At 47.5% G+C, this 72,089-nt stretch overlaps 1 protein-coding gene across 2 annotated transcripts; it reads right to left on the reverse strand.

Annotated features, from left to right (window-relative positions):
- Positions 1-6,160: 6,160 nt before the first annotated feature.
- LOC103632462 (FRIGIDA-like protein 3) lies at positions 6,161-27,667 on the reverse strand. 2 transcript variants are annotated; one of them, XR_004851443.1, is made up of 5 exons: positions 27,262-27,534; positions 25,878-26,909; positions 22,300-22,469; positions 7,762-8,359; positions 6,161-6,985 (listed from the first exon to the last, which is right to left on the reverse strand). XR_004851443.1 is itself a non-coding variant. In XM_008654272.4 (4 exons), exons 2-4 carry the CDS (start codon positions 26,896-26,898, stop codon positions 6,572-6,574), a joined length of 1,605 nt encoding a protein of 534 aa, XP_008652494.1. In that variant the 5' UTR covers positions 26,899-26,909; positions 27,262-27,667; the 3' UTR covers positions 6,161-6,571. The 2 variants fall into 2 exon arrangements, 1 of the variants encoding a protein (XP_008652494.1); XM_008654272.4 differs by lacking the exon at positions 7,762-8,359 and having other exon boundaries at positions 27,262-27,667.
- Between the last annotated feature and the right edge of the window lie 44,422 nt (positions 27,668-72,089).

Genomic DNA, 72,089 nt, shown 5'->3' on the forward strand with positions numbered 1-72,089 from the left:
AAGCTCCACGGCCTCACCGGGGGCCATGAAGCAGTGGCGGGACGACGTCGACCGACTGCTCGGCATGGAGCATTCTACCTCGACCAAGTCGAGGCCACGATCATCCCGGTGCCAATATGAGGCGTCGGCGTCTGTGCGCTCGCCCTCAGTAAGGGGTGCACAGACCAACGACCTCCGGGCCGAGCTCAATCGCAGGCACGCGGGAGAGGGCGCCCGGGTCTCTTTAGAGAGGGCGCGCGAGCGCCGGCAAAACGTTGAGGGTCGCAACCTCGACCAAGATTTGTTGCGGTAGCACCGCAGACCCCAATGGGCGCCCGGTCTCAAGCGGGTGTCCCATTGGCCGGTGTGGGCTGTGCCGCTCTCGCAGATCATCTCCACGCGGTGTCATGGCCATCCAAGTTTCGGCCACACCTGCCGAAAAAATATGACGGTACGTCAAACCCGTCAGAGTTCCTACAGGTATACGTCACCGCTATCACAGCAGCCGGTGGGAACACCGCTGTGATGGCAACATATTTTCATGTCGCCTTGTCTAGTTCTGCCCGGACTTGGCTCATGAACCTCGCCTCAGGGTCAATCTACTCCTGGGAAGAGCTCTGCGCGCGGTTCGTTGCAAACTTCGTCAGCGCTTACCAGCAGCATGGTGTGGAGGCCCACCTCCACGCGGTAAGGCAGGAGCCCGGGGAGACCCTCCGGACGTTCATCTCCCGCTTCACCAAGGTGCGAGGTACTATACCCCGCATTTTCGATGCTTCCATCATCACGGCCTTCCAACAGGGGGTACGTGATGAGAAAATGTTGGAGAAGTTGGCCACGCACGATGTGGAGACTGTCCCCACACTCTTCGCTCTAGCCGACAAGTGCGCCAGAGCCGCCGAGGATCGTGCATGGAACTCGGCCCCACAAGCCGGAGCTACCCAGTCGGGTGACTCAGGTGTCGTCCCCCGGGACAGTAAGAAGAAAAAGAAGAAGGACCGCGACTACCAGAAGTCGCGGTCCACCGCTCTAGTCGTTGCAGCCGTGACCAGGGGCCGGGGCGACTGCAACAAACGCCCACGGCCATAGAGGGGTAATAGCGGCTCATGCCCTGTGCACCCCAACGGTCGCCACAACGCCGCAGAGTGTCGCGAGATCATTGACCTCGCGAAACGCGTCAGCAAGCGGCGTGAGCAGTCTTCCAAGGATGGCTCCCCACCTCATCGATGACCCCGCAAAGAAAAGGTCGATGACGGCGAGGTGGCCGTGGCTGAACGGGGCCTCGGGTATCAGTCACCCGAGAGGGACCTGAAGGATGTCTTTGCCGGAGGCTTCTACTCTGGTGGAGACAACTAGATGGACCCCTAGGGGGACCCCATGCTCCCCGGTCTATGGGGTCGAAGCCTGCCTTCCCCCAGAATCCCCTCTGGACTCCCCACGGGTCTAGACCTCTGACAGATCCATGCGGAAATGGCTACAGCACGAGGACGAGGACTCCCTCATCAAACGCAGATGGGAACCCAGGGTCGGGACCTAGTCCTACGGCAAGTACCAAACCAAGAAGGGCTCTGCAACTCTACCCCAGCTGGGAAGGACCCTTCAAGGTGGCGGAAATACGCCGACCCGGGGGTGACTATCTTGCTATGACTGAAAGAGTACCTCTTCCTCACCTCTGGAGCATCTCTGTAAGTTCTATCCATAGGAGCAAGTCTGAGGGGTCGAATTTGTTTCCATTTTGTAACTAGACAACGCATACGTGTACGCCAACCCGGTGAGGTCCGCCCTCATAAGCCCGGCCTGTTGATCTGCACCCATGCATGACAGGTTATAAAGAAAAGATTTACCCCCTCGGATGTGCCTCTACGATAGTTTATCCTACTGTACCATGGTCTTACATTGCAGTTTTTCAGATATTATTTTATCTAACCCACCCGAACAGTTCCCTTTCCATCAGACATAATGACATCCGAATTGAACAGCCAGGCTTGCAGTTTAGGACCTCTCTACGAAAGCAGGAGGGCCCGACAGCCTGGGAGCTGGCTCTAGAGAACGGGACCCCGTTCTATGGGGTGGTCCGGAGCCTGTGTGGCTGCTTAGCCTGGTTCCGTACCCGAAAGCCTGCACACTCCACCACTCCGTGACGGGTACCTAGTATTTGGAGCTATAAGTCCTGTGGGTCCGACAACCTGGGGTCCGGAACTAGAGAATGGACGTTTGTCTCCTGGGGTGGTCCGGAGCCCGTGTAGCCGCTCAGCCTGGTTCCGTACCGTGGGCCTGCACGCTCCACCACTCTGTGACAAGTGTCCTAGTACCTAGAACCACCATCCAGGGGGTCCATACGCACAACTTGGCCTCCCAGACTAGATCCTGTAGGTCCCGAGCATGTATCAAAGGATGGCTAGTGTCAGATGACGGGTCCTGTGGATGTACTACTAATGCTCCCTAGCCGAAGCTGTGTGCAGGCCCAGGTCCCAGTCGAGGCTACCTCCTGGGGGCCACCGCCAAACTCTTTCTTAGGTATGCTAGTCTGCAGCCTCGACAAATCGAGCCTACATCCCAGGGGGGCCAAGTACCAAGGAAGAATCAGTTACACCACACACAACATGGGCAAGTGGTACACAGATAAGTGCTAATACCTTACAAAAAGCAAAAGTATTACATCCGCTTTCAAGCGGAGTCCTAGCTCCATCTCTGCTCTACAGGTATGAACTACCTCCACACCAGTAGGGCCGCAAGGTAGCTAGCTTCGAGCGGCTCGCCGGCAGAGGCGGTCGCCTCTACACTGACGGCTCACCAGCGGTGACGACTACCTCAGCTCCGAGCGGCTCGCCAGCAGAAGCGACCACCTCTACGCCAGGCAGCCTCCCCAGCGGTGGCGACCACCTCAGCATGCGCGCCATGGTGAAGAGGTCCTCGCTTCCGTCCCCCTATGGGGGTGAGGACAGGACCATCCAAGCCTTAGAGCTGGGAGCACGGTGGAAGGCGGTGCTTGCGGTCTGGTTGCCACCGCGTAGCCGAAGTTCGCCTCCTTCACAAGGCTGGTGATCATCCTTTTCCTCCGAATGCTGGAGGAAGAGGCGGTCACCAGCCCATGTGGGAGGCGAAGCCGCGACTCATCTCGCTCCCCACCACCGCGAGGCTGATGGACATCCTTGAAGCCAAGCACCGGTGGAAGAGCGCCGCTCCCACAAGGCCGTGCACCTCCAACAGAGGAAAAACAAGACTGGTAGCACCGGCCCACTAGGGAGGACAAAAGGCACAAACTCTCTAGCGGCAAGCTCATCGGAGTGGATAACGCCGGCGCAAATCCTTCCGCTGAGCGCCGGCGCATCCCATCTAAGCAAGTGATATACCATTTTGAGCACTCACTCAGTTTGGGCGTGCTCGGGATGAAGTCACAAGGCCATGATAAACTATGGTGACACAAACCAGGAACCTTAAAGGTAAAGGGGCGCAGAAAGCTCGAAGGCGAAAGGGCGCCGTGAGTAGGAGAGAAGCAAGACATGGCTGCTATCCGAGGGGTGAACCCCTTTTTAAAGGCAAATTTCCCCGCTCGCGCCCCGAAGCATCACGGGCAAGGTCTCCCCCGATGCGCACCAGGGTCCCCATCCTATGACATGGGGGCCAAGCCTCACATGTCATACAAGCTGGCCCGAAGCGCGAAGAAGGCGAATCGTCGCACAAGGAGCATGCAACCGCCCTGTGGTTATACGCCCTTCCATCGTGAACCGCCGCACAAGGAGCGTGCAACCGCCCCGCGGTTGCGCGGCCCCTCGGCTTCGCTGCAACCGGTGGTCCAACCTTTGGCATGGGGCCCAGGCCCACATGTCATACACCCGGCGCGCCGGTTTCTGGATGCAGAAAAGTCGCACTGCCACTCGCGCCAATACCGTACCTCCTCGAGGCCATCGCAGAAGACTGAGAAGATAAAATTTTCAAAACCAGTGCAGCGACTCGAGGCACCCCGTGCATGGCCCAACAATGACATTAAGTGCGGAAGTCACGGGCTAGTCAACCGCGGGAACAGGCGTGGCAGTCGGCGTGACCATAGGCGGGCCGGCACTAATTGCATCAACGGGCGCGTAGGAGCATCAAGCCAATCGCCAATCAGACTTTGGCCCCACCTGCAGGCTCGTATCCTTCCCTGAGGCAGGCCTGGGGGCCACTGTCGGTACCCTGAATCAGGGGTACCCCTACTACAGTATAAAGACGTTGTGCTCGTACGGCGTCCGCTAGCCGCACGGTGAACAGCGCCCAACCCCACCAAGTGGACGGCTCAAGTGGCACCACATGGCGAGAAAAGATGATACATCCCAGGATATACCATTTGGACCGGACCTCCACGAAGGAGCACCGGACCCCTGTACGCACAACCAGGACCCCCGATTACGGCCCGGGACTCCCAAGGAAGTATGACCGGGTCCCTTGGATGGGGTCCAGATCCCTCCGAGTGAGGTCCGGACCACAACAAAGTCCTGGGACAGGGGAGACCCTGGCATGAGCAAGGGTCCGGTGCTGACACGTGTCCAGGCCTTATCATGTGCGCTTGCGCTCCCCGCTCAGGCGGAGACCCGCTGCTGCAGCGTGGCTTGTCGCCCGTGACATGAGCCAGCGGGCGGAGCCTGACGTAAGGCCGCACGGTCTCTGCATTTATTGCGGAAAGGACACGCCGCCTGCCCACCTTGCTGACAGGCGATGTGCCCCCTCAGCATTTAATGCGTCCTGTCCACTCCGCTGGCAGGCGGCGCCAGGTCCATCCTGCAGACGGCGCACCTGTCCAGTCCATTATCAAACAGTGCGCCCGTGCCGCACGGCGCACTGTGCTCATCATCCCTTATATGAGAAGCTTCCCCTGCACGCCGATACTACGCAGATCTCGGATGTCAGGGCGCAAGAAGATTGCTCCAGCAGCGAACATTTGTGGCTCCAAGTGCTACATCTTTTATGTTCCTGGGCCCACATGTCAGGGCTCAGTACCTTTGTGTATGCCCCCCTTAGCTATAAAAAGGGGAGGCATGCAACGTTACAACACAAGCTCACTTGGACCGAACTTAGACTCTCAATTCTCATGCTTCCACGGCAATCCAACATACAGTGGAGTAGGGTATTACGCTTCGGCGGCCTGAACCACTCTAAACTCTCGCGTGTTCATGTGCTTGATGTTCGCTTAGCAGGACAGGCAAAACGTTTAAGCCCCTTCCTCATCTTAGGATTTAGAGCGGGTGCACTCCGCCACCCGGCCGGAGAATTCTCTCCCCGACAGAGGGTAATGACGAAGACTTTGTAGATGACGTTGATGAATTTTGAGTCTAACGATGCGTCAGTCACCTTCCTGTGGAAGAGAGTCCATGTTTAATTCCATCGTACTTTGATAATGATACTTGTTTAAGATACTATGATCTGGATGATGTAATAAAGTTACTCTACTCCTTTTTACGTCTTTATTGCATTGTATTTTGATATATTACACTTGTGACGTCAACACGTGTAAAAAATAGATCCTGGCACACATATGCTATGCATTCGGTTTTGCCCCCGAAACTGGGTGTGACAGTGTCGGAAAGGGACTCCAATTTTAATAGAAGAGAGAGAACATTATCATATATTGTAATCTTAACAGCTGAATACATACATGAAAAAACCAGTTCTCAGTATATCCTTGTGTCTCTTGTGTGGCCGTGTTTGTTATTCTACTCTTATATTTACACTCGGTAAACACAAATGACCAGCTCGACGACATCTACTTCGTGCACGTTATTGAGGTCGGCAGGTCGAAACTCGGAACCTATGCAGAGCAATCGGTGTGCAATTTGCAGGCTTACAGTGACGATCTTGTACGGCTGCATAGTGATCTGGCCTTTTTCTTCGTTCGTTTCAAGGTTATACTGTGTGATTGGAGAATAATCATGGAAACCCACCCATGTATGGGGGTTTTCACCATGCCTTCGCATTGCATGTATGTGTTTGACCACGGCTTCGCATCGCAGCTGCAGCAGTGTCGAGTGGCTTTGGCTCAAGTTAAAGGTGGCTTAAAAAGCTATTGCTCCATTCGTTTTGGTTTTTGTAGATAAATTAATTTATTATGTATCCAGACACAATGTACATCACATAGTTTATATCTAAATACGTAGAGAAAACTATAAATCAAAAAAATCAAAGTATCTTATAATTTAGAAAAAAGAGGGAGTACAAACCAATTAGAATCGGCAAACTGAAGATGATAACTCAGCAAATATACTTGGGCATAAAAGATACACCAAACTAAAAACAACAACCAGTCAGGATGCAACTGACAGTTTGGCAGGCGTCCATGACGACATGATATTTTCATGCCCCTGGGCGCTTCTTCAGTGACAGGCATTTCACAAGCCGAATGAAGTACATTGGGAGATTCATCGATAGCTAAATATTAGGAGTAATTTATGTCATGTCATTAGGGCATAAAATTACCACAACAGCCACTCAGAGCACACACATTGAGTGGTCCAAATATTTCCAGCTAGGGAAACTTGCAGAGTAACTGATACGACTACAGCAAAGAGCAGCAGGTTAAGCTAGATTGTTAGGAAAGAGCACCTGCACCTGGCTGTCTCCATTAGTGGATATACGAGACCTGGTACTGAACTGGGTAGCCATTACCGTAATAAGGTCCATGGGCAGGTTGCATCGTGTAAGACGCTGAGGTCATCATGGGAGGAAGATGAACCTCAGCGCCATACACAAACTGCCTCTCGCAAGGATTGAATGGATGCCTCTCTGGGGTTGCTGAGTAGAAGCTCTTGTCAGCAAAGCCTGTAGCACGGGTTGCAAAGGCCGATCCATTGGCACGAGGCCTCTTGGACTGCGGCTTTGCTGCTTCAACAGCCATCCTCTTGTCTGCCTTTGCTTTCTCTAGCTGCAAAACCCTTTTCTGAAGTGGATCCACAGGGTACTGCTGCTCAAGTTTGTGCTCTTCAATGCACTTAATGACAGATTTCAGCGCAGATAACTCACGTTCATTCATCTCATTCTGAAAACAAAAGTGAGCATCAACAGTTTAACAGTAAATACTATGTATTACTACCTCCATTCTTGAATATTTGTCGCTCGCTAGTTCATTTTTGAACTAAAACGTGACAAATAAAAAAGAACGGAGAGAGTATATGTCAAACATCCATATGCGCACAGCCACACAGAAAAGAGAACAAAAAGGTAACATGAACTGCCACAGCTAATTATGGTACAGGATAAAATATTGCAAGAACAGCTAGCAAACTACTAATCAATTGAAAGCAAGCTAGGCTAGCACTCAGCAATCTCGTATATTACTTCTCCACAACCTAACTGAAGCACTGTGATAGCAAGGTTCAATGCCAAATCACTTCAGAATTAACTAGGTCAGTACCCGTGCGTTGCAACGGGAACATATAATACCATGATAACTTATATACAAAATGTGTCTTATATTGTTATAAGAAAATATTTCATAATCCATTTGTGATCCTAGCCATACATAAATTTTGTTATTTTAATTTAGTTGTTTCACTACTACATTGCAACCATCAGTATCATGCAGACTTCGATATATGTCATGATTTGCATGGTCTCATTATTGGAGAGCACGTGCCACACCTGCCGGTAGAAGTTCCGTCGTACATCGTTAGTCATCAGGCACGCACCACCATACACGCTTGCTTAAACAAAAAAATGCAAGTGTGTGTTTGCGAAGAGAATTAAAGGCAGGCCGGCACAAAAGGTACCCCGACGATGGCGAGTGGTCATTGTTGTCGGTCCACCTCTGCTCACCTCCGGTGTCGAGATGACGCCACAATCCTTGATATAATAGTCGTCGAACGCGCGCGATATGGTGAGTACCGATCACTCTTGGCTGGACTGCCAAATGAAGTGCACCCGGGCTCATCAGCGAGGTAGTACACCTGGTCGTTGCACCACCGGATGTGCTACTCCTCTACATACATCTTGTTCGAGGACACTCACACAACAACAACAATGGTCATCATTCCAGCGCACAAGAATTCATGGTCGGTCAGTAGCGACTTACGTGGCAGGTTAGGCTTCAGGTGGATGATGAGCTAGACGGCGTGATGGCGTCGTCGTAGGTTGCGATGCCCAGAACAACCCGAGAGTCGTCGACATTGGCGACGACCATGAGGTCCCCATGTTTGACGATGGACAGCGCGGTGCAGCCGCTCTGGACCACGTCCAAGCGGCGGCTGCGCCGGAGCTTGCCGTACACAGCGGCGCATGGGCCATGTAGGACTGCTTCCAGAGTTCGAACTGGCAGTCGCTAAGTTTCTTCTCGTCGTCGGTGAGCGACGCCAACGCGAGCGCCTCGTGCTAGTGGTGTTTGTTCGGGGTTTCCAAGTAAGAAACATGGATTCATCTTTGGCATTGGTTTATGAAAATGATTTATAAGTTAGATCCATGGAAAAATATTATGGAGAATAAATGTTACACATGCAAAAAAAGTATTTAAGTTGAAAACATTATTCAAACAAAAGAAATTGCATGCAAGGCTCTTCTTTAAATACTACTCCCTCAATCCAAAAATATAATTTAATAATCTCAGTGATACTTATCTACTACTACACATTGTGCAAGGGTAGCAGGTGGGCTTCGAGAGAGATGTATTATATGTTTTTACTATAATAGATGTAGACATAAACACATATGTGGTGTAGTGGACACATATGTGGTGTAGTGGTAGCTACAAACACATTTATTTGAGAGGTCGCGGGTTCGAATCCCCTTGGAGCCTGTTTTTTTAATTTAATTTTAGCTAGGCGTGGGATGCACGTGGGAATGGGAATAAGCTTTGTGGGAGGGGGAATGAGAAAGACAGACAGCTGGGAATGGGAATGGGCTTTGCAGTGAGGACGGAATGGGAATGGCAGAACACGGAATGGGGCAGCCTACCCCTTACCGTCTTAATAGGTAGTAGAGATTAACCATCTTATAATTAAAGACAGAATTAGAGAACAGTTGAAATGAACAAAAGCTTGAATCAAAATATAGAGGGTATGCAGCTGCAGCAAGAGTCCCAGACAAACATTTTGGCGCCTTACAAACTCAGGGAGGTATTCAACTAAGTCGGCATATGAAGCCACTTTTCAAGGTTCCACTCCCTTTGGGCCTTGCGAGGATATTTGGAAGACCTGGGTGCCTAGCAAATGCTACTTTTTTATGTGGCTGGGTGGCACATAATTGCTGTTGGACAGCAGCCCATCCGGCCAAGAGGAATCTTCCTCATTTAGACCTGTGTGTTTATGATCAATAGGAAGAATCCATCAATCATATGCTCGTTAATTGTGTCTTTGCAAGGCAATTTTGGTACTTCCTCCTTCAGTGAATGGGACTGCCTGCACTCTCTGCCCAGCCTTGTGAAATTTCTAAAGTCAGTAAATACTGCGCACAGGAAAGGTCTGAATTCCCTAATTATTCTAGGAGCTTGGACCAAATGGAAGCATAGAAATGATTGTGTGTTCAATGTAAAAGCCCCTCACCTGCCAACAGCTTTAGGCATGGCTGGGGATGAATTGTGCCATTGGAGCATGACTGGGTCGAAAGGCTTAACCATGCTCACTGCCCGGGATGATATAGGTGATTAGAAGTTTTTTTGTCACCATCTAATCCATGTTAAATCATGGCCGTTGATGTTACTTGAGTTGCCATAGGGCAAAGTTTGTGTGTGAATTCTTTTTTTTTTGAGGGGGGGGGGTGCTCTTTGGTGTACTTCTTTTAATAAAATGATGTGCAGTTCTCCTGCGGGAAAAAAAAAGAAACAAAATATGCAGCAGGTTGAGGCCTAGGCTTACGACAGGGCAACCCGAGTCGCCGTTCCAATTTGTTTTGACCGTTGATCCATTTCTAACCATTTTTGAACATGCCACCGAGCGAGGTATACTAAGTTACTAACAAAGCTCGGGGGCCGACAGACAAGGCTGCAAACCTCCTTTACGCTGACGATGCACCCGTCGTATTATCACCAACGGCAAGTGATGTTGCTGCATTCAAGGAAATCATTCACCGCTTTGGCCAGGTAACCAACCTTAACAACAGTTTGATCATGCCAACCAGATGTAGTAACATTGAAGTTCAGGAGTTCTTGCAGACTTCAGGCTGCCCTTTCAAAGATCTTGGTTTGCCCCTCACTCTCAGACGCTTGAAGAAAGTACACTGCCAACCACTAGATAAAGCAGCAGGCTGCCTAGCACATTGGCAAGGTAGACTCCTCAACCATGAAGGACACATTACTCTTGTTGAATCTCCTCAGCCTATCTATTTTCTAACTGCTCTCAACCCTCTCATGGAGGTCCTCAAAGAACTGTACTGTAAAAGTCGTCGCTTCTTATGGGTCAGGGCTCATCCATTTCAGGTGGCAAATACAAGGTAAATTATAATCGTTGTAACCGTCCTACCCAGCTCAGGAGGTGTGGGTATCCTTGACCTCTGCAGGTTCCCAAGACCATTTTGCCTACATTGGCTGTGGCATGCTTGGCACTCTGAAAAAGCAAACTCTGGGTAGGAATGGATGTACCTGTGATGCAACTGATCAGCAACTCTTCAATGCAGCAACAAAAATTACACTTGAGGATGGCGTCATGGCTCTTTTTTGGCATTCAGCATGGCTGGATGGTGCATCACCAAAAGACAGCTCCGGCCAAATTCTTTTCGGCAAGCAAAAAGAACAAAACGATACAACAGGCACTGTAGAACATTATAAATACAGCCATCTTCAGCATGTACACCTCAATGTCAGCACAGCTGATCATATCTATTGGATTTTAAACTCCAATGGTGAATATTTGATAAAATCAGCTTACATGGCACAGTTTCAGGGATCGATAGACACTCAGCTAGAGATGAATCAGTGGTACACTTGGTTGCACATAATCAATACAGCCAATTAGTTTGATCTGCAGTGAGAACTTGGACCGAGGGACAGTTCCCTGACCCTTCAGGCTGGGCTTCCTTCCAATCTGTGTCCATTCGGTTCTGCACAGTGGGTATCTATTGGATGTTCAACACCAATGGTAAATATTTGACAAAATCAGCTTACATGGCACAGTTTGTGGATCGGTAGACACTGAGTTAGAGGTGAATCAGTTGTACACTTGCTTGCAGAGTCAATACAGCTAACTTAGTTTGGTCTGCAAATAGGACTTGGACTGAGGGAGGGTTCCCTGACCGTCATGCTGGGCTTCTTTTCAATCTGTGTCCATTTAAACGCTGAGAGCATGCCTAAGTCATTTGGTTGTTGGCAATCCTGGTGGTATGGAAGCTCTAGAAGGGACGCAATGCTATGATTTTTCATTTTTCAACAGCAGCATTCCACTCAGTAAAGCCTTTGCGAAAAACGAGGCAAGGACCTGGTGCCTTGCAAGAGCCAAGATTTCATGTTTGAACTCATCCTTCTCTATTGATATATGTAGATGAAAGCCAGGAAGGAGTAAATAGAAAGTTAGAGTTATGGCGTCAGATCCTAGAGCCAAAAGGATTTAGAATTAGCAAGACCAAAACCGAGTATATAAGATGTGACTTTGGTACTACAATTAGTGAGAATGGATGTCATCGAATACCAAAGGACACCTTCCGTTATTTGGGATCGATGCTACAGAGAGATGGTGATATTGATGCAGATGTTAGCCATAGGATCAAAGCGGAGTGGATGAAATGGCGTCAAGCATCGGGAATCCTGTGTGACAAGAGAGTGCAACAGAAGTTGAAAGGCAAGTTCTACAGGACGGCGATTAGGCCTATTATGTTATATGGGGCTGAGTGTTGGCCTACTAAGAGACGGTATATCCAACAACTAAGTGTCACAGAGATGTGTATGTTGCGTTGGATATGTGAGCACACAAGATTGGACCGGGTGAGAAACGATGACATACGCGATCGGCTAGGAGTAGCGCCAATTGAAGAAAAGCTTATTCAACACCAGTTGAGATGGTTTGAGCATGTCCACCGGTGACCACCAGAGGCGTCGGTGCACAGAGGCATCATAAGACGGGACAATAATGTGAAGAGAGGTAGAGGGCGACCAAACTTGACATGGAAGAAAGCAATCAAAAGGGACTTGAAGGAATGGAATATCCCAAAGGAGTTGTGTTTGGATAGAAGTGCTTGGAAAGAAGCTATCCACGTGCATGAACCGTGATTAGGCATTTTCCCTTTTAGTGCTCTCAAAAGCTTTTTCCCCTCCCATTTCTCTCTCTTTTTGGTGACTTCTTGTTGGGTTTCAACTCTAGCCAACCCCAACTTGCTTGGGACTATAAGGCTATGTTGATGTTGGTGATGTTGTTGAGACTTCTTACATCTAACCAAAACATAAAAAGGACTAGTATTCAAGAGTGATAAGATGAGAAACAAACTGAGATAAGCTGAACATGCTTTCATTACCATAGGCGGAGCTATGTAAGATGAGAAACAAATTGCGATAAGCTGAACATGCTTTCAGTACTGTAGGTGCTTCAAGAATTGAATGATTCCAAAATTGTGTGGAGCTAGTTTCAACTTACAACATATAAAGGAGGAAATAAACACATCATTGCCTCTAAAAAATCGTGGGAAACCCTAACCCTAACTAGGGTTGGGAGTGCATATATTCAAGCTGAGTAACTGGGCCAAGCCTATTACACTAAGGGTATGCAAGTATTTACACAGGGACTAGCCCTGAAACCCTAACAGTAGTCTAACACCCCCTGCAGTCTCAACTCTATCTTGTATAGATGTTGAGACTGGATCGAAACTCGATGAAAGCACTCGACGGCGGCCCCTTAGTGAAAATGCCGGCGACCTGCAGCGCGGTAGGGACGCTGAGAACCCAAACATCACCGGCGGCGACACGCCCGCGGACGTAGTGTAGGTCGATATCCACTTGCTTCGTGCGTTGATGTTGCACAGGATTGGTGGAGAGGTAGACCGCGCTGACGTTGTCGGAGTAGACGAGGGTGACGCGTTGGAGGGGGCTGGGAAGCTCCTGGAGAAGTTGACGCAACTACAAGGCCTCAACTACGCCGTTGGCCACGGCGCGGTACTTGGCCTCTGCACTGGAGCGGGAGACGACAAGCTGCCGCTTAGCAGCCCAGGAGACGAGGTTGGCGCCCAGGAACACGACATAACCAGAAGTGAACCGACGCGTGTCGGGACAACAAGCCCAGTCAGCGTCGTTGTAGACAACGAGCTCCGACGTCGGGGAGGGTCGAAGTAGAAGCCCATAGTCGAATGGAGCTATGGAGGTAGCGAAGGATCCGCTTAAGAACGGTGATATGAGGCTCTCGGCGGGTGAAGTCCGTAGTCGATGAAGTCGTGGATGTAGCGGAGGGATCCGCTTAAGAACAGTGAGATGAGACTCTCGTTGGTGTGCATGTGAAGGCACACCTGCCGGACGGCGTAGGCGATGTCTAGCCTGGAGAAGGTTAGATACTGTAGCGCGTCGGTGAGGCTCCGGTAGGCTGTCGCGTCGTCGACTGGGGGCCCGTCATCATCAGAGAGCTTCGCCTGAGTGTCGACAGGCGTCGAGCAAGGCTTGCATCGGACATGCCATCCCGCTCCAAGATGTCGAGAGCATACTGGCGTTGGTGCAGGAAGAGCCCCTAGGACCATCGTTCGGCGGTGATGCCGAGGAAGTGGTGAAGTCCTAGGTCCATCGCGAACTCCGTTGAAGGGCGGCGACCGTGCACTGAAGAAGGTCGATAATGGACGTCGTGAGCACGATGTCGTCGACGTAGAGTAAGAGGAAGATGGTGTCATCGCCACGTCGGTAGATGAACAGGGACGTATCCGACTTGGCCTCGACAATGCCGAGGGAGGCCAAGTAGGAGACGAAGCGACTGTACCAGGCCCGCGGCACCTGATTGAGGCCGTACAGGGAGCGGTTCAGCCAGTACACCAGGTCCAGACCAGCGGGTCAACAAAATCGGTGGACTGGCTGCAGTAGACTGTGCCAGTCAGAGTGTCGTGGAGGAAGGCATTCTTGATGTCGAGTTGATGGATCACCCAGTCCCGAGAGGGCGAGGGAGAGAACAGTCCGAACGGTGGCGAAGTTAACGGTGCCAAAGTCCACATCGGGGTGCTGGGTGAAGCCCCGAAGGACCCAACAGGCCTTGTAGCGGTCGAGTGAGCCATCCGAGGATAGCTTATGTCGGAAAATCGACTTGTTGGTAACCACATTGGTGTCTGGTGGTCGTGGCCAAGTGTGGTTGGATAGCAAGGTCGCGTACTCCTCCATGCCGCGACACCAATGGGGATCGGCGACGGCGGCGCTAACGGAGGGAACAGGGGAGGCGTCCGAAGGAGCATTGGTCGTCAGTATCAACCAATCGACGGGGGCGAAAAACGCCGACGGGGCAACGAGTCACCATGGGGTGGACATGACCGGGGTCACGGTGGATGGCGACCGAGTGGTACACCAGAGGCTCGGTGCGAGAACGAGCAGGCAGGTCGACGGGAGCCGAGGGCGCGGCCTGTTCACGACGGTGGTAGACGAGGGCAGGGTCGACAAAGCGAGCCGCGCTCGTTGACGAGGTCGCGCGTGGCGCGGGCGGTGTCGACGGGGCCACGCGTGGCGCGGGCGGGGTCGACGGGGCCACACGTGACGCGAGAAGAGACGCGAGCGAAGGGCATCGAGGCCGCGAGAGGTGAGGATAGAGGCGTTAGCGGAGGCGTCGGAGCCACGTGTGGCGTGGGTACCGACGCAAGGCAGGGTGTCTAGGCCGCATGTGGTGCGAGTAGACGCGCAAGTGGTGGCGTCTGAGCCGGGGGAGGGTGGTCGAGAGCGACCAGAGTGGAGGGGGAATCGGATCAGACTCAAGGAGAGTCGAGATTTGTGGGTGGTGAGGAGCTAGCAAGGGCAAACACATCTTCGTCAAAAACGTGACGAGAGATGAGGATGCGGTGGGAGAGGAGGTCAAGACAGCAGTACCCCGTGTGGTCAGGGGAGTAACCGAGGAAAAGGCAGCGAGTGGAGCGGAGAGATAGCTTGTGGAGAGTGGTGGTGGAAGTGTTGGGATAGCAGGCACAGCCGAACACACGAAGGTATTCATAGGAGGGGGTTGTGCCATAAAGGGCAAAGTGGGGATTGGGGTGTCTCACCGCCTTCGAGGGGAGGCGGTTGAGGAGATGTGTAGAAGTAGTGTTCAGGGCCTCTACCTAGTAGCTAGCAGAGAGAGACGCCTGAAAGAGGAGGCGGCGGATCATGTTGGTGGTGGTGCGAATGATGCGTTCGGCACGGCCATTCTGGGGAGAGGAGTAAGGGCACGAGAGACGCAACTGAACGCCATGGGAGAGGGAGGAGCGAGAGGCGTTGTTGTCGAACTCGCGGCCATTATCACACTAAAGGGCACGAACTGGACGACCGAACTAAGTGGAGACCCAGGCGAAGAAGTAGGTGTGGGTGCCGAACGTGTCGGACTTCAGCCAAAGCGGAAAAGTCCAAAGAAAGTGAGAAAAATCATCCAAAATCACCAAGTAGTATTTATATCCGGAAAGACTGAGTACAGGAGAAGTCCAGAGATCACAATGAACTAGATCAAAAGTCTGCTCAGCCCGAGTAGTAGTAGTAGTAGTAAACGGGAGACGAGTATGTCGGTCTAGTTGACAAGCATGACAAAGGCCCTCAAAATGTCCCCTACTACATAAAATGTCTAAACTACTGGTGAGCTTAGTCATGACGCCAGGTGCTGGATGGCCAAGACGACGATGCCAATTGGTGGAGGTGGAGTCCAGAACGGGTGGGGAGGATGATGGAATAAGTCATGTGGTCTTCGTGTGGAGGACAGCATCTCTATTTTTGTGGTGTGGAGGACAGTCCGCACAGCATCTCTGTTGTAGGACAACAGCAACATCAGTCTTTTGACTGCAAAGACAGCGGGCTGTAGGCATTTCCTTTTCCATTTTTTAGTTTTTGGAGGACAGCAGCTTGCTACAATTTTCTTTTGACTAGAGTACAACAGCACCTAGTGGTTAGTGCAGTTTGTAGGACAGCATATTCGCATCTCTAGGAAGCATATGCTGCAGCCCCTTGGACTATAAATATGTATCCCAACCCTTAGATGGGTATGACATTGTGTAGTGTTTGAGAAAATAAACAAAAAAACGCCCCAACTCATAGTGTCAACCTGTCGATGAGAGTAAGAGTCCCTTTGCTTACAATTGGTATCAGAGCCAAGTTATCTTGCATCCTAAACATCTCTTGCTCATCTCCTTCCCGTGCCTCTCCCTATACTCAGTCGAAAGCAAGAGCTCCAACTATTCCTTCCTCCCCTGCTCAAACGAGCAGCCTTTCATCTGAGAAAGCCTCTTCCACACGCAGCGACCCCTCGCTAGCACACCATGTCTCTACGCTCGATCACTTCGAGTGCGCGGCGCCAGCAGGAAACCGAGGTCGCCGCTGCACAAGAACGCGGCGGCAGCTGCAGCGACAGCGGCGAGGCAGCACAACTAGCGGCTGCGGAACTGGCAGCAGCGAGAGCGAAAGTAGAAGCAGCGGAGACGGCGGATGCTAGCCGTGTGGCGGCGGCAGAGCTCGAGGCTCTGCGCGGCAGTAGCGCCGGCAGCTCTGTTTCCGGCGACGGCAACACCAACGACGAGCTCAGGCTGGCAAGGGAGGCAGCGCAAGAGCAGGCGGCACAATGGGCAGTCGCGCACCCCCATGGGGGCGCGCGTGGCAGCAGCCTTGATGGGCGCGGACGCGCCGACGATGCTTCCAATGGCGGCGGCCAGGTCGACGGAGATCGCGACCTCTACAGGCAGCGCAGCTCTCCCTCCCGGATCGGTACCATGGTCACTGTGGGGGTCCAGGCCGTTGTCAGGGACATCGGTCCCGGCGGTGGGTGGCCTACCCTCACCAAGACCAACTACGTTGAGTGGGTCGCGGTGATGAGGGTACGGCTCCAAGTTCGCCACATGCGAGAAGCAGTTCAGTACGGCGACGTCGACTACTACGAGGATCGACGGGCGCTAGATGCCCTCATTGCTGCAGTCCCGCCCGAGATGCAGTTTTCACTTTCCCAGAAGCGAACAGCCAAGGAAGCCTGGGACGCCATCGCTGCGACCCGCATCGGTAGCGATCGTGCCTGCAAGACCACACCGCAGGCACTTCGCAAGGAGTGGGAGAACCTGGCCTTCAAGGCAGGTGAGGATGTTGATGACTTTGCTCTTCGCCTCAACACTCTGTTGTAGAAGATGGTGCATTTCGGCGACGACACCTATGATGAGGAGAAAGCCGTCGAGAAGCTCTTCTCTTGCATCCCCGAGAAGTATAAGCAGATCGCTCGCTCAATCGAGTCTTTGTTAGAGCTCTCCACGATGACGATCGAAGAAGCGAATGGTCGTCTCAAGGTCATCGACGGCGACGAACCACAGGCCCTCTGTAGGCCTATCACCATCGGCGGGAAGCTACATCTCACTAGGGAGCAATGGGAGGCCTGCCAGGGTGACAAGAAGGGGGAGTCCTCGACGCAGGGCCGCAAACGCGGCAAGCCGCGCAAGGCGCGCGGAAGAGCCCAGGTCAGGGCGCGAGGACAAGCTGAGGGTGGTGCCCGCGGAGGCGCCCAAGGCGGCGCCGTCGGCAATAGGGATGAAAGCGGTAATTCGAACGGTTAGAACAAATTTAATATTTTAAAATAGATATGCATAAAATTTAATGTTGATTTTTCTTATGTTATCAAGCACATTTGTACAAATATGAATAAAATATTACACAAATTGTTTTATGTATTATTTGCTCCCTACAACACCAAACGTTGAAAAAATTACCGAATTTGTTTCTGAATCCATACCGAAGTTTATATCTATTATTTGAGAAAATATAGGATGAATTTGAGGTTTACCTTTTATTAATCTTTACAAGCTGGATGTTAAAAACAAGAATACAAATTTGTATTGTAGATTCTATATCCTATTTATTCGCAATCAAAGAAAAATGACTAAAACACTGATTACCCAATAAATACCGTTTCCGACCGTTTTCATCCCTAGTCGGCAACAAGAAGCCGACACGAGATAACGACTGTCACAACTGTGGCAAGCTTGGCCACTGGGCCAGGGAATGTCGGCAGCCACGACACGGCCAGGCCAACGTCGCACAGGCGGAGACAGAGGCTCTGCTCCTAGCACACGAAAGCATCGAGCTACCTCCAGCGGCACCGGGCGCAGCGGCACTCCTCCACCTTGATGAGTCGAAAGCACGCGCTTTCCTCAGCGACGGCTCCAGCAACGACATGATCGAAGGATGGTGCCTCGACACCGGCGCCACTCATCACATGATCAGCCGACGGGAGTTCTTCACCGCGCTCGACTCTAGCGTCCGAGGTTTTGTCAAGTTTGGGGACGCCTCCGGCGTAGAGATCAAGGGTGTTGGCTCAATCGTATTCACCGCCGCGTCTGGAAAGCATAGGCTGCTCACCGGAGTCTACTACATCCCTGCGTTGAGGAACTCTATCATTAGCTTGGGACAGCTGGATGAGAACAGTTCGCGCGTGGAGGTCGAGCAAGGAGTCATGAGGATCTAGGACCCCTCTCGTCGCCTTCTTGCCAAGCTACGCAAGAGTCCAAATCGGCTTTACATCCTCAATGTGAAGGTGACACAACCTTGCTGCCTTGCTGCTCGTCGGGAGGACGATGCATGGCAGTGGCACGAGCACTTCGGGCATCTTAACTTCGAGGCCCTGAAGCGGTTCAGTGCCAAGGAGATGGTACGAGGCCTGCCGTGCCTTGACCATGTGGAGCAATTCTGCGATGTCTGTGTGTTGACAAAGTAGAGACGGCTCCCCTTTCCCCAGCAATCGAGCTTCCGAGCCAAACAGAGGCTCGAGCTCGTGCATGGGGACTTGTGTGGCCCGGTGACACCAGCCACACCATGAGGACGACGCTACTTCTTGTTGCTCGTCGACGACCTCTCCCGCTACATGTGGGTGATGGTCCTTGGCAGCAAGGGAGAGGCTGCGAACGCCATCAAGCGTGTGCATGTCACTGCGGAGGGATGGGAGGACCAAGACACCTACTGAGGTGACCGGTAGAGTGGAGTCGTTCCCAATGACGATCGAGGAGGGATGGGAGGAATGAGGGGGATGAGAGCGAGATAGCATGCCCGCAGTGGAGGTGGTGTGGTAGGACGCACCGGAGTCGACCACCCAGTCGGAGGGGGTGGTGTCATCGCCATGGTGCTAAAGGCGGCGACGAAGGAAGTTGAGTCCCATCCTCCAGCCAGCGAGGACCAAGATATCGGGGTGGGGGTCCTAGAGGCGGGAGCTAGGGCGGAGCCGGAGTCGTCAGGGGCACACCGTAGGGGGCGCTGTCAAGAGGGCCAGCGTAGGAGGACGAGCCGACGAGGCAAGGAGGCAGCCGGGGCCTGGCCCGGCCACATGATGGTCCCGGTCCAGGGGTTGTAGAACGACGGTCACGCCTAGCCACCACCCCGACCGGAAAGACCACCCCGGGTGGAGCCGCCACTCTTGTGGCCACCCTTGTGGGGACGACGACCTCTGTCGACGATGGGAGCCGGACAAGGGTCCGCAGGGACAGCGGGGAGAGGGTCGGGTAGGAGCCCTGGTCGACAAAGGGCGAGGAGCCTAACCGCCAGAGGAGCACTGTAGAGGGCCGGGGCGAGAGCGGGTGCCTCAGTCTCCATGGTGAGCTCCTCGAGGAGAAGCTCGTTACAGACAACGTGGAAGTTGGGGAAGAGCACGATCCTCTTGATGAGAGACTTCAGGTGGCCGTAGTAGGGTCTGAGGCACGCAGAAGGTTCAGCGCCACGGTACGATCGGCGATGGGCTCGCCGAGGTCGTGGAGAGTCTGCCATGCTCTTCATCTGGCGGCAGTACTCACCTACGGAGAGATCCCCCTGAGAGAATAGGTAGAACTGGGCACCGAGGTGGACTGCCGAGCCTCCCGGTTCCCGAGGAACTGCCCCTCGAGAGCGAGTCATCGCTGGCGAGCGGTGTCCGCCTGGTCGCGGACAATATCCTGTAGCTCGACGGTGATGGTGTCGTTGAGCCACGAGAGGACCACACTGTCCATCTAGAACCACGATGGGGATAGCGGGGCGACGGGGTCATCGAGGACGTGGTCGGCGAGGGCGAACCGCCGAAGCGTGAGGATCACCTGAGCGCGCCAACGCGGGTAGTGGGAGGACGTCGGGCCCAACACAACGAACACCAGGGACCGAATGTTGTGAACTCGGCGGCATGAGCGTGGAGGGAGGTGATGGTGTCGACGTCGAGCCCGGAGGCATGGGGAGTCTCAGGGGCCACTGGCGAAGGGGTGGGAGTGCAACCAAGGAGGAGGCGCTACGCAGCGGCCATATGAGTGGTCAAGGCGGCGCCCATGGCGCACTCTTGCTCCAACGCGAGGGTCATGGCGCGCTCGCGCTCCTGGGAGGCAGCGACGGCGGCGCTGGATGGTGGCGATAGCCGCAAGCAACACGGAGGAAGCTGGTGGAGGAGGCGGCGACGTCGGTCCATGTGGGAGCGACGAGAGCGAGAAAACCCGATGGGGAACGCCAGCCACACTTCTGAGAGGCACCGGGGAGAAAGTGCTAGTCGGGGAGGAGGCGTTGGCCGGCGGAGACGTCGACGACGGCGGCGTGAGGACCGGCAGCAATGGTAGGGCTGGCCGAATCCGCGCCAGAGAGGGACGCGGAGGTGAGGAACAGGGCCACGCCCAGGACGTCAGTGGCAACCAGGCCAGCAGCGGCGTCCGCGCCTGGGCCGGTGGTGGCGTCCGTGCCGGCAGCGAGCTAGCTGGGTGAGACGCGCCATGGGGGTCGGCGACTGCAGGGGCCGACGACGGGCCGCTAAAGGGCTGGGGGCTCCGACGACGGGCGCTGCTGGGCGCCGACGGCGCTGTTGAAGTTGGCGGCTGGGTGAGCAGGGAGGTGCCGACGGCTGGAGAGCAGAGGACAGCCAGCGGCTAGGGAGAGAAAAAATAACCTAGCTCTATACCATGTGGGAAAACCTAACCCTAACTCTAACTAGGGTTGGGATTGCATATATATAAGCTGAGTAATTGGGCCAAGCCCATTACACTGAGGGTATGCAAGTAATTACATAGGGACTAGCCCTAAAACCCTAACAGTAGCCTAACAAAAATATTGAAAAACATTCCCAAAGAAAGGAAGCAACTATTCTAGCCTGTTTCTAGACAAAATAATTAATAACAGCATGAGAAGCAATGATTTCAAGTTGTCTGATTAATCACGATTAATCAGTTTGGTCGGCCTAGAAGCCTCAATTACGCACAGCGACTAGATTAGTTCCACTGGTCGTCACGGCGCCCGACTAGTCGGTGCCTAGACGCGATTAATCGCCCGACTTGGAGAAGCACACAACCAGCGACCAGCCGGCCATTTACTTTTAATTGGGCTATGGCCTGCAGACTTTTGGCCTAGCTACAGAGCATATGAAACAGCAACCCCTGAAAACCCTTAACCCTAACGTAGCAGCTGGCTTCCCTGGCGGCTGGCTTTTCTGATCTTCCCTGTCCCTGGCGACGGACTCTCCTCATCTGCTCATCTTCCTTGGCGGTTGATTCGTTTCATCCTCCATTTGTCTATCTCCAGCATGAGCAATTTGTCTGAAAGTTTGTACCTGTAGTCCTATATCGAACTACAACTACTGATCCCTTCTGTTGCTTCCCTCATGTTCCTGTATCTTGTATTCCTGTTACACTCTTGCATTCCTGTTAGACTTGGATTGGTCTCTTCGTTGATTCCAGTTCCAACAAACAAACAAACACTATCCAGTATTCTAGTTTCAATTGTCCACTGTCCAGTAACTCCAGTTTCCAGTATTGGTAATTTAGTATTTTAGTACTGCAGTCTGTAGTTTTAATTCCAATTGAAACACTCTCCAGTCTCCGGATCTACTTCTACTATACTTGTGTTGTGGACTCGTGGCCTGATTGGTGACTGGCTGATTGCCTGTACTGACTACTGAGTACTGTCTAAACTCTATACATATATATAATATACGCCCTGGATATACATGGGACGACTAGACGAACGATTAGGGGCGACCAGGTCCGACTGGTCGTCCAGGTCGTCGCCCTAATCGCCTGGTTGATTGGTGAGGACAACCAAACGACCAGACGACTTGAAATCATTGATGAGAAATACTCAAAATTAAGGCTGAGCAGGGAAAAATCATAGTATGCTACAGTCCATTATGCCAATGAGCAAAATACCTTATTAGACTTCTCAAGAAGGGGGCTTCCTAACAAATTTTTCACAGGTTTTGAAGAGTAATCATTTTGTTATGTACAGGGGCAGTTTTTAAAATTCTACAAAAAAACATTACAAAATTCAAACTAAAATGACAAATGTACCTGTGCTCCAGGAGAAGTTTTGACATTCCTGGCGTGTGACATTTTCTTAACATCCCTTAGATATGCTTTAAGAAGGTGTACTGGTTCAAATTGTTCAGTAAGCTCAAACACATAAGCCAAATTAATTGCATCAATAGGTCTTCCACTTTCCACCAGAACTTCAATGACACCTGATTTCAAGAATATGCATTAATAAATCACTTATTCTTCAAGGAGAAAATATTCTAATTTGTGAAAAATAAAACAAAATAAAATATAGAAGGGTAAAATCACAGAGAAAAAAAGGAAAAATAGAAGAAAAAGGGAAATCCTAACAACATGAAAAAACCCATGGTGAATACATTGTTAAGAACTATGATGCACTCACACTTCACTTTGTCAGATGCTGCATTGGACACCAATATGGTGCCAACACAGATCTATGAACTTTCGAATAATTAAAGCCCCAAAAAAAGTAATTTTATTAATAGAAACTTCAGCAACATGACCAGCTTGACAAGCAACCCCTCCTCCATGGACAACCCTGGTCCCCACACCTCATTACACTCTCCCCTTATTCAACTGCACCTGCAGGTCAACACCATTGCTTCTCTGGTCTCTCTAGCTTGATTCAAGAACTCCCCTCGTACCGACGCAAGAATGCTGCTCCTCCACGATTTGGCTTGGCCCCTTGATTCCTTGCAGAAAACTAGATGTCCGACTAATAGATGACTAATCATGATTATTTGTCCGATCAGGCCATCTGGACGACTAGTTGGGTGAGCCCAAGAAATTTGTATGGTGGATTGGTCAACCCTGAGCTGGCAAATTAGGTTTATAGTGTTCCTGTTTGTGTGTGTATATATTGCTGTGAAGAGGAGGGGAGGAGCAGCAGGTGCTGTTTTTCCACCGCTAATCGACCACAATGGACGCTTAATCGTGATTAGTCATTTGATCAGTGGTCTTACAACTAGCCCCGAACATACGATCTGATAACAATAATGTGAAGTGGAGATGTAAGTTCAGAATAACTAGTTACACTAGAGCCAGAGCGGTGAAAATCAGTCATCAGGGAATCAATCTATATCATGAGGCCGTAAGGTGACAATATGTATTCTTCTCAACTCAAAGCTTAAGCTAGGGCTGACACAAAAATAAAATGGAAGGTGTCATTGTCATGCGCTGCTAAGTTCTTCCAGACCTCCTGGTAGTGTTGACTCATCAAGCATGGTCAATGAGGAAGCACAGAGCAGAAATGTCACCACTAGAAAAAATTAGACCATGGATAAACATAAACAGGATGCTATAATCCAGAGAATGTTTTATTCAGGAGGTTCTTGACTTCATTCATTGTTTTAATTTTATACAGCTGACCACAAAATTCACCTAATTTGTGTTCTGTATATTTAGTTATTTTTTCAATGTTGCAGGAAATGCACACTACAGTACTACACTATCAATATCAAGAGCCATATACATTTTGCCCGAATTTTTTGCAATTTAACACTTTTTCAAAAAAATGATTGGACATTTGGATGACTTAATGTCGTTTTTGGACCCTTTGCTCGACGCCATAGGCCATGACGCCGGGATAGCGATAAGGTCGGACTGCTACTGGTCCTGTACCTGGAAGTAGCTTGATGCGATGATCATGGTGTCATGGTGGAGGAAGGCCCTGAGGTTCATTAAAGAGGCTGGAAAAAGACGCCAACAATGCCTCGAGCAGCTGGTGTGCACTGTCAATGGAGGAGCAGCAAGGTGCAGCACCCCCGATGCCAGTCCAGTGCACCAACCGTCCATCCCGCCAAAACGCCATAGTGAGCTTGTCATAGTTGCAGACAATGGGCCTAATGAACATAACCATTCTACCCCTAGCACTACATCAAAGCCATCCAGGGGTAGAGAGTAGCATGTAGTCTTGAAATCTTCATTGCCGATGATGATTAGAGTACTGGAACAGATTCCTCCACTCATAACCTTGTCCCCATTAGCAACTTTGACCAATATGCCCACTGTTGGAGTCATGTTCAACCCAAGACTTGAGACTACTGCGTCACGGATGAAAGAATGTGTTGATCCGGAGTCTACCAGAGCGATCAAGGGAACACCATTGATGGAGATGTGCAGTTTCAGAGTATCAGCAACCTCTATGTCTGTAAGAGCGTGAAGGGAGATTCCCAATTCTTGAATGATAGTGTCCTCTGTCTCTGACATGGCCTTCCGGGCCGGATCCGCCGCTACCCTGCTATTCTGTCGCGGACGAGGCCACCATGACCGGCGCAGACGCGTGCGCTACCGTCGGCCTCCCTGGCAGGCCTCCTCGACATCCGGACAATCAAAGAAGCAAGAAGGTCGGTCTGCTGGTGCTCTTTTGTTGTGTTGCCCCGCCGACCGTTGACGCTCGAACGTCGACCCCTCCCAAAGAACAGGCTATTGCTGCGTGTCTCCCGACCACAACCACCTCGACTTCGACTACCTCGGCATCCAGGGGCTATCATCTTCTCAAAGTCCACACCGGTCTCTACTCCAACCGCAGCATTCGCACCCTCACGACGCTGCGACTGCAGGGGGATATCAACCCGTCGGCTCCTACCTTCGGCTTTTACTCCAGTATCATCGTGTGCGGTGCTTCGTTGCGACTGCAGGGGGATGTTAGACTTGATGGAATAAGTCTTGAGCATCTAGAGGACAGCCTGCTTTTGACTGTCCTATGTAGTCTTTTAGCATCTAGAGGACAGCAGTCGCTTTTTGACTGTCCTCTGTAGTCTCTTTAGCATCTAGAGGACAACAGTCGCTTTTTGACTGTCCTCTGTAGTCGCTTTAGCATCTAGAGGACAGCAGTCGCTTTTTGACTGTCCTCTGTAGTCTCTTTAGCATCTAGAGGACAATCCTGTTGTGTAGTGTGTGTGAGAAGGTGTGGTAGTGCAGCCCCTAGGGCTATAAATATGTGTCCCCAACCCCTCTAAGGGTATGGCATTGTGTAGTGTTTGAGGAAATAAACAGAAAATTGCCCCAACTCATAGTGTCATCCTCTTGATGAGAGTTAGAATCCCTCTACTTACAAGACTGTGGGGGGCACCACTGTTGAGCTATCGACTCATTAGGGTTAGGGTTCTGTGTCTATATGTAACCACCACCTCTATGCAATACAATCAAACCATTCCATTCTCCAACACATGTGCCTAAACCTTGACTTGTGGTTTTTGTTGTGTTTTAACTCTAGCCTACCCCAACTTGCTTGGGACAAAAAGGCTTTGTTGTTGTTGTTGAAAAGACTAGCATCGTTAACTAAGTTTAGCAGGCAGAAGTGAAATTATATTTCCTATATTGAAAATACGTGAATTGTAATGCACTTTTTTTGTGGGGAAGCGGGGGGATCTTGCCCCCTTCCTTCTAACAACTATTCACAACATCCACTAACAAGCAAACAAGAAAGTAAAAACTACATAGAAATTGACAGCCACCAAAGTAACATAAGTGCAAAAACATGTCCTATGAATATTTGTCAAGCATTTTAATAAGCTGAAAGAATACAGGTTTTTCACAGATGTTCAATGTTGTTTGAGATAGATAAACCATTAGTCCACCACAGCACTGACCTGGCATTTTCTGCGACAACCCAAGCAATCGACAAAGTTCAGGTGTCTGACGACGACGACTGACATATGGAAGCAATTTGCACAAGTCATCTTCATTGAATTCAGCAGAAATACCAAAGGTTGCCAGGAGTTGAAGAAACGCATGAGCTTCAAGACAGTTCCCATTGCTAGCATCAATGTCAAGATTATCTAACTTGGACTTCCACTTAAATGCAATCGTCTTTGCTCGCTCTATGATATTAGTTGTAAGCATGTGCCTCTCCAAAGAAGAACAAGTTATATCATTAGAGTGCAGTTGTCCAAGTGACTCCATCAACATCAAACATGTCCTTCTAACACCCAGAAGGTCACCATCCTTTTTTCCATCTAATACAAGATTATCTCCAGAATAAAAGTCTTCCAGGGAATCCAACACCAGGCCATAAGGATGAGATGTTTTCTTCAGTGCACTAGGAATTTCCTCGCGGATGGCTGCCAAGTTCTTCCTGTTGTCGGATATGAACTTATGAAGCCCGTTCACATTCATTTCCTCACAGAGTGCAACAAGCTCAGAACGAGGCCTCACTGCAGCATTATCAACTTGCAAGTGCACACTCTCCTCAGAAGCCGGTTTAGGCCACTTGACACCAAGATTATCCAGTGCCTTGTTCATTGGGTTGATGGAAGGAACAGGTAAGGAAAGCCTGGACTTGCTAAAGATCATAGCTAATGCAGCTTCCCTCTTCTCCTGCAACCTCTCCAAAGAGGTCAGTTCCTTGGCCACAACAGCTGCCTCCCGCTGCTCCAGCATCTGCTCTGATTTTGCGACAGTCTCCTGGAACTCCTTCTCCTGCTCTTTTAGCTCGTCAAACTTTTTCTTGAGGGATTGTTCAAGACCACGAAAGTGGTCTTCAAGCTGCTTCCACTTGAAGTTCATGCAGAAAGCGCTCTGGCTCTCAAGCTCAGCGAATGCCTCCTGAAGCTGTTGTATCTTGGAGCTTGTCGAGTCCATAAGAGCCGCGACAGACTCCATTTCAGACATGGCGAACGCTCCTGCAAGAAAGAAGACAGCACGTCCGAAAGAAGAAAACACTCACAACCTTACAAATCATATCAATTTCTCCAATTAAATCAAACATCTGAAAGCCCTCACAAAGCAACTACTTTTATTTCAAGAACACAGGCACACAGCACTACACGCAAGCATCTACAAGGCGTTCCTAGATTTCCACAGAAAGATGTAAAAACGCGGATGGGAATGAAGGTCAGCTCCCACTCGAGAAAATTGGATTCTCGATGGACCAAACTAATCAAGGTTTCTACCCCACCACGAGGCTACCCAAATACTAATAAATGGGAAGGAAAATGACTGGATCTGAGACTGAGAGCAAAATCGGGCACTCACCCTATAACAAGACGGGCAGGCGCTGGCGGCCGCTGCTGGCCCCCGTCCTCGCCTCCGGGTCAAGAGATCGAGGGGGTGGCCAGCGGTCGTCGATGAAAGAGAGGAGGGGAAAGGAAGATGAAACCCTAGCCGGCTTCCTTTTCCGCTGTGAGCGGAACGGGAATGTGGGGAGCGGCAGGCTGGGAGTGTTTGCCCGGGCCCCGGGGCGAGCAGATAGGGCTGGACAATTTTTTTCACCAAAATGGAAAAATCAAACCAAAATATTAAAAGCCGAACCAAAGTTTAGTGTTCAGTGTCGCGGTTTTGATTTTGCATTTTGTAAATTTTGGATTATGGGTTTTTATACCGTAGCAAAACGAATTATCCAAACCTAGGTTAGAACTATCTTCTTTCCAAAGTCCTCAAAACAATAACTTAACCCTTATTTTCTAGTCTATTTCAAGTGTTACCGGCCGAACACCAAAGATCACCTTCGGCTAGAACTGTTATGGACGCAAGTATGAAGACACCAGCTTTAAATCAACAATGTGTATGCGTGGTTGACGAAGTAAGACGAAGCTATAAAAATCTTCGAGGCTTGCTTAACAAGACAGCAAGAAGAAAGGACAGTAATACCCTTAGTTTATTCATTAGTCCAAATGTATAAGGTTAAGGGCATAAATATATTTTTTGTCGGAACTGTACCCCACGCATATAAATAGAGGAATAGTGTCATATATTGGACACAATTTCTTGAACGGAGTAAACAGATTGCTTTGTCTTTGAAGCTATATTCCCTTCTTTTTATTGTAACTTTGCGAAGTCGAAAGTATACTTATAACCTTTTATCGAATAATAAAGAATGGGAAGAAAGTAATGTCTTATAAGGTTGAATCATATGCCATATCTTTGCCTTATGCACAATTTATCTTAAATGTTCTTTACATCTTTTTCACTTATTTTCTACATCTTCATCCTTTAATCAATATTCTCTCCAAGAAGGAAGAACTAAAGGATGAAGATGAAGCTTGATTTAATCGTGTTCTCTTATTATTTTATACTCCGAAGGGATAAAAAACGAGTGACCAACATTGACGCCCACCTCCGATAAACTCACGACTATCACAAGAAGCTTCATCATACCTCCAAAGAAAACAACAACTAGTGTTGTCCTCACTCCCCTGGATCCCAACTAAGGAGAAGATGCACTTCTTCGAGAAGCATGAAACCAGAAGAGAAAGGTCGTTGACCCCACACCACAAGACGACGAGCTTGATCAGGAGATCCATCAGCAAGTTGAAAAACGTTAGGAGAAAATGTTTTGGCTTTCTAAACTCCAGAAACAGATCGATGAAGTATCCGAGCAAATGCGCAATATTGCAGCACGCTGATCAACAAGAGCACCAATATCACCAGAGGGACCTTCGGCACGAGGGTCACAATCATGATGACCTTCAACACAAATCCTACAACTATGATGATTTCCTATATGATGATGCTTCTCCCTTGGCTGTAGAGCTATAGGTTATGTCTTGGCCACCATTGTATAAACCACCTCAACTGCCATGTTTGATGATCATCCCGACCCAAAGCAAATTCTGATGAGCTACGAAGCTATAATATCTTCGTATGGTGACAACACAACAGTAATGGCCAAACGTTTATCATGGCGGTCAGAAGTGATGCCCAAACATGGTATTCCTCCCTTCGACCAGGCATAGTGACCTCATGGCATAAGCTGAAGGATATGATGATCACAAGCTTTCAAGGCTTTTAGGTGAAGCCAATTACTGCTCAGGCCTTGTTCCAGTACACTCAAGACCATGATGAATATCTCTAAGCTTTTTTCCGAAGGTTCCTTTGGCTTTGAGCCCAAGCACCCATAATCCCAAATGAGATTGTCATCGAAGTGATGACCAAGGGGCTTCGTTCAGGACTAGCTGCTCATTATTTCGCCAAAAACCTCTTCAATCCTTGGAGAAGCTTATCTAGAAGATGGATGAATATATCAGAGCAGATAATGACTTCCACCAAAGAAGGGAAGAAGCCCAAAGATATGCGGAGATGACTAGAAGCTTCAGAGGAAGGTTCCACCCAAAGTATATTAGAAACATTAATAATTCGAGCCAAAACGAAGACAAAACTAGCCAGTCAGATACTACCTAAAAGTTTAGTGGTAGGCAAGGTGTAAAGTAAACCAAATTAGGGTAACCTATTGGGTCCCATCAATTTAACCTGAGCATATCATAGTGATTAACAGGAACATTATTGGATAAAGAAGAGTGATCAAGGGCACAACTTGCCTTTAGCGAGCTCCTGCTCAGAATTTTCCACTTGCTGAGTTCTGGGTTCCTCGGTCACTTGCTCGTCTACTCGCAACAATACAAACAAGCATGTTATATGAGAAATTAATATCACACCAAACATGAGCACAAACCATGTAATAATGTTTTACGTGTTGCTATGAGATCGTAGGCTTGAGAACGGCTAAAATCGAAGTTACGAGTATAGAGATATGGTTTTGTGAAGTTTTCGGTGATTAACTAGCAAAATTATATTCTATATAAATTATGTGAGAAAAGATATAGGTGACTTTGTTCAACCTTACACCAAGTTTTTGCTTGATTAGAGATCATATTTTTCGTCCAATTATAACTATAGAATCAGAATATTATGTCAACTATATTAGAATAGCTAATCCAATAAACATAGATTATTGTCACATGATAATAGAGTTATTTACATGTAGACAATATTATTATGAAGTTAACCCAACTAGAACCGATTCAATCGGGGTTAAAATGAGAAATATATGAATTTTACAAGTTTTTAGATTTACTTTTATATTACTAGTCAGTTGCACGTACGTTGCGACGGCTTACAACAATACCCATGTAAACTATCCACAAAAAGATTTCAAGATTTTTTATTGATTGTCTCGCTCTCTGTATAATATTTTTTTGATTTGGCTAACTGATGTTATTATTTATTCCATTCAATATGTCTTGATACAACACGACCAATGAAGTGAGCGATTAGAAGAGAGTTCACAACGACTGACTGAACGAACAGAGATTATAAAATGACATAATTCTACCATACAGAGACCAAATAAGAGAAAGTTTGCGAGCTCAAGTTTCTAAAATAAGTCACATGAACTCAAACTTATAAAAAAGATAGATCAAAATATGGAGTGATTGCTAAAGTCAGGCATCAATAAAAACTGGATGTGCTCCATATAAATTATGCTACTTCGTAGCAATTACTAACGTTTAAAACCAAAAAATAACCTTTTATTTTACTGTTAGTGTGACAAATCATTGTTGCTCCATCCAATTTAGCAACATCAAACACCATGGAGTCCATTGCACCAATGTGGTCTTAGAAATGACCTAATGCTTGCAAGAGCCAAGAACGTCGTGTCGTGCTTGGGTTGTAACCTCGGCCCGTAGTGTTGGTCCGGCCTGACACGATTATATATTTTTTATTTTACAAAAAATGTATATATATATTATATTCAATATTAAAAACATCTGAGCATGATGTTCTACTAGTTAGACAGCTTTACCCAGTGTCTCTTGCCTTTCTTCCATCAGGGCATGGGTTCAAACCCCACCTCCTTCACTGTTTTTAACATTTTACGCTGATTTAATCAAATGGGCTGATGGGCTAACGGGCTGGCCCGACACTGTCAGCAGGGCGGCATGACGTGCCTGGCCAGAGTTGTGGCCCGCGGGGCATCTGGCCCGTGTCGTGCCGCCGTTTGGCCATCTATAGGCGTGAAGCGGGTTATTTGAAATAGTTGTGAGGGTTTATTTGTAAAAAGATGACGTGTGCCGACCGTTGAAACCAGTGCTTTAAGTATTGTATAGATATATATAAAAACTCATTTTCGGATTTGATTTACTTAAGTTAAATAAACTATGGACTGTAGCTACTAATTCTAAGGGACTCAGGGGCCTAGTTTATATATACTCTTTAACTATTGAGGGATGGAGGGTTGATTTAATAAAAACATGAAGACTCTTTTACAAACTGCATCCAGCGCTTAAACGTGAATCGCCAAGAGCCGCTGGATATGAGATCAAGGGCTCGGATTAGGTCACGAAGCGGTACACGGCAGTGGATGCAGGATTTTAAATCAAGCGCCCAGATTTAATTACTGCGAGATCCAACCATGACCCTCCGATCTCGATCAGACGGATCACCACTATCTGGGTCGAACTGTTGTCTTGAGTCTAATTTGGAGCGTTCTTTCATGGATCAACGACCCACGATATCTCTCCCTCCTCCCGTTCCTAAACATGGCGGTGCGGCATTCCCTCACGGTGGATCTCGCCTGAGAAACTCTGATCGTCGTTCTAGTTCTTGAATCGTACAAGAAAATACGCAAAACGAAATTCACAAAAGCGCAAACCGATTGAGGCTTCGTTTGGTTAAGCCCATCCAGACTAGGATGAGGCTGGATTGTAGCCCAATCTAGGTTATATTCCAAGCCCAGGAAAAAATTCAGATTCTAAATTTTTTCGCGTTCGGTTAAGCCCACTGGAATTCAAGCCCATAGGTTTGGATTTTTTTTTGCTATAGTAGATCCTGGATCCGAGCCATGACTCCTAGGGTATGGAAACAAACCACGGAGCTGTGACCGCTCCGTGACCGAGGGGAGCGGCGGCGGCGCAAGGAGTCTGTGGGGGACGGATATCCTCCGGGTCCACCGGAAGGATAAAAGACCTCACAAAAGGCCCGTGGGCCCAATAATTCGCAAGGTCATTCCTTCGTGGGCCTGGGGAGGAACGTCTAATGAAGCGGATTGACACAAGACCAGATCGATGCAAACCCAGACAGCCCGACGAGTTTGAATTGCGACCGCAACGGAGACCTGACCTTCCCGCGCAGGGGCCTCATACATCGGAACAGAGCGGGGATAAGTTGGCTGAATTATAGGAAGATAGACTCAGTCGGTTCACTATTACTTAGGCACACGTTGTTATCATATCCACATGTAACGCCCCACGGTCGAGTATATAAGGCCTAGGGGGCACCCCCTCAAAAAGATATATCTCACTACTTAGCCATCCACTCGGTTCTCTACGTCCTCAACACTAGAGAGCCTCCTTGTAATCCACCACCTAAAGTGCTCACGCCGGGACGTAGGGTGTTACGCATCTCAAGGCGGCCCAAACCTGTACAAAACTGTCCACCATCTCTCGTGCATTAGCACGAACCATCGAGCTACAGTCGGTAACACCGTCCTACTCCACAAAGCACCACGAGGGGCAACCCCGGGTGCGTGGTCGGACCCAAAACACCGACAGCTGGCGCGCCAGGTAGGGGGTGTGTCACTGATCCAAGCTAGCTCAATGGCCGTCACTTTCCAGCACAAGATTGTCCTCCGCCCCGGGTCCGTGTTCTGCTTCGGAACTATTTCGTCCGTAGCAGATGAGGAAGGAACTCTGCATCGCATCGCGGATCCACCAGAGAGAAAGCCTTCCTCAAAAATCTCCGGGAAAATCGGAGCGAAACAGGAAAAAGCGCAACCTTCAGCGCTCCGAGCAAAGACCACCTTCAGCAAGCTAGGAGCCGAGGGTCCATCTACCCGGAGAACTCCGTTGTCCACCTCTCCGACAAAAATGGACACGGATCACAAGGAAAAAGGAAGTGAACAAGGTAAAGGATTGTCAAACTGCTCTTTCGGTGCCTCCGTCCTCAAAGGAGAACGGAAAGAAGCTCATCACAGCGGCAGTTCCATTCTACCCCGGCGTCCTCTTCATCGGGAGAGTGGAGTCGGCCCCCGTCTCCGACGATGAACCAACTGCGCCCGGGGAAGAACCTCCTTAGCGGGAATCCCGCCGACGGAGGAACCGACGCCGAAATATTCGGCGACATCACGAGGCCAGAGAGCGGGACCCGGGGCAGCTCGTATCGCGAGATGAGGTCTCGGAGATAGGATAAACTCTAGAAGAACGGGTCTTCAGGGAAAGGAGGAATTCCCGACGACGTGACCGTTGGCAAGCTCAAGAGCAGGCTGAGCAGGAAGCGAGGCAACATCAAGAAAATCCACTTTTTGGACGCAACCTGAACCCTGACTTCGCCCGAGCCATGAACACACCGAGCGAAGTTGGAGGAGTACTGGCTCGGATAGCCGATGGCCTCCCCCGGACTCCAGACGCCGAGGGCTATCGGTGACTGTTCACTCGGGCGGCAACCACCTTCTACCTCTCGCTCATCCGCCGAGCGACCTACGACACACCATCAACAGTCAGCGAGACGCATGGAGCTCCATCAACACCTCGCACGAACGACGACACGAGAACGAGATTCGGTGCCAGGAAGAATATGACCGGGACCACGGCATCCCTGCGCGGAGTCAGGCCACCAGGACTGAGCCGGCAACGGCTTCGACTGGTGGCACGACCCGGGGACGGTCGAGGAACCACGACAACAACTCCCCTCCCCAGGACAGGCATCATCATCGACGACAGGAGGACAGATGTGGAGTATCGACACTCACTCCGCGCCTTAGGGCCATTCAATGGCCCCCTAACTTCAAAGTCTCCAACGTCGACAAGTACGAGCCTAAGCAGGATCCAGGAGGCTGGCTGGTTGTCTACACCACCGCCGCCCAAGCCGTTGGGGCAACCGAAGACGTGATGACTGCATACTTGCCTATCGTTCTCGGGCAGGATGCACTGCAATGCTGCGACACCTACCCCGACACTGCATCGACGACTGGGGCGATTTCAGTCGGCGCTTCACCGCCAACTTCCAATCTCTCTCCGACAAACCGGCGTAGGAATGGAGCTCAAATCCATCAAGCGCCGAGAGATGAGACTCTCCGGTCATACCTCAAAAGATTTCAGACCATGAGGAATCGTATCCCCGAGGTCGCAGAAGCAGCAGTGATCGAGGACTTCTACCGGGGATTTAATGACTCGGCCTTCGTCCGCACCATACTGCAGAAAGCGTCGACTACCTCCGAGCAACTTTTCAGGGAAGCCGACCTCTACATCACCGCTGACGAACGAGCTCAGGACCTCATCGGAGGAACAAATCCTACGCCGGCGGCACCGCGACGCGACATGAACCAACAACCCGACAAACGTTGGGAAAAGAGGCCTCATGAAGAAGTCCACGCCGCTGGACCACCTGCCTCTCACGCCCGAGGAGGACCTCGCGGAGGCGAACGCACGCTGGATGACATCCTCGACGCCCAGTGCTCATACCACAAGGACATGCGCCACACCCTTCGGAACTGCAGAGACTTCAAGCATTCCGTGGGGAACGGTCGACCCTTCCAACCTCTACCGCCTCCCCCGCCACGAGGAGGACCTGGAGAACCTCGAAAACCCCGACATAAGGAGGGGGGAGGAGGTGGAGCCTTCTCGTGCATCGACGGAGAAGTCAATGTCATCTTCGGTGGACATGGGTCGCAAGAAATCAAAAGGCAACAAAAGCTCAACGACCGTCAGATATTGGTGGCAACCGTTGGACCTCCTGCCCCGTATCGATGGTTCGAGCACCCGATCACCTTCACTCAGGCGGATCAATGGCTCAACTTCGACCACCCGGGCAAGTACCCGCTCCTCATCGATCCGGTGATCTGAGATAATAGGGTAAAGAAGGTATTAGTGGACGGGGGAAGCAGCATCAACGTCACCTTCCCTTGGACACTCCAAGGCTTGGGAGTTCCCCTCAAAGAGCTCCACGAGTCGGACACTCCTTTCTTCGGCATCGTGCCGACTGAAGGAGAATATCCACTGGGACACATCTACATGTCGGTCACCTTCGGAACTCCAGAAAACTACAGAACCGAGTTCATGAGGTTCGAGGTGGCAAACTTCGACTGCGGGTACAACGCCATCATTGGCAGGCCAGGATTGGCAAAGTTCATGGCCATTCCACATTATACGTACATGATATTGAAGATGCTAGGACCACAAGGAATCATAACTGTGCGCACTGACTTCCAAGGCGCCGCAGAATGTTTCCGAGTGGCCATTCAGGCGGCCCTCACCACCAAACCGTCGGCGACTTCTTCTGCGCAGGCGATCTCAAAGCCTAAAGAGGACCTCGCGGTACCCACGAATGAAGCTCAAGTCGTGACTTCTATGCGGCCGTCTGAAGAAACCAAGAGAATCAACCTCGGGTTCGCCGATGAGCGCAAGACGACCATCATCAGTTCTAGCCTGAATGACAAATAGGAAGGCGCGCTCGTCCAGTTCCTGCAAGATAACCGAGACGTATTCGCATGGCAACCTGCGGATATGCCGGGAGTCCCGAGAGAACTGACCGAGCACAAATTGAAGGTATACCCCCAGGCGAGGCCGATCCGACAAAGATTACGTCACTTCATGCCCGACAAGAGAGAAGCCATCCGTACAGAGTTGGCTCGCTTGGTCGCGGCCGGATTCATTAGAGAAGTGTTACACCCTGAGTGGTTAGCATATCCTGTTCTTGTACTCAAAAAGAATAAAGTGGATTGGCGCATGTGCGTCGACTATACGGATCTCAACAAGCACTGCCCGAAGGATCCCTTCGGACTTCCTAGAATAGACCAGGTGGTAGACTCGACCGTCAGATGTTCTATGTTGTCTTTCTTGGATTGCTACTCCAGGTATCACCAGATCAGCCTGGCAAAAGAAGACGAGGAAAAAACAACATTCATCACCCCGTTCGGAGCCTTCTGCTATACCTCCATGTCGTTCGGCCTCAAAAACGCTGGAGCGACTTACTAGAGGGCTATTCAGACATGCTTAGCCGACCACTGGGGCAAGCGTGTGGAAGCTTATGTGGATGATGTGGTAATCAAGACAGAGAACTCAGAAAATTTCATTGAAGATTTACAGCTGGTCTTCAACAGTCTACGACGATATCGATGGAAACTTAATCCCGAAAAATGCGTCTTCGGAGTACCAGCAGGAAAATTGCTCGGGTTTATTGTCAGCCACCAGGGAATTGAGGCCAACCAAGAAAAGATCGAGGCTATCATGAGAATGGAAGCACCACGATCACAGAAGAAAGTACAAAGACTTACCGGATGCATGGCAGCTCTAAGCAGATTAATATCGAGGCTGGGAGAAAAAGGCTTACCATTCTATAAGTTGCTCAAGAAGGTAGACAAATTCCAGTGGACTTTAGAGACTCAGGAAGCTCTGGACGCACTGAAGAAATTCCTGACAACACCGCCAGTGCTAAAGCCGCCGCGCCGAGCCACGCCGAGTCAACCGACTGAAGATCTGCCGTTATACATCTCTTGCACGACTCACGTGGTGAGCACCGCGTTAGTAGTCGATCGAGCAGAAGAAGGACATGCATACCCAGTGCAACATCCTGTCTATTTCATCAGTGAAGTCCTGGGTCCTTCGAAGAAGAAATACCCTCAAGTTCAGAAACTATTATATGCAGTACTTCTAACTGCACGCAAGCTCTGTCACTACTTCAACGATCACAAAGTCATAGTAGTCACTGGATTTCCAATAAGGGATATTCTCCACAATAAAGAAGCCATCGGAAGAATAGCCAAGTGGGCCTATGAACTGGGAGCTCATGACATTGAGTTTCGACCTCGCACTGCAATCAAGACTCAAGCACTAGTTGACTTCGTATCAGAATGGACCGAGCAACAAGTGCCCGACAACCCGGAAACTGCAGAAGTATGGCGAATGTATTTCGATGGCTCGTTGAAGCTGCAGGGGGCAGGGGCAGGGATCCTCTTCATTGCACCTGGAGGTGAACAACTCAAATATGCTCTTTAGTTGTTATTCCCAGCGTCCAACAATGCAGCAGAATACGAAGCTTTGATTCATGGACTGAACATTGCCATGTCACTGGGCATCAAGAGACTGATGGTATATGGGGATTCTCTGGTGGTCATAAGTCAGATAAACAAAGAGTGGGATTGCTCGAATGACTCCATGGGGAAATACCGCTCCGTCGTTCGAAAGCTGGAAGATAAGTTTGAAGGTTTGGAATTTCATCATGTGGAGAGAGACCGCAACACGGCAGCTGATGCATTGTCCAAGCTAGGATCCAGTCGGACTCAGGTCCCACCTGGAGTTTTTGTCCAAGAAGTACTGCACCCGAGCATTTCACTAGATTGGGTAGAGGAATGCAATATTCTAAGCCAACCAGAGTCAGATCCTGATGACTGGAGGGAGTCGATCATCAAGTACATAAAGAATGAGGAAGAGCCGGATGACAAAAATGCAGCAGAGCGCATTGCAAGGCAGTTAGCTCATTATACTCTCATTGGGGAAACACTATACAGAAGGGGCGCATCAGGAGTCCTCATGAAATGCATTCTTTCGGCTACAGGGAAGCAACTGCTAGATGAGATCCATGTTGGGCAATGCGGGATACACGCAGCATCAAGGACTCTGGTTGGGAAGGTCTTCAGGTCTGGTTTCTATTGGCCAACGACAAAGAGTGATGCAGCCGATTAGTCCAGAGGTGCGAAGCCTGTCAGTACTTATCAAAACAGCAGCATCTACTAGCACAGCAACTGCAAACCATACCTGTAACCTGGTCGTTCGCGTGCTGGGGACTGGATATGATTGGACCCTTCAAGAAAGCTCAAGGAGGATACACTCATGTACTGGTTGCTATCGACAAATTCACTAAATGGATAGAGTTCAAACCCATTGCTTCTCTAACTTCAGCTAAGGCAGTGGAATTCATACAAGACATAATATTCAGGTTCGGGATACTGAATAGTATCATAACCAACCTGAGATCTAATTTCACAAGCTCAGAGTTCTTCAATTTCTGCGAACAAAAAAGCATTCAGATCAAATATGCCTCGGTGGCGCACCCAAGAGCCAACGGGCAAGTAGAAAGAGCCAATAGGATGATATTGGAAGCACTCAGAAAGAAAATCTTCGACAAGAATGAAAATTTGCAGGAAAGTGGATCAGAGAGTTGTCGTATGTTGTCTGGAGCCTGAGAACTCAACCTAGCCGAGCTCTGCATGGAAACACTCCTTTCTTTATGGTCTATGGTTCGGAGGCAGTGCTACCCGCTGATCTCAAGTTTGGGGCACCGAGATTAATCTTTGAAAACATAGCAGAAGCTGAGGCTACTAGACTGGAGGATGTTGATATACTAGAAGAAGAATGATTGAATATGGTGATTCAGTCAGCCCGGTATCAGCAAACTCTAAGGCGCTATCATGATAGGGCCATACGACATCGATCCTTCGCAGTGGGAGATCTCGTCCTCCGCCGAATTCTAACAGGGGAGGGACGACACAAATTGCCGCCACTATGGGAAGGGCCATTCATAGTAGCAGAAGTCACTCGGCCTGGATCATATCGTCTTACTCAAATGGACGGCACGGAAATTGGGAACTCATGGAATATAGAACATCTCAGGAAGTTTTACCCCTAGCTATACTTCAAAAGCTATTGGGACGGCCTTGTATTCTGTAAACTGGGAAATATATCATCAATAAAAAGACTTCATTCTCAAAGGCGCTCAAATTGTTTACTGTCAACCTGCATGCTTACTTAACTCAAGGTGACCACTATGCCCTACTAACGGAGCAATCGATTTAAGTCGGCAACGACTTAAGGCGGTGCGACATGCTCACGCTTACTTAACTCAGGGTGACCACTATACCCTACTAACGGAGCAATCGACTTAAGTCGGCGACGACTTAAGGCGGTGCGACATGCTCACGCATAACTTAGGGTGACCACTATACCCTACTAACGAAGCAATCGACTTAAGTCGGCAACGACTTAAGGCGGTGTGACATGCTCACGCTTACTTAATCAGGGTGACCACTATACCCTACTAACGGAGCAATCGACTTAAGTCAGCGACGACTTAAGGCGGTGCGACATGCTCATGCGTAACTCAGGGTGACTACTATACCCTACTAACAGAGCAGTCGGTTTAAGTCGGTAGTGACTTAAATCGGCACGGCGCACTCACGCCTACTCGATCCAACACAAGCACGTTTGCAATTACTTATCTTAGGGCGATCTCTATGCCTCGCGAAATAAGAAGAAATTTCAAGATCATCACACTGCATTTACTTCTGCAATTGTAAAACTACTGTTGGATTCTAACAACAGGAAATTAATAATGGCATTCAGTACTGAAAACGCTTTCTGACAGAATATTCGAGCACACTAACCACATATACAAGGCATTCAATGTTTCTACTTGGTAATGTTTTTCTCAGGAGCGACCGATGAAGAGGGGCGACTCAAAGAATCAGGAGCAGCATTCACATCTGCAACTATGTCATCAGGAACAATCACACCGGGTCTCCTCATCAAGATTCGCCCCGCGCAAATGGCTTTGTCCATAGCTCTGTCGCGTTGGCCCTCAAAGTAGCGGAAGTGTCTTCAGCAGCCTTGACAGCCAGTCGAGCAGCTTCTAGCTCCTGGATGACTGCTCTCTTGGAAGCGCGCAGATCCTTGATGATAGAATCCTTGCTCGACACCAATTGCCTAAGGCGAATCATATCATCCAGGGACTCTTGCAGCTTATAACGATGATTATCCAAGTCCTCCATGGTGAAACGATGGCTCCTCTCCAAGATAGTCAAAGAGTTGCTGGCATCACGATATAACTTGTCAAGGTTGTCACGAGAAGTTGCAAGGGCACGTTTTCCTCCTGCAGACAAGAATCAGTTCTCCAACGTCAAGCAAGCATTAAGAACATAGCAGAGAAAGTCAAGTAAAGCTTAATTTATTAGCCACCTTTTTAGAGTCAAGCTGAGCATTGAGAGTGGAATTCAGCATGTTGGCATCATTCAGAGAAGCAGAAACTCGGGCCAAGTCCGTCTGACCTTGAGAATATTTCTCTTCAAGATCAGAGTACCGTCGGGCCACATCTAGCAAGAAATGGTCAAACAAAGGTGTTCAGCCAAAAAGCAGATCAGTCAAGTAGCCAAGGAAGAAACAAAGGGCACTAACCAGCATTCGCCATCTCCAAATCAGATACCCGCTGCTGAAGCAGCACTGGATTCCAATGTGTTAGAGGCAGAGCTCTTTCTGGGCCAGAGGCACCCTGTGATCTTAGCTAACTAGCCATCTCGTCAACCAATGCCTGACATTGAAAACAAATGAGTGTAAGAATAGTATTTCACCCGGAGTATAGTCGGGTCAGAAAAAACCAAATTACCTGGAGATTGGAGAAAAACAAAGGAGCCCCCAAATCATGGGAATTCAGTTGGTGACTTGATGAAGGATTACCAACCGAAGCAATCTGTAGAGCATCAGTGGGGACCACTTCAGCGTCACCAGCAGAAATCAAAACTCTATCATCAGGTGCGCCGGCCTCTAAGGCGACCTCCTGACCCGAAGCTCGTGCTGCTGCCATGCAACCAGAATGTGGAGGAGAAGACCCGACGTGAACATCCATGGAAGTATGAGAAGGAGAACCCGCTCGGACACCCTCGGGGGCTGGGTCATAGCTCGTGTTGCCCACCCGAGCCGGATCATCACCGGCAACACCCTCGGGGGCTGGGTAATCGCAAGCGCCATCCTTGGGGACCGAGTTCTCTGTAGCAGCCACCTCTAAGGCTGAAGGATTTTCAACCACTTCCATAGGAATGGAGCAATCCAGATCAGCCTCTTGACTCTTAAAACCGCGCTCCAAGGTCGATGAGGCACGAGACGCTGCTCAGGATAACTCTACCCCGACAGCAGGCACATCAGCACAAATTTCCATCATTCCACCATCTGCCGGCTCCGACAACAGATCTTCAGGGACCATATCTTCGAGAGTCTGATCAAAATTTGCCAGAGACAATTCTTGCAGACCAACGAGAGCAGACAAAGCTGGAGAAGGAACACCACTACTCTCCCCACTGGCTATATAGCGCCGACTGTTCTTCCGAATTAAGGGTTTTTCCTCCTCCTCTTCCTCATCCTCATCAATAATACGGACAGTACACCCATTGGGTTCAGCCCTGGCCGGATTACACCCATTGGGGTCAGCATCATCAAGGTCACACCCATTGGGGTCGACACCAGTCGGGTCACACCCATTGGGTTCAGCTTCAGTAAAAATTGGCACTGGCACTTCCCCGGAAGCAGGAGCAGAAGGGCCAACATCCTGATTCAAGCATGACACTCGCCGAAGACGTCTCTTTTTCTTTTTCTTCCCCTCAGCAGGAGAGGTTGGATGATTGGTTTGGCGAGGACGCTTCGGGCGAATACTATCAGATCTCTGAATGTCCAAAGTTTTTCTAGACTCTGGGATGGGTGCTACAGCTAGTGTTTCAGCAGGGACCGAATCAGAGGAATCCTCAGCCAGCATGTCCAGCATGGCACTTATTTCTGCGTTGCTCGGATTCAAAGGCATCTCAAAATGAACCTGCCTCTTGTCATCGGGGATTTCACCAAGCGAAACAACCAATGCCTCAACCTCTTCGGGAGAAGGTTGCACTCTAAGGCCCAAGCCACTGTCACCAGCAGGAGGATTTGACACAAAACTGATAAAAGCCTTGGAAGGAGGCAGATTCCAGGCTGAGTATGCAACAAGAGCACCGATATTCGACACCTTGCCTCTAAGAATCATCTCAAGCTGGCTTACCAGATCCACAGCAGGAACCCTTCTGTTGGTAACCCGGGTCGAATCAGTGAGGCCATGATACAGATAAGCTGGGTACGCTCTGTCTTTTAGTGGCTGAATGTTCTTAAAAACAAAATCGACGACCACAGCCTCGGCAGTCAGACCCTTCTCCTTCAACAATCCAACCTCGACAAGCAGAGCCCCGGCCTCAGCTACCTCCAAGTCTGTGGGGGATTCAGTCCAACTTGGAGTGCGAGCATCTGGCTGTCTCCCTGACCGAGGGGGGAGAGAATTCCCGTGATTCTCCACGATAAACCATTCTAGGCGCCATCCTTTGATGCTATCCTTGAGTGGGATGTCGAGGTACTCAGTTTTCCTCCCACGGCGCATCTCCAAACTCGCACCTCCCACGAGCTGGTGCTATCCCCCGGCCATCCCAGGCCGATAGTGATACAAGTATTTCCACAAGCCAAAGTGTGGCAAAATACCAAGGAAGGCTTCACACAAATGAACAAAAAACAGAAACTTGCAGAATAGAATTGGGATTCAGATGGGTTAGATTCAAATGATAGAAATCAAGAAGACCGCGGAAGAAAGGAGAAATAGGAAGAGCAAGGCCGCGAATGAGAAAAGGAATATAAATAACAGATTCTTGGGTGTCCTCTATCGGGACAGTGACCCCACAGCAGATTTGCCAAGAACAAAGTTCCTTCGGAGGAAGAACTCCGACGGATACAAGGTGAAGAAGGTCGGACTCAGAAACAATAGACATGTGGTTACCTGCGAAAGGCAACTGGTTGTTGGGATCGATGGGAGGAATGGTTGCGATAGATGAACTCTGAGTCTTCCGCTTGGGCGCCATCTCAATCTTGCTGGCGAGCGGGGCGGAAGCAATATCGCAAGAAAGCAGAGAAGGTCTGGATTCAAAAAAGCAAGACTAGGGCTCAGAATAAAGAGGCATGCGACGGCGCAGTACAAATGGGGTTTTCCCGGGCCACATGCCATTTCTAAAAAGTGCCCAGTCATCACTCAGTCATTACTTCTAAAACATTGGCGTGTCATGTCATCACTCGGCCGTTATTTCCAAAACGGCCGACGTGGCCCAATTAAACTCAGTTGTTATTTCTAAAAACGCTGACGCTACCAGTCTTCACTTGGCCGCTGTTTCCAAAGCGACCGACGTGGCCTGTTATCACTCGGCTGTTATCTCTAAAACGCCGACGTCACTAGTAACCGCTCGGTCGTTATTTCTAAAACACCGACGAGGCCCGTTATCACTCGGCTGTTATTTCTAAAACGCCGACATCACCAGTAATCACTCGGCCGTTATTCCTAAAGCGACGATGCGGCTCCAAAGGACTCGGCTGTTACCTCTAAAACGCCGACGTCGCAAAAAAGGAAAACCACTCGGTCACCACCTCTGAAAATACTAACAGTAAATAAGTCGTTTTTTCTCTACGAATATGCAGGCAAATCTAAAACGCGACTCGGCGATTCTAAGTCGTTACTCAAGCATTACATCCAAGAACAATAGCTACATTAAGCATAAATACGATCGACCGATCGATGGGAAAGCAAAGGAACGCACACAGAATGGGGCCAAATCTTCTTCATTATAAAGAGAGGGGAAGTATTACCAAACTTAAAAAACCAACTCATTATGAGTTGGTTTTCTTCCCACTGTTCGATACCCTACACTACTACATTACATTCACTACACTATACTACTAACTACTACTACATTATTTCACTAATACTACTTCTACTACTAATCTATACTAACATTTATAACCAGTGGCGCCTAGCAACTGGCCTTGTTGCTGCCCTTGCTGTCGTCCCCGCCGTCACCGCTGCCGCCCTTGCCACCACCTTCGCCGTCGTCGTCGCCACCGTCGTCGTCGCCATCGCCGCCGCCTCCGTCGTCGCCGTCGCCCTCGCCATCACCGTCACCGCCGCCCTCCTTGGATGAGTCCGTGGAGTTCTCCTCGTACGAGGAGACCTCCGACTCATCCGAGCCCTCGAGCCCGGCAAGCTTGACGGCCCGGATGTAGGTCCATACCTCTGCGGCGATCCCCTGGGAGTCGTCTGAATCATCAGACGACGCTGGGGGAGAGGCATGGACCGGCGAGCCCTCTGACTCGGAGGAGAACTCCTCCTCCGAGTACTCCGAGTCGCCGAAGTCCTCCGAGGGAGGAGTCGGCTCGTGTTTCCGCTTATCGCCGGAATGATGTGAGGAACTCCCACCTTTCTTGCTCTTGCCCATGGTGGAGTAGAAGGGAAGTGAAGAGAGTAAGCAACAAGCGGCAGTAAGAGATGTGAAGATGCCGGAGAAGTAAGCACACTATTTATAGAAGAAGAAGGCAACCGCTCACCTCCTACCATGGCCACTGAACAGTCGCAAAAATTCAATATGCAATTCAAACCGTCTAGAAACACGTCAGGCGGCTGGCACCGTTCCACGTAACACGACACCCATTGGGACTCCAGTGAACTGCTTGGGCGATATGATTACACCTGTGGTCACGTCAAGTTACTACTCAGAAGCAGTTTGCTAAACGCTCAGCACACCAAGCCGTCCTTTGCCTACACCCATTGGGGGGATGTCCAGGAATTTTCAATAGATTTTCCCAAGCAGTCACATCCATACAGTATACGCAATGAATACCTCAAGACAGAAGGAAGATATCAATAGAGATCAGAGGAAAGCCAAATATAGCCGATGAGGTACAAGTCTAATCAACAGAAGCATTGAAGCACGAAGTGATATGAAGACTAGCCAAAGGCCATCTACCGAACGTCCAATCAGTCACAGATCAAATAAATTGCAAGACCTAACAAGATACGGGCAAATCGCGTGCTCGATCTCAAAGACAAAAATGTATGCTGGCCTCTAAAGCATAATGTTGATGATATAATGCTGATCTCTAAAGCATTTGTCAAAAGGAAAGGATGATTTCTGAAAAACAGCGTGAGATGAAGACCTTTGAGTGGATTATTTTCAAAAATCCACTCAAAGCTCGGGGGCTACACCCATTGGGTGCACCTTTGGTGCACCCAATGAATCATCAACCCCAAGAGGCAGAATGCTAACTTCTAAAGCATAAGGCGAAACTAAGACAAGGCTGACTTCTGAAAAAACACAAGTGGAAGATAAAAGTGACTTCTGAGAAGACATGAAATGAAGACCTTCGAGTGGATTATTTACAAAAATCCACTCGAAGCTCGAGGGCTACACCCATTGGGTGCACCTTCGGTGCACCCAATGAATTTTGAAGTTCTATAGAGCAAAATGCTGACCTCCGAAGCATAAACCCGAGACAGAACACCGAATTTTGAGGAATAATAGCGGAAGATGTCACACCCGGATTTCGGGGCACCAAGACCCGGGCGCGAACATAATCACCAGGTGTGCTGGGACCAAGTCTCACACATATGATGATTCATGGCACAGGATCGAATGTCACATCTTTACTACATAACAGGAGTTCTATACAAAATAAATAATTAATTACATTATAAGGAGACAACGGTCCAGCAACCCAAAGTTGACTGGGAGACGACGACCTAGATCTCTCACGAACGCATCACAACATCCTCCATGCGCCTCATCCTGTGGTACCTTTTCTTGACCTGGTGGGGTGTGAGACAGCAAGAGTGAGCTCACATACGTTCATCGCTCAACAAGTTGTGGGGAATAATGTGCATGAACTCGCCAAAGGTGGGAGCTCACGTGAAGTGTAAGGCTTACCAAAGAGGATGGTTAGAGCTGAGCATTGCTTTTAAAGTTTGTCAAAATTTTATTAGCAATTACTAAGTATAAGTAAATACCAACCCAATTAAGTAGTAGAACAAAAGTAACAACATCACCTGCGATGCAATGCATATGACAAATTGAGTTTAAGTTCCATAATTTAATCATGAGAGAGTCCTGAGCTGCTCATGACCGTGAGCTCGGCTAGTATACCAGTTTTACACTCTGCAGAGGTGGTACCCTTTACCCACAAGTCATGTTACCCATCTGCCAAGGGATCGCGACTTCCCATACACCTCTACCGAGGAGGCGAGGCAGGGTAACACTACGAGGCCTTTACAAAGTTCCACTAGCTTCAGAAAACCCGCTACAGTTTATAGGAAGCTCCAATGCAGGGTTCTTGCCTGACCGCCATCGCAGCAAAATCAACCAAGGACCTCCCTACACTGACCACTCCCCTACTGCCCTTGCCCCTTTCGGGTAAGGTAGTCCTCCACTAGCTTTCCTAATTAATCAGCCAAGGGCGTCCATAAACCCTTGTGGTGGCACGTGTTTCTCAAGTTAAGCTCTATGTTCCAATTAACATTAATGATCTTGACATGAACATAAATAGAATAACAAAATAACTGGAACATAGATATGATAAATAATTATCCCAAATCCATGTAAAGCAATAGCAAACTACCCAAGTGATTCAGGGGTAAACAAGGTAATGAGATAAACAATCTAGGGTAACCTATTGGGTCCCATCAAAATTAACCTATGCATGAATAAATGATATTAAAGAACATTATTGGGTAAAAAGTGGTCAAGGGCACAACTTGCTTGGGACTTGAGATTACAGGTACCAACTTGCTCTTCAGGTGACTCGTGACCTCACGCTAAACGTAGCAATACAAACAAACATGTATAGGAAAAATTAACATCACACCAATCATAAGAATAAAATAAATATTAATAATCTACATAATCATATAAACATGAATCATTAATTTTGGAGTTATAGATTTTAAGCTATGAATTTCTGAAGGTTTTATGTGTTTTGCACAAGATTAAATAGGATATAAATTTTAATATGGCTTTCATGTCAAAACAGTGACACAAAATGATAAACAATAATATTACAAAATTATAGAAACTGGAATGGGTTAATTCGGAGTTAGAATGAATTAAATATGAATTAAACAAGTTTATGAATTTATTTTTGTGCTAAAAATCAATTTCCCTATTATTTCTCTGTTTTTAACTCCTTCTGAACTGCGCGCCAATTTCTGGAAAGTGCAGGGGCTGTTCGCAAGTTTTCCTAGACTCAGTGAACACCTTGAGAGGACTGCGGGTTGATATAGGTAAAGGTCAGGGGTTCTTTTATTAATTTGTAGAGGCCGAAGGGGTATCTAGGGTTTTCGGCCGTCCGATCTGGGATGATCGGCCCAGATTAGAAGCGCGCACGCTACACTCCCTCAATTCCCTCCGACCGCCGGATCCAACATTAACGGTCTTCATATCACCTAAGTGCGATCCAATCCGATCCGCCACTCTACGATCTAACGGTCCAAATGATCCCAGAGTAACACGTGCTCGTATAGATGTCCAATAAGCACGAGGCCCGCGAGCCCGGCACGAAGCCCGTTATTTAGGCCCGGTCCGAGTCCGGCACGACCCGGTTCTATGCGGGCCCGGGACGACCCGGCATGAATAAGCGGGCCGGGCTCGAACAAGAAACTAGGCACGGTGGGCTAGCCCGGCACGACCCGTTTAACTCTAAGCCCGTTAAGCCCGTTTTTTACACTAAAACGTGCCTACCGGCCCGCATAGCCCGTTTTTGGCCCGTTTTTTTGTGCTAAACGGGCCGGGCCGGCCCGTTTAGGCCCGCAGCGGGCCAGGCTCGGACAGGAAATTGTGCCCGCATGCCTAGACGGCCCGGCCCGATTTTCTAACCGTGCCTGGCGGGCCGGGCCCAAAACGGGCTGGGCTTCACCGGGCCCGGGCCGGGCCGAGCCGGGCGGCCCATTTAGACATCTCTACGTGCTCGGATCAAATCAAAACAGTCGGATCGCGATCCAACGGTTCAGATCTAATTAACCCCAATCGTTTTCTAGCTCTAATCGCATCTGTCACCCGGGGATCCAACGGACCGAGGGCCATCTCCTACCAGACACTCGTCAACGAGACCGAGGCCTCACGACGGCGGCCAACACTGGCGCGGTGGCGCCATAGCCGCCAAACCCCAAACGGAGGACCCGGGAGGCCAAACCTTAGTATTCTAACGCGCAGAACAGAGAGGAAAGGGTAGCGAACGTAATGGTGGATGCCATACCGAGGATTAAGCTCCCAGGAGTCCCGAATTTATACCCGAGCACGCGGGAGAGACCGACCTCGGTTCCCCAGCCGATCCGCATGGATTTCGCAGAGGCTATTGCGGAGGATGGTTACGGTAAGGGGATGGAGCTGACGACGAAGTCGCGCAAATCCTGGAGGATCCGGTCAGCGCAATCCGGTTCTCGCGGGGAAGAAAACTCTGGCGCGCGGGATTAGCGACGACTGCAACGACCCACCCGAGAACTCCGGCGGCGGGATCCCCTGTCTGCGTTCGCGAGCCCAGCGGAGAAGACAGAGCCCGATCGAGGCCCACACGTCATGGACCAAGCGTGCGACGTAGTGGGTGGGGAAGAGTGGCTGACAAAAGGATCCACACGGCAGGACGCCCGATCAACAGTTGGGCCACGCGGGTGTAAAGGAGCTGTTGGGCCGAGTTAGTTGCGAGTGTGTGAGGTTGACTGGTGGGACCAGATGGCAGCGCGGGCGCGGGTGTAGGAATTGGGCTGGCGCGAGGTGGAGCTAGGTGGGCCGAAGGCGGAATTGGGCCTAGATGTTGGGGACTCGTTCTCAAATGCTATGAATTAAGAACAAGGCAACATAAAATGTTAAATGTTAATGCCCTTCGTCCAATGAAGCATTATCCCTTTAAGGATTAATGAACTTCGGACGAAGGTTAAAGACGATACAATTACGAAGGTTAGATCTTCGTAATTGAACTCTAATAGATTATATAAAATAGTATGAAATATGAAACATCAAAGACAAATAAATTATAAATGAACAACATCACTTTCATATTATATTAACTTAATGTATTCAAATATTAGATATATATATATACCTCTGCCTTGGCAAAGATTGATTCCCGAGTGATGCGATTGCAATTACAAGAATCCGTGAACAGTAAAGGAATACTGTTCACTATTTATAGGCACAAGACATAGCCTGTGAGGAATTACAATCATACCCCTCATAAAAGTTTACAACAACGACTCACACTTATGGACTAAAAGGTCATTCTACTTTTAAGTCGGTTTGTAATTCCGAAGCTTCATGAGCAGCAACCTTCGGTCATCACGTGCAGACAGCTTCAGCCGAAGCTGTTTCTTCCTGCAGGACCTTCGGCGACGAAGCATGGTCCCAACAGTAGCCCCTTCGCGGTGCTAGATCGTTTTTCGTAACGAGCTTGATCCGTGAAAAAAGTCTCTTAGGCTTCAGGAAGCCGAAGGTCCGAAAAACACCTTCCCTGAGCTCGTTGTCGAGAAACGATTCAGTTTCCGAACGCGTAGCGGTCCCACCCTGCAGTGTTACTGTTTGGCCTCTGTGGTCCACCGCGCAGCGGGTGTAAGCAGCTGTTTCCCTGGTGTAAAAATCCTGACGATTCACCTTCTTACCTGCAGCACTATATAAACATACGGGTAGGTGTGAAGTTACCACAACATTCATTGCTATTGCACTGTTTTGCTGCCAAAAATTTTAACCATAGCCGAAGCTTGACTCTCGCAATCAGACGAAGCTCCAGTTTAAAGCGTACTTCGTCAGAAGGAAAAAACTTCGGAAGGAAAAGTTTTTTAGTTCCCAAAAAATTCAGAATTAAATGGCCAGAGTGCGCTCTACCGCTAGAGTTGAGCGTGAGGGAGGCGAAGCCGAAGGAACGGAGACTGTTCCTATCTCCGAAGCGATGCAACGATCCGGACTGGTGACCTCGGAAGGAATCCGTACTGCCGAGACAGAGCAGACTGTTGCCGAGACAGAACAAGTTGCTGCCGAAGCAGAAGAAGGAAATATTGAGGAAGCTGATCCCGATGATGATTACCATATTGCCGTGCCAAGCAAGCCCAGCCACTTGGACTTCGGAAAGTCGACTGTCTCTAAGGCTGATCTCTCCAAGATGGTGAAGTCGGGTTATTTCAGTGAGAATGAGAAGAAGCTACTTCGCTTCGGGGGGGGGGGGGGAAGAAACTACCCCGAAGCCAGAAAAGGATGAAATAGTCATTTTCAAGAGCCTCCTAAAAGCTGGGTTGAGATTTCCCTTGAATAGGATGATCTCTGATGTGCTGCAAAGATTTGGCATCTATTTTCACCAACTGACTCCCAACGCGATTGTCAGGCTCAGCGTCTATATCTGGGCTCTCCGAAGCCAGGCGGTGGAGCCATTTGCCGACAGCTTCTGTCGAGTTCATGAGCTGCATTACCAAACAAAAGCCAGAAAAGATGGATTGCATGAAAATTTTAGCTGCTATAATTTTGCTTATCGGAAAACCACGAAGTTTCCCGTGATCAGCTACCGAAGCAAATGGCCGGCAGGCTGGAAATCAGAATGGTTTTATGTCAAAGTTGACGAAGACAAAGAGAAGCTGGTTCAGAGCCCTCTTGAACTAACCTTCGGAGAAACAAGACCCCGATGCAGAATGGAAGTAGAAGGTCCAACTTGGGCTGCACTGGGCGAATTCAAAATTATTGCAGAACATATTGGCACTAGAGATTTAGTGCAGGAATTCCTGGCCTTCAGGGTTTTTCCAACTATGAAAGAGTGGACAATGCCGAAGCTTAAAGGGGAAAATAAAAAGGGGGAACTCGTCCGACTGCCCTACAATTATAAGTTCAAGAAATACTTTAAAGTACCCTGCCAAGAATGGCTTGATACAATTGAAATGATGAGTAATGAAATTCTTGGGAATTACTCTAAAAAGGAGGACCAACCGATGACAGCGGCCATCGGCACTCGGCCGAAACGAAGGCTGAACAGGGTACTTGATGCCATAGGATTTGAATACGCTGACTATGGTCGACTGGGCGGGGATGCTGGAGGCCCGAAGCGGAAAAGGATTGCCAGCGCTACTGACGAAGAGGTCGTCAAGGTAGCCAAAAAGAAAAAGAAAGATTCTGAAAATCTTAGCGCTGAAGAGTTAAATCCTAAGCCGAAGGTGGCCACTACAAAAAAGAGAAAAAGCGCATCCCCAGAGCCAGAAACACCGGTCCGAGAAGAAGATACTCCTGCTTCTCCTTCTGCTGTTGAAGTAGAAGAGATTATGAAGGTAATGACTGAACCCTTGCCTATCAGGTTAAGTCCGCTGGCACTGGAACTGACGAAGTTTTTTCAGAAGGACAAGACAGCTTCGGCAGCAGAAAGTCATGCGAAGCCGAAAAAACGGAGAATTATTCAAGTAACAGATGTGATCCACCAGACGCCGCCACCGGCAACGGTGTCAAAAATTGTCTTTGCTGAAACTGCCGAAGCCGAAGCTACTGGAATGAAAACTAGTGAAGCTGAAACCGGCGAAGCCGAAGCTACCGGGGCCGAAGTCGGGGCCGCCGAAGAGCCGAACCTGGAAACCACACTTGAGGTTATTGACAATATACTCCTGAAAATGGCTGAAGAAGAAGCTACTGTGGCTGCAGTGAATACGGCAACTGAGAAGGGGAAAGAGCAGATTGATGAAATTTCAGAAGAAGAAGATTTTAACTTTCAAGATTTGCTCCGACAAGAATTAACAGACGCCGAAAAAGAGGAGTTGAAAAAATATGCCATATCTTGCGGATACAAATCAGGGGCTATGCTATTTGGTGGGGTCAACGAAGGGAAACTAAGATGCCTTCGGAACCGCACCGAGGCCAAAATTGTTAGAACCCTCTGCAAAAGCATTGGCTTGCCGAAGCTGGAAGCGGACTTATGCCGTTACCAACGACAACACATCACTGGAAGCTTGCTCTATGCTAACTTCAAGGTGACGAATATCTTTGTTATTTTATTACTATTATCATTAACTTTTGGGTCATGTTTTAACGAAGATTATTTCGACAGAGCATATTATTAAGCAAGGTTCTGAAAATGCAACAAGATCTGGAGGAAGAGAAAAAGAAAGCCGTCATTCAAGATTTAGCTGAAAGAGTTGAAAATCACGAAGCCAATCTGAAAAAGAAAGACTTCGCAATCCAAAACCTTGAAATCACGGTCAAAGAGCACGAAGGTGCATTAGAAAAGAAGGATTTTGTTATTCAGACCATGGAGGGCTCTTTGGCTGAAGTCCAAACTGAAAATGACAAATTAAATAATGAACTGCTCCGTCAATCAGAAAAATTCGAGCAAGAAAAGAAATATTTTGAAGCAAGCCTGAAAGCGGAAGTGGATAAATACTCAAATTTCCAGAAATCTTTTATGGAACTTCAGGAGAAATGCTTAAGCTTCGGCATCCGATGTGTGCAGCAGCTGAAGGACGTGTTTCACTCTGTCGGAGCTAGCTCTTCGAAATTTACACCTTCAGCTGAAAATCTGCCAAGAACATTAGAACATATTGAAGGCGAAGTTGATGCCCTTGACGAAGTTATTGGTGGGCACGCTGACTTCTGCGCCCTGGTAGCTTCTCGGGGCACAGCTGCTGCTTTTTTGAAGGCTGGCTGCACACACAGAAACATTGTAAACAGACCAAATTTCAGCTTGTCAGCTTCAGATTTGATGGATATCCCAAGCTTAGCCAGAAGTATCGGAAATAGATTCATGACCCAGATCTGGGTAAGTGGCGGGCGGAAAATGGCAGGCGACGAAGCTCGAAGCCATCTTAAGCCGGTAAAAAACTTATGTTTTGTTACTTTTACCTTCTCCTTTGAAATTTGTACCTTTCTTACTCTGCTATTTGGTATATACAGGATGACGAAGCTGAAGATTGACAATGCTGAAGTTTGGCAAAACTGAAGACGAAGCCTTAGCTGAAGCTTAAAGTTGCTTATAATATGCTTTCCTGCAAAAATTCTTGGAGAAACTCTTGTAATATAGATATGGAATATCTTATGTAAATTTGTACATACCTTGTAATATATCCTGCCTCCCTTATCCGTATTCAATCTGCTTTGCTGTGGACGAAACTTCTCTTTTGAGCCGAAGGCAAAAAACACCTTCCCTTCTTTTCGTACACAACGAAGCATAGAAAATTTCTCCTTCGAATCTTTTTGTGTAGCATGATGATGATTCTATATATGTCTAAATGGATGTTTATGAATGCAAATGACATGATGATATGTTATGTGCAAATGAATATTAGGACACGGCCCTTCGTCCCCTCAAAAATGATAAAAATCTTTTTGCCGCTTACTTTTCGGCTTCACCGTTTACTTTTCGGTGTATCAGCGTTGACTTTTCGCTGTAAGCCTCCCTTAGGAGCTTCTTCGCCTTTTACTTTCGGCGGAATCAGCGTTTATTTTTCGCTGTAAGCCTCCCTTAGGAGCTTCTTCGCCTTTTACTTTCGGCGGAATCAACGTTTATTTTTCGCTGTAAGCTCTGCATTCCCTTAGGAACGACTTTTGAGCTTCTCCCTGTTTTCTTTTCCTTCTCTTTGCACTCGAAGGTGCGTTCTCAGCTTTTACATTTACATGTTTGGGGGATATCGCTCTTATAGAATTGAAATAAGGAAAAGAAAAATTACATGTTGTGGCCCCATTAAAAACCTTTCTCCCCCTTTGGAAAGGAAAGGGTGCCACAAAAAAGAATATAAAAAATTACATCGAACTAAACATAATATCTCCGAAGCTCATCCGCATTCCACGATCTAGGAATGTCATTGCCGTCCAAATCTTTCAACCTGTAGGAACCGGGTCTTGACGAAGATACTACCAAAAAGGGGCCTTCCCACTTCAGCTGTAATTTGCCTATTGTTTCAGGGTTAGCTACTCTTCGAAGTACCAAGTGTCCTGGTTCAATGTTCTTCAACTTGACCTTTCTATCATGCCATTTTATTGTTTCAGCTTGATATTTATTGATGTTTTCCACAGCTTGGAGTCTGATCCCTTCAATAGCGTCTTTTTCTACAGAGCAATCAGCTTCGTTTTCGCCCTCTGCCGAAGCTACTGTCCTTATTGATCCTGTTTTAGCTTCTTCTGGGGTTATTGCTTCGTCACCAAACAATAGTTTAAAGGGTGTAAAGCCTGTCGACCTTGACGTGGTTGTGTTATGACTCCACACCACTTTGATTAACTCGTTTGGCCACTTTCCCCTGGGCTGATTGAAGATTGACTTCATTATTCCTGTCATTATGATCCCATTGGCTCTTTCAACAAGTCCATTTGACTCTGGGTGTCGGACTGATGCAAAATGGATCTTCGTGCCGATTTGATTACAAAATTCTCTGAAGGCTTCAGAATCAAACTGCGTTCCATTATCCACAGTAATAGCCTTCGACACTCCGAAGCGACAAACAATGTTTTGCCAGAAAAACTTTTGAATAGTAAATGAAGTTATTGTGGCTAAGGGCTTCGCTTCGATCCACTTGGAAAAATATTCCACTGCCACCACCACATATCTTAAGTTCCCCTGTGCTGGTGGTAATGGACCTAGCAAATCCAGACCCCACCTTTGCAACGGCCAAGTGGGTTGTATTAATTGAGTTAGAGACGAAGGTTGTTTTTGATCTCTTGCACATTTCTGACAACCTTCGCACTTTTGAACTAAATCCGCTGCATCCGAAGCTGCCTTTGGCCAATAAAATCCTTGGCGAAAAACTTTCCCAAGCAAGGGCCTAGATCCAATGTGGGATCCACACAGACCAGCATGTATGTCCTTCATTAATTCTATACCTTCGGATCTAGATAAGCACTTGAGTAATGGGGAACAGACCCCGCGCTTGTATAACTCCCCTTCTATTATGACATATGGTCGAGCTCTTGCTTCTATTCTCCTGTTATAAGCTTCGTCATCTGAAAGAAAATTACCCTGAAGGAAAGAGATGATCTCAGTTCTCCAATCTTCACTATAAACAGGGGATATGTTAAGGATTGCTCTTTCAAGAAGCTCGACCGAAGGTGCTTTTATTGTTTCAAAAAATACTTCCGAAGGTATAGGCAGCCCCTGGGCTGCTGACTTAGCCAATAGATCAGCGTATTCATTTTCTCCACGAGGAATATTTTTGACAGAGAAACCTTCGAAGGAAGCCTCAATCCTTCGGACTGTATCTAGATATTTTTCAAGCTTCGGGTCTCTTGCTTTGTAACTTTTGTCAATATGACCAGAAATAACTTGGGAATCAGTTTTAAGGATGGCCCTTCTGATTCCCATTGCCTTTAATTTCCGAAGACCCAAAAGCAGAGCTTCATACTCGGCAATGTTATTTGTGCAACTAAAATCAAGTTTTGCCGCATAACAAGTTTTAACTTTGGAAGGTGAAACCAACACAGCAGCCGCTCCTGCTCCGAAGGTTCCCCAAGACCCATCTCAAAACACTGTCCATGCTTCGGCGTCTTTATTTGTTTCTTCCTCCTGAGCCCCTGGCGTCCAGTCAGCAATGAAGTCTGCTAACGCCTGAGACTGAATCGAAGATCTATGAACATATTCAATGCAAAATTCATTGAGCTCTGCAGCCCATTTTCCAATCCTTCCAGTAGCTTCTCGGAACCTCATAATATCCTTCAGATGTTGTGAAGAAGGAACAATTATGTTGTAAGCTTGAAAATAGTGCCGAAGCTTCCTGGAGGCCATCAAGACAGCATACAGTACCTTCTCCAACTCTGTATAATTTTTCTTTGATAAACTAAGAACCTCGGATACAAAATATATTGGGGCCTGCCTCTTAACTTGGCCTTCAAGCTTCTCTTGAACAAGTGCTGCACTTACCGCTGAGTATGAAGCTACCACATATAATAACAAAGGAGCCCCTGGCGTAGGTGGAGTTAATGTTGTTAGATCTATCAAATACTGTTTCAGCTCTTCAAAGGCCTTCTGCTGGATTGGTCCCCATTGAAAGACTTCGGCTGACTTCAGCACTTCGAAGAATGGTAAATTTCTCTCTGCTGATCTGGATATGAATCTATTGAGAGATGCCAGCCTTCCTGTCAACCTTTGAGCCCCCTTTTTTGTACTTGGTGGCTCCATTCGAAGTATAGCTTCGATTTTACTTGGGTTGGCCTCAATTCCCTTTGTTGAAACTAGGCAACCAAGAAATTTCCCCTTCTTTACTCCGAAGACACATTTTTCTGGATTCAGCTTTAGACCAGCCTGTCTAAAATTAGCAAAGGTCTCCTGTAAATCAGCAATGTGGTTATCCTGCTTCGTGCTCTTTACAATGATATCATCAACATAAGTTAGTACATTCCTGCCTATCTGAGAATGGAGAACCTTTGCTGTCATTCTGCTGAAGCTTCCTCCAGCATTCTTAAGCCCTTCAGGCATCCGAAGGTAACAGTATGTCCCACTAGGGGTTATGAAACTGGTTTTTGGTTCATCCTCCTTCTTCATCCAGATTTGATGATAACCTGAATAGCAATCCAGCAAACTCATAAGTTCTGATGAAGCTACTGCATCGACTAAAGAATCTATCCTTGGCAATGGAAACTCATCCTTCGGACAGGCCTTATTGAGATCAGTAAAATCGATGCACATTCTCCATTTACCATTGGCCTTCTTCACCATAACAGTGTTAGCCAACCATTCTGGGTATTTTACCTCTCTAATAACTCCGGCACTGAGGAGTCGTTTCACTTCATTCCGAGCACCTTCGGCCTTGTCATCAGACATCTTCCGAAGCCTCTGTTTCCTGGGTCTGAAGGATGGATCAACATTGAGCGAGTGCTCAATAACATCCCTGTTAACTCCGCAAAGATCATTAGCTGACCAAGCAAAAACATCTTTATTGTTGAACAAAAACCTTATCAAGGTTTTCTCCTGCTCTTCGGACAATTGAGATCCCAATAGCACCTTCTGCTCTGCTATATCCTCACATAAGAGCATAGGTTTCGGCTGGTCAGCCGAAGCAGCTTTTTCCCTTCTGAACTTGTATTGCTCACAAGCTTCAGTTCCATCTATATTATGGATTGCTTTTGAGTCTGTCCAATTTCCTTTGGCCCTTCTGGCAGCTTCTTGACTTCCATGAATAGCAATAGGCCCTTGGTCCGAAGGTATCTTCATGCAAAGATAAGCTGGATGCAGAATTGCTTCGAAGGCATTAAGAGTACCACGACCAATGATTGCATTGTAAGGGTACTCCATGTCAACAATATCAAACATAACTTGCTCAGTCCTTGTGTTGTTGATGAATCCGAAGGCCACTGACATTGAGATTTTGCCGAGTGCTACAATCTGCCTTCCTCCAAAGCCGCAGAGGGGATGTGTGGCATCAAGAATTTTATCTTCGGGCTCTTGCATCTGTCTGAAGGCCTTAGCAAATATGATATCAGCTGCACTGCCTGTATCAACCAAAACATTGTGGACCAGAAATCCTTTGATAACACAAGAGATAACCATAGCATCATTGTGTGGGTAATCCTTGAGTTGAAGGTCCTCTTGGGAGAAGGTAATAGGAATGTGAGACCATCTTGACTTGATGAAGGGTCCTTGCACCCCGACATGCTGTACCCTTCTCTGTGCTTCCTTCTTCTGTTTCTTGTTGGCTGGTTCTGAACATGAACCGCCCGTTATCGGGAGTACCAGCTTCGGAACCGAAGTGTCTCCAGCTTGAATATTGAACGAAGCCATCAGCTCAGAAAAGTGGAAGTGAGTTCACCGGAGGTGGGCGCCAATGTTGGGGACTCGTTCTCAAATGCTATGAATTAAGAACAAGGCAACATAAAATGTTAAATGTTAATGCCCTTCGTCCAATGAAGCATTATCCCTTTAAGGATTAATGAACTTCGGACGAAGGTTAAAGACGATACAATTACGAAGGTTAGATCTTCGTAATTGAACTCTAATAGATTATATAAAATAGTATGAAATATGAAACATCAAAGACAAATAAATTATAAATGAACAACATCACTTTCATATTATATTAACTTAATGTATTCAAATATTAGATATATATACCTCTGCCTTGGCAAAGATTGATTCCCGAGTGATGCGATTGCAATTACAAGAATCCGTGAACAGTAAAGGAATACTGTTCACTATTTATAGGCACAAGACACAACCTGTGAGGAATTACAATCATGCCCCTCATAAAAGTTTACAACAACGACTCAAACACTTATGGACTAAAAGGTCATTCTACTTTTAAGTCGGTTTGTAATTCCGAAGCTTCATGAGCAGCAACCTTCGGTCATCACGTGCAGACAGCTTCAGCCGAAGCTGTTTCTTCCTGCAGGACCTTCGGCGACGAAGCATGGTCCCAACACTAGACGCTAGGGTATTCCCCTTTTCTTTTATTCTTTTTATTTTCTGTTTCCCTTCTTCCCAAATTCACTTCATTTCGAATTTAAATTCAAATCCTATGACAAATTTGTCTTCATATTATATTGGGTACTAACTTTGAGCATATAATTCTATACATATTTTATGTAAATTTTATACTCTTTATCTCTTTCTCTTCTCACTTCCTAGTTTCAATCCAAACTTCAATTTAGGGTTTAATCCAAACTTTCAATCATTATATTATTATTATTACTTTATACACATTTTGGGTCTTACAAATCCTACCCCCTAACAGAAATCTCGTCCTCGAGATTTATAAGGAAAGGGTATATACTAATATTGTCTCAACACATATGCACAAACAAAATCTTAGCATGATGCATAATTTTTTTAGCAGCACGTGGGGTCCATTAGACCTTATTATTATTCTCAATATAGTAAAATACTAGCTACTAACTAAGGTAACACTTAGATCTTACAAATAGTAGTGTATATATATATTTATTTATGTAGCTTGGTGGAGCTAGTGGTGGTGGAGGAGTGGAAGATTGGGAGAGCATAGGTATCCAGCTACTATTTATGTGGGATATAAACTGAACAGGTTGAGGTAAGAAAGATTATCGCAAGGAAAAGACTTTATCCAAAATGTTTATGTCTTGATTCATCTCGAGATTCACTTTGACTGTTATATCCTTCCTTGTCGAGGTTGATCTCCTCCTTTCTTTCGATCTTGGTGTCTCCATCCGAGCTAGGGAGCTATAGTTAAGATAGCTAGGATATATGGGTAGGACAAAATCTTGTTTATCAATAGGTTAGCATAGATGGATTATGTAACCTATTAGGAGTGTATGGCTGAGTTGATCTAAGGCACTAATTTAGTTTTAAGTGCATGAGGGGTATGGCCTTATCTTTTGTAACAGCATTAATAACTTACTCTAGATTAGATCATAATAGATTAGATAAAATCTAGATTAGGATGGATATGACTAGATTATACTAGTTAAAGTTAGATAGATCTACCGGGGTAGAATAAATATTATTAATGTCTGTTTAGAATCTTTTGAGATAAGATGGATCATTAAGGTAAGAAATAATCTTTTAAGGTAAGAAGGATCCATTTAAAATAGATACATTTTTAAGAGAGGATAATCTAATCTCATGAATTTTATTTATTTATTTATACTTATGCCTATACTTATATATAATTGTGGACATTACTCCACAACTAATCACACTCAATCAAAGATCCAAATCAGACATGTATCATAAGAACAAACACTCAAGCGTATAGATAAAATAGTTTTGTTTTTGTTCCTAAGAGTAGGTCTCTTATTCCTAAAGGTCACTTTAAGCATAGGATTTCAAAGTGTGAAATCCCCATTTGTCTTTAGAAGGAAAAGGTAAGAATAATCAGAGTAAGGCAGAAATAGATGAGAAAAGATTAAGATAAGTTTAGAAAAGATTCAGAGTAAGGTAAGTAAGTATTGGTTGTCCAGTTCTATCTAGGTTTCGTCCTACAGTCAACATTCCTCTGATACCACTTCTGTCACACCCGGATTTCGGGGCACCAAGACCCGGGCGCGAACATAATCACCAGGTGTGCTGGGACCAAGTCTCACACATATGATGATTCATGGCACAGGATTGAATGTCACATCTTTACTACATAACAGGAGTTCTATACAAAATAAATAAATAATTACATTATAAGAAGACAACGGTCCAACAACCCAAAGTTGACTGGGAGACGACGGCCTAGATCTCTCACAAACGCTTCACAGCATCCTCCATGCGCCTCATCCTGTGGTACCTATTCTTGACCTGTGGGGGGGGGGGTGTGAGACAGCAAGAGTGAGCTCACATACGTTCATCGCTCAACAAGTTGTGGGGAATAATGTGCATGAACTCGCCAAAGGTGGGAGCTCACGTGAAGTGTAAGGCTTACCAAAGAGGATGGTTAGAGCTGAGCATTGCTTTTAAAGTTTGTCAAAATTTTATTAGCAATTACTAAGTATAAGTAAATACCAACCCAATTAAGTAGTAGAACAAAAGTAACAACATCACCTGCGATGCAATGCATATGACAAATTGAGTTTAAGTTCCATAATTTAATCATGAGAGAGTCCTGAGCTGCTCATGACCGTGAGCTCGGCTAGTATACCAGTTTTACACTCTGCAGAGGTGGTACCCTTTACCCACAAGTCATGTTACCCATCTGCCAAGGGATCGCGACTTCCCATACACCTCTACCGAGGAGGCGAGGCAGGGTAACACTACGAGGCCTTTACAAAGTTCCACTAGCTTCAGAAAACCCGCTACAGTTTATAGGAAGCTCCAATGCAGGGTTCTTGCCTGACCGCCATCGCAGCAAAATCAACCAAGGACCTCCCTACACTGACCACTCCCCTACTGCCCTTGCCCCTTTCGGGTAAGGTAGTCCTCCACTAGCTTTCCTAATTAATCAGCCAAGGGCGTCCATAAACCCTTGTGGTGGCACGTGTTTCTCAAGTTAAGCTCTATGTTCCAATTAACATTAATGATCTTGACATGAACATAAATAGAATAACAAAATAACTGGAACATAGATATGATAAATAATTATCCCAAATCCATGTAAAGCAATAGCAAACTACCCAAGTGATTCAGGGGTAAACAAGGTAATGAGATAAACAATCTAGGGTAACCTATTGGGTCCCATCAAAATTAACCTATGCATGAATAAATGATATTAAAGAACATTATTGGGTAAAAAGTGGTCAAGGGCACAACTTGCTTGGGACTTGAGATTACAGGTACCAACTTGCTCTTCAGGTGACTCGTGACCTCACGCTAAATGTAGCAATACAAACAAACATGTATAGGAAAAATTAACATCACACCAATCATAAGAATAAAATAAATATTAATAATCTACATAATCATATAAACATGAATCATTAATTTTGGAGTTATAGATTTTAAGCTATGAATTTCTGAAGGTTTTATATGTTTTGCACAAGATTAAATAGGATATAAATTTTAATATGGCTTTCATGTCAAAACAGTGACACAAAATGATAAACAATAATATTACAAAATTATAGAAACTGGAATGGGTTAATTCGGAGTTAGAATGAATTAAATATGAATTAAACAAGTTTATGAATTTATTTTTGTGCTAAAAATCAATTTCCCTAATTATTTCTCTATTTTTAACTCCTTCTGAACTGCGCGCCAATTTCTGGAAAGTGCAGGGGCTGTTCGCAAGTTTTCCTAGACTCGGTGAACACCTAGAGAGGACTGCGGGTTGATATAGGTAAAGGTTAGGGGTTCTTTTATTAATTTGTAGAGGCCGAAGGGGTATCTAGGGTTTTCGGCCGTCCAATCTGGGATGATCGGCCCAGATTAGAAGCGCGCGCTACACTCCCTCAATTCACTCCGACCGCTGGATCCAATATTAACGGTCATCATATCACCTAAGTGCGATCCAATCTGATCCGCCACTCTACGATCTAACGGTCCAAATGATCCCAGAGTAACACGTGCTCGGATCAAATCAAAATAGTCGGATCGCGATCCAACGGTTCAGATCTAATTAACCCCAATCGTTTTCCAGCTCTAATCGCATCCGTCACCCGGGGATCCAACGGACCGAGGGCCATCTCCTACCAGACACTCGTCAACGAGACCGAGGCCTCACGGCGGCGGCCAACACTGGCGCGGTGGCGCCATAGCCCCCAAACCCCAAACGGAGGACCCGGGAGGCCAAACCTTAGTATTCTAACGCGCAGAACAGAGAGGAAAGGGTAGCGAACGTAATGGTGGATGCCATACCGAGGATTAAGCTCCCAGGAGTCCCAAATTTATACCCGAGCACGCGGGAGAGACCGACCTCGGTTCCCCAGCCGACCCGCACGGATTTCGCAGAGGCTGTTGCGGAGGATGGTTACGGCAAGGGGATGGAGCTGACGACGAAGTCGTGCAAATCCTGGAGGATCCGGTCAGCGCAATCCGGTTCTCGCGGGGAAGAAAACTCTGGCGCGCGGGATTAGCGACGACTTCAACGACCCGCCCAAGAACTCCGGCGGCGGGATCCCCTGTCTGCGTTCGCGAGCCCAGCGGAGAAGACAGAGCCCGATCGAGGCCCACACGTCATGGACCAAGCGTGCGACACAGTGGGTGGGGAAGAGTGGCTGACAAAAGGATCCACACGGCAGGACGCCCAATCAGTAGTTGGGCCACGCGGGTGTAAAGGAGCTATTGGGCCGAGTTAGTTGCGCGTGTGTGAGGTTGACTGGTGGGACCAGATGGCAGCGCGGGCGCGGGTGTAGGAATTGGGCTGGCGCGAGGTGGAGCTAGGTGGGCCGAAGGCGGAATTGGGCCCAGACGCTAGGGTATTCCCCTTTTCTTTTATTCTTTTTATTTTCTGTTTCCCTTCTTCCCAAATTCACTTCATTTCGAATTTAAATTCAAATCCTATGACAAATTTGTCTTCAGATTATATTGGGTACTAACTTTGAGCATATAATTCTATACATATTTTATGTAAATTTTATACTCTTTATCTTTTTCTCTTCTCACTTCCTAGTTTCAATCCAAACTTCAATTTAGGGTTTAATCCAAACTTTCAATCATTATATTATTATTATTATTTTATACACATTTTGGGCCTTACAGAAGAAGACAGTAAAAGATCGTTTTTACCGGATCACTCAGAGTTCAGAAGCAGTGGCCCAATAGACTTATTTTCAAGGCATTCCTTATCAAAATCAAAAAGGTTTCAAGGTGGACCTAGGATCTTTGGGCCGGTTATTTTAAAATCAACCCAAAGATCGGGGGCTTGTGGGGGACGGATATCCACCGGGTCCACCAGAAGGATAAAAGACCTCACAAAAGGCCCATGGGCCCAATAATTCGCAAGGTCATTCCTTCGTGGGCCTGAGGAGGAACGTCTAATGAAGCAAATTGACACAAGACTAGATCGACGCAAACCCAGACGGCCCGACGAGTTTGAATTGCGACCACAACGGAGACCCGACCTTCCCGCGGAGGGGCCTCATACATCGGAACAGAGCGGGGATAAGTCGGCTGAATTATAGGAAGATAGACTCAGTTGGTTCACTATTACTTAGGCACACGTTGTTATCATATCCACATGTAACGCCCCACGGTCGAGTATATAAGCCTAGGGGGCACCCCCTCAAAAAGATCTATCTCACTACTTAGCCATCCACCCGGTTCTCTACGTCCTCAACACTAGAGAGCCTCCTTGTAATCCACCACCTAAAGTGCTCACGCCAGGACGTAGGGTGTTACGCATCTCAAGGCGGCCCGAACCTGTACAAAACTGTCCACCATCTCTCGTGCATTAGCACAAACCATCGAACTACAGTCGGTAACACTGTCCTACTCCACAAAGCACCACGAGGGGCAACCCCGGGTGCGCTGTCGGACCCAAAACACCGACAGAGTCTTCCTCTCCGACGTCGACAACGTCGACACCGCTGGCAAGCTTCTCTCCGGTTTGATCCTTCCTCATCTGCTCTCTGTCCCTCTCTCTATCTTTCTGCCTCTAGTTGCTGCACTTCCATATCGGCTCCCAGATCCCGACCACCGCCCTGCTCTCCGACGGCGTCGACGAGGCTGCGTAGATCTACTGCGAGCTCGCCCACCTCGGCGTGGACATGCGTGTCATCGACGTCGGCGGCGGCCTCGGCATTGACTACGACTGAACCCACTCAGCTCAGACTGACATGTCTTCCGCTCTGCTTGTCACAGCACTGTCAATAGTATGCTACATATGCACACGTTAAGGGTAGCAACATTGTTTGACTATTTGTTTATCTGATTGTCGCTTTTCGATTGTTTTGGTTTTCCTCTCCCGTGGCCCATGGCGAAGAACAGATCTCCGGTTCCTGTCGTTTTGTTGTCCATGGCATATTGGCATGGAAGGAAAACAAGTGATATGAGATGGTCGAGTCTCGAGTTTGTGCTCTTTTTCGTCGTCCTTTTGCCTTTCACGTACGTATGTACATGTTCACTTTCGTAGAGTGCAGAAAAGGATGCCGGGATTTCTCGCTTGGATGCATTTTTCTCTCCTTGAAGAAGTTTCTAAGTACTCTTACCAATCGAGTTGCTGCTTTGTTTCTCTCTCCACAAGCTAGGTTCATCACCATCGATCACAGTCCTATAGAGGTCAATCTCAGATAAGATGTACCTCTGCCAGGTACCAAACTTTGGGATTTTAAAATGATAAAGCTGAGACCGGGCGGGTTACTTGCACGAGAAGAGAGTCTCGGTGTAGTGTCTCCGTCTGAGTCGATTAAGGACCGTGTCGATGTAGGCTTGATGATTGAGGACCTTTTAATTGGCCACATCCCTCGTCATGGGTAAGCTTTGCCTTGGGCAGACTAATACCAGAAAGGCCAACATGTAATGGGAGTGGAGAGATGGCGAGAGTAGCGTGTACCCTCTGTGGCAAGAGGCTGGACGGTGGTGTATCTGTGCTCTCGGTTGGCGTGAACCCGGTCTAGTCTTAAGAAACTTGGTGGCGAGTTGACATATGCAAGGGTTAAGTGCTACATATGTCGTGTGGTTGGAGATCCCCAGCTGGGTATTAATCGATTCAGATCGCCGTTACTTCTCGGATATGAAGACTTGGTCACTGCCCTACACGTAGCATTCCAGTGAACTGAAAGGGTTGATAAAACACGGCTAGTATAGGCCAAGTGCTTGAACTAGGGTAGCAAGAACTCTAGCTACAAGTAATGACTTAACTTGATAATAAAACTGGATTTTAAGGATCCACTGTTAGTAAGCATTTCTGCAAACAAAGTCTTTCATTCTTGAATAACCTTACCTTGACTCCCTCCAGCCAGCATATCCTTGAGAGTCTTTTCTTTTGACGGGTAAGACTTGCAAAAGTACACTCCGTACTCAGGGTTTTCGAACCCATGTTGTTGTAGGTGAGGAAACAACAGACTTTTGTTGTTTTTGTTCAAAGGTGGTACCCAAGGATGAGCCCCAACAGTGAAGTCTGACGCGGGAGGATGTTGGCCTCCCACTTTAGAAACAATATACTTGTGTGCGGGAGGGTGTTTTGCCTCTCGGGTCTGTAATAATAATACTTTATGCACTCTGAAGTACCCTGGTATTGTAATAATAATAATACTCTCTCTATATATTGAATAAATGTAAATTGAGTTATTGTAATTTGCTTCCGCTTATTCTTTCCTCCGATGTGATGTAATATCTGCGTGACGGGTGAAGCGCTCTTGGGTGAAATGATGAAGATACAGTACCGAACTTGTCGAGTGATTATGTGCATCTATAGGGTTGTCTAAGGTCCTTAGGACAAGGACAACTGTAGGTGGGCCTAATACCTTGGGAGGTTCTGTCACAGCTGGTATCGGAGCGAAACCCATCTCTTCGGATATTACTTAGTACTTCAAAAGAATTTTTAAACCCTTATCTAGAAAGATTCTTTCATTCTTACCCTATCACTTTCTGGTAGTCTCTCACCTTGTAAATTCAGGGTAATAGAGTGAAGTATATAGGAAGTTGGGGATCAACGAAGGTTGTTTCCATATTTACTAGGTTATGCGTGCATCATGTTTAAAATTATACTAATAAATCTTCCCCTCTAATGGAGACATGGCGCGTACAAGGAAAACTGCATGCAAATCTACTGGACCTCTTGGCGTACGTCGTCATCAGCTAGCCCTCAGTCATGAAGGGAGTAGTAGCGGCAGCAATGACCCAATCGGAGACTTGGAGGCCAAGGTGGAACAACTTCAGATAGAGCTACGTCACCAGAATAGGATATGGGCGCATGACAGCAACGTATAGCTGAATTGTCACCTGACGTCAGTCGCTTGCAGTACGAGATATCTCAACGAGATTCGTCCATTGGATTGGGCCGTCAACTCGCGTTCGATCGCTTGGGACCGCGAAGCAAAAGCTCGAGCCCGTGTGGAAGAGCTTAGTGCGGCCCTCGATAGCCTGCAAGTGTACTATAATACTTTACATGAAGAAGTACATGTACTGCATGCTTGACTGCACCCGGACGTGCCTTCCGACACTGCTGCAATGGGAGCCAGACCTTCAGGAATAGCAAATGAAGGACTTGATGAGGAGTTGGACCTTTTTAGGCCCCCTCCTTCCATGAACCTTGCTGACGAACGGTCTCCTGCAGCAGGAAATAAAGAAACCAAGAATGACGAAGACTAGAATAGTATAGTTTAGATATTATACTTATGTAAAATAAGTAATGAAGTCAAGTTGTACGCTGGAGTCCGTATAATTATTACATTTTGGTAATGTAATATGATGGTGTGTGCTGACATGTTATATTTTTCCAAATGTTTCTTTGCCTCAGATGCCATCACGGACCGCGCACATGATGGTGCGGGGACTTCCCGTGGTCGGGAAGATACTCCCAACCCGCCCCCAGTACCACCGACTTTGGCTGAGGCTATCGCTGCCTTGGTCATTGCCACCACAGATAATACACGTTTTTTGCGTGAGATGGCGGGCAATCAGTTCCAACAGCACGGAGGCAGAGCTCCTCCGCAAGGACCGCGTGAAACTACATATCTGGAATTCTCTGAGACCTAACCCCCACTCTTTATTAAAGCAGAAGAACCTCTAGAAGCTGATGAGTGGGTAAGAGTGATGGAGGAAAAGTTTGGGTTGATTCGCTGCACAGAGACGAAGAAGCCATTATTTGCTGCCCAACAACTAAGAGGGCCTGCTAGTACTTGGTGGGCAAATTTTGTAGCAGTTCAACCAGCTTGGGAGGAATTCAAGTTAGCATTCCGAGAGCATTATGTTCCAGAGGGAGTGCTCCATATGAAGCAAGAAGGGTTCATCCGGTTAAAGCAAGGGGGAGATACTGTAATGTAGTATCTCAATAAGTTCAATCATCTGTCCCAGTATGCCATCGACCAAGTGAATACTGATCTGAAGAAAAAGAATTGTTTTATGAGAGGACTTAATGACAGGCTTCAACGGAAAATGGCAACATGTCTGGATCTTAACTACAGTAGGGCTGTCAGTACATCACTGGCAGTGGAAGCCAAAAATACCGGGCATGGAAAATCAAAGGGGTTTGGAGGTGAAAGGTCAAACCAAGGACCTGAGAAGAGAACCAAGTTAGTGATCCGATCTTTTAATCAAAATCGTTCTTCACCTCGTCCACCTTCATATCCCTTCAAGCAGCCTATTTTTCTTTGTCCCACTACTGCCCCGCTCCTACCAATCAGCCGAGTGCCCTTGGTGCTCGTTTCCCTGCTCTCCCTAGTTCTTCTACTGGTTGTTTCAACTGTGGAAAGTCCAGACACTTTATCAAGGACTGTCCATACCCAAAGAAAAATAAAACCAACTTCGAACAGAACTTTGGGAACTCCAACCAAGGAAAGGGAAACACGACTAGTACTTCAATAGGCAAGAATTTCAAGAAAACAGTACGAATTTATTATACCCAAGTGGCTACAACACCGGAGGGCGAGCTGGTAATGATGGGTACGTTCCTTGTTGCCAATTACCAAGCAGTTATTCTCTTCGATTCTGGTGCATCACACACCTTCATAAGCAAGAATTTTGTGGAAAACATTGCATTCCTTGCACTGAATCAAGGGAAGGATTTATTGTCCATTCACCTGGGGGACGGATATTTACTAAGGAAGTAGCCTTCCACATACCCGTAATGTTGGCTGGACGGGAATTTCCTACCAACATGATTGTTTTAAAAGGTCAGGATACAGATGTAATTTTGGGAATGAATAGTTTGGCCCAGCATAAGGCCATCATCAATACAGACTTAAGGACCATCAAATTGAGCCATGGCCATGAAGAGATTCGATTGTCCATTGCTATAGCTGTCCTAGCCAAACCATCGGGACGAGTCTATGAAACTATCGTACAAGAAATTCATAATATTCTGGTGGTATGCGAATTCCCGGATGTCTTTCCTGAAGATTTGCTTGGGTTGCCTCCAGAAAGGGATATAGAATTTGTGATTGAACTAAAGCCCGGTACGACTCCTATTTCTAGAAGGTCGTACCGAATGCCACCTAATGAATTGGCCGAACTCAAGACTCAACTCCAAGACTTTCTTGAGAAGGGGTTCATTAGGCCTAGTTCATCACCATGGGGATGTCCAGCAATTTTCGTTAAAAAGAAGGATCCGACACTTCAAATGTGCGTGGACTACAGACCCCTTAATGAGGTCACTATCAAGAACAAGTACCCTCTTCCCCGGATCGATATTATATTCGATCAACTTACTAGAGCTCGGGTATTCTCCAAGATTGACCTCAGGCCAGGTTATCATTAGATCCGTATTCGACCAGAAGATATACCCAAGACCGCATTCACTACGCGGTATGGATTATTTGAATATTTGGTCATGTCTTTCGGATTGACAAATGCTCCAGCCCACTTCACATACTTAATGAACTCGGTGTTTATGCCCGAGTTAGATAAATTTGTGGTGGTCTTCATTGATGACATCCTGATCTATTCCAAAAATGAAGAGGAGCATGCTAAACATTTGCGGATCGTGCTAACGCGCCTAAGAGAGCACCAATTGTATGCTAAATTTAGTAAATGCGCGTTTTGGTTGGAATAAATCCAGTTTCTGGGACATGTATTGTCTGCAAAAGGAATTGCGATCGATCCCAGTAAAGTTAAAGATATTCTAGAATGGAAATCGCCAACAACTGTACATCAAGTTTGAAGCTTCCTTGGACTGGCCGGATATTACCGCAGGTTTATTCCAGATTTCTCCAAGATTGTTAAACCTATTACAGGTTTATTGAAGAATGACACCAAGTTTGACTGGTCCTCGAAATACAATGACGCTTTTGAGTAGCTGAAGGTGTTATTGACCACTGCTCTGGTATTGGCTCAACCGGACATTGAAAAACCTTTTGATGTGTATTGCGACGCATAAGGCAGTGGACTCGGATGTGTCCTAATGCAAGAAGGCCGAGTCATAGCTTATGCTTCAAGACAACTACGCCGGCATGAGGAGCACTATCCAACTCATGATTTGGAATTAGCTGCAGTTGTTCATGCCCTTAAGATATGGCGTCATTATCTGCTGGGAAATACTTGCCATTTATATACAGATCATAAAAGTTTGAAATATATTTTTACCCAGTCCGAACTGAACATGAGGCAGAGAAGATGGCTTGAGCTGATTAAACATTATGATTTAGAAATCCATTATCACCCAAGGAAAGCCAATGTGGTGGCAGATGCACTGAGTCGCAAAGCTTCCTGTCATTGTCTTACAGTAAGGACCTCTGACACCACCCTATGTCAAGAAATGGAAAAGTTGAACCTGGGAATGATACAACACGGAACTTTGACACAATTAAAGCTTGAGTCAGTTCTTCTACAGAGAATTATTGATGCCCAAATAAGTGATAAGGGTATGAAGCATATTCATGAGAAAATAGAAGCCGGCAAAGCTAATTGCTTCAGAAAAGATGACCACAGAATATTATGGTTCAATGATCGCATAGTTGTGCCTAAAGATGCTGAAGTCCGCCAACAATTTTTGGATGAAGCTCATCTTAGTCGATATTCCATTCATCCTGGAAGTATTAAGATGTATCAAGACTTAAAACAACACTATTGGTGGATGTTGGAGACTTGTACTTAAATGCTATGAATTAAGAACAAGGCAACATAAAATGTTAAATGTTAACATCCTTCGTCCATGAAACATTATTCTCTTGAGAATAATGTTTTCGAACGAAGGCTGACAAGAGCATAGTTACGAAGCTTAAACCTTCGTAATAAAATTTCAGCGGAAATTATAAGATAACATAAAATAAAAGGTATGAGAAGGACAAATAAAACATGTATAAATCACATTATAATTACTTAATATATTGAATTATTGGATACAGAAATACCTTTGCCTTGGCAAAAGGTTGAATTCCGACAGATGCGATTGCAAAATACTAGAATGCGTGAACAGCAACAGAATACTGTTCACTATTTATAGGCACAGGACGCAGCCTGTGAGGAATTACAAGTATGCCCCTTATAAAAGCTTACAACATTGACTCAGACCTTCATGGACTAAAAAGTCATTCTATCTTTAAGTCGGTTTATACTGTCGAAGCTTCATGGAAAGGAACCTTCGGCCATCTCATGCAAACAGCTTCAGCCGAAAGCCGCTTCTCCCTTGAAGACCTTCGGCGACGAAGCATAGACCCAACAGTAGCCCCTTTCGCGGTGCTAGATCGTTTTTCGTAACGAGCTTGATCCGTGAAAAAAGTCTCTTAAGCTTCGGGGAGCCGAAGGTCCAAAAAACACCTTCCCTGAGCTCGTTGCCGAGAAACGATTTAATTTCCCAGCACGTAGCGGTCCCACCTTGCAGAGTTTACTGTTTGTCCCTGCGGTCCACCGCGCAGCGAGCGCAAGCGGGTGTGCGCCTGGTGTAAAAACTCTGGCGCTTCGCCTTCTTACCTGCAGCACTATATAAACAGACGAGTAGGTGTGAAGTTACCACAGCATTCATTGCTATTTGCACTGTTTTCCTGCCAAAATTTTTAACCATCACCGAAGCTTGTCTGTTAGAATCGAACGAAGCTCCAGTTTGAAACCTGCTTCGGAGGAAGAAAATATTAAAGTTTCACAAGTTCATAATTGAATGGCCAGAGTCCGCTCTACCGCCAGGGTTGAGCGCGAGGGGGAGGAAACTGAAGCTTCGGAGACTCTCCCCATCTCCGAAGCCATGCAACGATCGGGTCTAGTGACTTCGGAAAAGATCCCTCATGATGATGCAGAACAAGCAGAACAAGCAATCGCTGAAGCAGAGGAAGAAGATATTGAGGAAACTGATTCCGAAGATGATTATCGCATTGCCATGCCAAGCAAGCCGAGCCACTTGGACTTCGGAAAATCTACTGTTTCGAAGGCTGATCTGTCCAAGATGGTAAAATCGGGCTTTTTCACTGAAAATCAGAAGAAGCTTTTGCGCTTCGGGGGAGAAGAGACTACCCCAAAACCGGAGAAAGATGAAATTGTTATTTTCAAGAGCTTTTTAAAGGCTGGATTAAGATTCCCCCTACATGGGATCATTGGAGAGGTGCTGAAGAGGTTCGGTATCTATTTTCATCAGCTGACCCCTAACGCTATCGTTAGGCTTATTGTTTATACCTGGGCACTCCGAAGCCAAGCAGTGGAACCATTTGCGGACAGCTTCTGCCGGGTTCACGAGCTGCATTATCAAACAAAGGCTAGAAAAGATGGATTGCACGATAATTTTGGTTGCTATAACTTTGCCTATCGGAAAACTACAAAGTTCCCTGTAATTAGCTACCGAAGCAAGTGGGCAGCAGGCTGGAAATCAGAGTGGTTCTATGTCAAGGTTGATGACGACAAGGAAAAGCTTGTACAAAGCCCGCTGGAATTAATCTTCGGAGAAACCCGACCTCGCTGCAACATGACACCCGAAGGTCCAACACAACAAGCAATGAGTGAATTCAGAATTATTGCAAAGCATATCAGCACAAGGGACCTGGTTCAAGAGTTTTTAGCATTCAAAGTTTTTCCCAGTTTGAAAGAATGGGAAATGCCGAAGCTACAGGGGGAAAAGAAAGAAGGTGAACTCGTACGTTTACCTTACTATTTCAAGTTTAAAAAGTACTTTAAAGCACCTTGCCAAGAGTGGCTAGATACGATTGAAGCAATGTGCAATGAAATACTTGGCAATTACTCTAAAAAAGAAGATCAATTGATGACTGCGGCCTTCGGCACCCGTCCGAAGCGAAGGCTTAACCGAGTGTTGGACGCTCTGGAGTTTGAATACCCAGACTATGAAAATTTAAACAAAAATGCCGGAGGCCAAAAAAGGAAGAGGATGACCGAAGCTTCAAACAAAGATGAAGAAGAGACACCGAAGAAGAAGATTCCAAAGAAGAAGAAAGCATCTTCTCCGAAACAAAAAATATCTGATGAAGAAAAATCCCCCGCATCACCCTCTACCACTGATGTAGAGGCCATTCTGCAGGTAATGACTGAATCCATGCCTGCGAAGCTAAGTCCACTAGGGCCTCGACTGACAAAATTTTTTCCGAAGGAAAAGGAGCCCGAAAGAATGAAGAAAACAACTAAAGTAAAAAGACAGAGGATGATCGG

This window comes from Zea mays, chromosome 7 (assembly GCF_902167145.1).
Source record: "Zea mays cultivar B73 chromosome 7, Zm-B73-REFERENCE-NAM-5.0, whole genome shotgun sequence".
In the NCBI taxonomy this organism is placed as follows: domain Eukaryota; kingdom Viridiplantae; phylum Streptophyta; class Magnoliopsida; order Poales; family Poaceae; genus Zea; species Zea mays.

Excerpts from the sequence above, each read along its gene's own strand:
- LOC103632462 (XM_008654272.4), bottom strand. The coding sequence starts at position 26,898 with ATGTCTGAAATGGAGTCTGTCGCGGCTCTTATGGACTCGACAAGCTCC. Across the intron at positions 22,470-25,877 it reads GTTGTCGCAGAAAATGCCAG|GTGTCATTGAAGTTCTGGTG; the intron begins GTCAGTGCTGTG and ends TCTTGAAATCAG. Across the intron at positions 6,986-22,299 it reads AAACTTCTCCTGGAGCACAG|AATGAGATGAATGAACGTGA; the intron begins GTACATTTGTCA and ends TTTTGTTTTCAG.